The 71224-nt window shown below is 40.0% G+C and overlaps 5 protein-coding genes across 6 annotated transcripts; 2 read left to right on the forward strand and 3 right to left on the reverse strand.

The window, feature by feature from the left end:
- Positions 1-1894: 1894 nt before the first annotated feature.
- On the reverse strand, positions 1895-25816 carry snx17 (sorting nexin 17). The gene is made up of 15 exons (XM_085372095.1): positions 25023-25816; positions 21126-21200; positions 19301-19418; positions 17816-17880; positions 15987-16097; positions 13678-13768; positions 11558-11645; positions 8418-8487; positions 7736-7828; positions 7237-7440; positions 3499-3627; positions 3072-3149; positions 2857-2931; positions 2726-2767; positions 1895-2623 (listed from the first exon to the last, which is right to left on the reverse strand). The coding sequence occupies exons 1-15, from the start codon at positions 25080-25082 to the stop codon at positions 2522-2524; spliced, it is 1401 nt and encodes a 466-aa protein (XP_085228221.1). The 5' UTR covers positions 25083-25816; the 3' UTR covers positions 1895-2521.
- Positions 25817-26418: 602 nt separating this feature from the next.
- On the forward strand, positions 26419-30047 carry atraid (all-trans retinoic acid-induced differentiation factor). Its single transcript, XM_085372634.1, has 7 exons — positions 26419-26511; positions 26702-26835; positions 27385-27453; positions 28067-28138; positions 28220-28341; positions 28437-28537; positions 28629-30047. Exons 1-7 carry the CDS (start codon positions 26419-26421, stop codon positions 28731-28733), a joined length of 696 nt encoding a protein of 231 aa, XP_085228760.1. The 3' UTR covers positions 28734-30047.
- Positions 30048-30192: 145 nt separating this feature from the next.
- Positions 30193-35717, reverse strand: eif2b4 (eukaryotic translation initiation factor 2B, subunit 4 delta). 2 transcript variants are annotated; one of them, XM_085372615.1, is made up of 14 exons: positions 35672-35717; positions 35177-35214; positions 34892-35072; positions 34577-34792; positions 33682-33764; positions 33148-33174; positions 32630-32721; positions 32416-32530; positions 31666-31742; positions 31453-31555; positions 31196-31329; positions 30841-31018; positions 30583-30763; positions 30193-30470 (listed from the first exon to the last, which is right to left on the reverse strand). In XM_085372615.1, exons 1-14 carry the CDS (start codon positions 35691-35693, stop codon positions 30271-30273), a joined length of 1647 nt encoding a protein of 548 aa, XP_085228741.1. In that variant the 5' UTR covers positions 35694-35717; the 3' UTR covers positions 30193-30270. The 2 variants fall into 2 exon arrangements, with proteins under 2 accessions (XP_085228741.1, XP_085228742.1); XM_085372616.1 differs by lacking the exon at positions 33148-33174.
- Positions 35718-48040: 12323 nt separating this feature from the next.
- nme6 (NME/NM23 nucleoside diphosphate kinase 6) lies at positions 48041-52402 on the forward strand. Its single transcript, XM_085373123.1, has 6 exons — positions 48041-48075; positions 48311-48413; positions 49900-50002; positions 50229-50268; positions 50920-51080; positions 52161-52402. Exons 2-6 carry the CDS (start codon positions 48321-48323, stop codon positions 52310-52312), a joined length of 549 nt encoding a protein of 182 aa, XP_085229249.1. The 5' UTR covers positions 48041-48075; positions 48311-48320; the 3' UTR covers positions 52313-52402.
- A 730-nt stretch (positions 52403-53132) lies between these two features.
- Positions 53133-57340, reverse strand: baalcb (BAALC binder of MAP3K1 and KLF4 b). The gene is made up of 4 exons (XM_085373439.1): positions 57297-57340; positions 56844-57057; positions 55076-55275; positions 53133-53297 (listed from the first exon to the last, which is right to left on the reverse strand). Exons 2-4 carry the CDS (start codon positions 57022-57024, stop codon positions 53133-53135), a joined length of 546 nt encoding a protein of 181 aa, XP_085229565.1. The 5' UTR covers positions 57025-57057; positions 57297-57340.
- Positions 57341-71224: the final 13884 nt, after the last annotated feature.

A 71224-nucleotide genomic window follows, 5' to 3' on the forward strand; every position in this document is an offset into this window, starting at 1 on the left:
TCACACCAGACGATCTTCTGTTGTCCAATTTTGGTGAGTCAGTGTGAATTGTTGCTCATTTTTCTATTTTTCGCTGACAGTAGTGGCTCTCTGTGTGGTCTTCTGCTGCTGGAGCCCATCTACATCAAAGTTCATCATGTCCGATCAAAGATGCTCTTCTGCAGATGCTGGTTGTAATAAGTGGTTATTCGAGTTACTGTTGCATTCCTATCAGCTCGAAGCAGTCTGGTCATTCTCCTCTGATGTCTGATATCAACAAGGCATTTTCCCCCAAAGAAACATTGCTCGGTAGATATTTTCTCTTTGTGCATTCTCAGTAAATGCCACAGATGGTTGTGTTGGAAAATTCCAGTACATCAGCCCGTCTGGCAACAGCAACCATGCCATTTTCAAAGTCATTTAAATCACATTTCCTTGCTGCCATTTGATTGGCTGATAGCATTTTTGTGTAAATAAGTAGCTGAACACTTGTAGCTGATGAAGTGCTTGGTGAGTTTATGTCTACAGTTAAAGTCTATAAACACTGCACCCCCTGGTATCTTGACACTTATCTGTGCTACTCTTAGCATATAACGTGGCAAAGTACAAAACTGCTGCTGCAAAATAAATGGGAGTAGTGGTAAAAGATGACTGTTACATAATAAATAAAATAAACCCACACATAATCGTTGAAGTTCAGAGTTTATTTTAAGCATCATGACCAAATGAACCGACAGCTGTCACTGAACATACCACTAAAAATCAACATGAAAATTAGTGGAATGTATCAAGACGGTACAACGTTCATAAAAGCAATGCTAAAGGAAAAAAACCAAAACAAAACGGCACATTAGAAAAATTTGGCACCTACACATACACTAACATCAAGGACCTTGCAGCTTTGTGTACTTCATATCGACAGGAACAGAGAAAATATAAATGAATCGCTGCGACCGTGTCTCCCTACAGTGAAAGCAACCGAACAGAAGAATCACACCAGTGAAAGAACAAGACAATTATACTGAGAACATTTTTGTTTGCAGTTCTGGCTAAAAGTGACAGTAAAGCTGTTGATAGGTTGGCACTGATTTACAGTTAGCGTCTTTAAAATCTGCTGGCATGAAATAAGTCAAGTTGACAGCAAAAAAAGAAAAAAAATTAAAATTAATAATAATGGAATAACACACCTTATAAAAGTGGGATATGTTCACTCTTTAAAATTTTGTTCACTCCAGCAATTATGATCACATTAGCCGCTTCATCAAAGCACCTTTTACCAAATCCTCTGAGATGACTGGAACAACGTACGAACAAATTACAATGAACTGAAGCCCCGCGACGCCATCGCTCCCCCCAAAAAGAACAACACAAATCAAAATCAGATGCAAAAATTTGTAAACAATTTCCATTTGAACTAAAACATTATGTAAACATGATAAATGTTGGTCCATTTAAACTTTGTTCCATACATCTTAGATTACATTAGATCTGATTACAATAAGCTAGATGATAAAGATATTAGTAAATGTTCAGAATACTTAATTGCATGTACATAATATAAAAAGTGACTTTTTAAAAATGTTTATTTTGTGCAAAATGCTTTAGTAAACTATAATTTGGCATTTATGAGAAACCTTTAAAAAAAATTGTTAAAAAAAAAATCTGATGGATTTACTGAGCCCCCCAGGGTAAGAGCCTACGCACATTTATAAATTCATGCTCAAACATTCATCTCCACCGGTTATACTGTGCAAAAACGATGGGTTCAGCAAGTGCAAGCAGCTCAACCAAATCAACCATCCATTAAATTCTGCAAAATTCTAGTTAACATCTCTTTAGTTTCAACCCATGTGAGAAGGTGACCCCAGAAACTATATATTAAAAAAAAAAAAAAAAAAAAAGCAAGTTAAGGCCTCGAACTACATCTGAATACATGTGACTCTAATGTCTAATATAAAATGAACCCCTGCTGATGATCTCTGTTAACTTGGCACACATGTAGCATGACGCACAAGAGGACCACTGACATCAGAGGAAGCATTTTGGTATATAGCAAAGCCGAACATTGATCGTCACGCAGCTAAGCAGTTGCTCTAAATATTCTACATTTTGAGTTAAAGAGAACATTCTCAGAAATATGCCTGGTAACTTCCAGAACAACTGCGTCCAGTTCTGCTGTATCTTCACTAGTGCCGGGTCTAACCAAACAGTTGGCTCTCTGGTTGGAAACGGACACGCAGCCAGTCAGGGAAGAATCCAGGATCTTCGAATAACGTACGTTAATGACGTGATAAGTTCAATAAGAGAGCTGGATGATATGATGATTGTAACTAAAATGCAAATCAAGATTACCCTTCAGAGTCTAAATCATGAAAGGTCACCGTCAAAGATTAAATGAGAGCTTAAGGCAGCAAATTCTCCGGGAAGTAGCTACAATATTGCAGAATCGGACGCCTGCGTGGACCGCTCGGCTCGGCTCAGCTCAGCTTGTAATCTTTGTCGTTAACAGTGGAATGAGTAGGGGAGGAAGGGGAATTGTGGGTTACAGGTCATCGTCTCCGATTCCCTCGAAAGCATAGTTGCTGATGTTGTTTGCCAAGTTGGAGGCGCTGACCCCTCTGAGAGACACCGAGGTCAGCTTGGTCTATATGGAATAATCAATATAAGTATAATTAATGCTTAGCTGATGCTAATTTATTGGAATATTTATTAGCTAGTCAGTAAAAACGACAAAGAAGGTACTCACTGAGAGTTTGACAATTTGTTCACGGTTTGAATCAGGGGAGTCCTGCAGCATGGAAGAAAAAAAAAAAGACAGTCAAGAAAAAAAAGCTACAGCTGAGAATAAAAAACTTGGCATGCTATCCCGTTTCTCACCAGTAGAGGGGAAGATTTCACAGCTTGCTGACTGTCAGACCGGTGGATGGAGCCATTGTGTCGTTTCCTCAGCATCTGAAATGTGACAGAAGATGTCAAAAGAAATAGAATAAATGTCAAAGCTATAAATGAATGACTTATACATTTACAAACGCTGTGATATGTATGGAAAACAAAATGATGGCATAATGTTGTTAAATGCAGTCAACACAAACCTTTTTTATGCTGCCACCGGACTTCTTTACCATTAATTCATCCACCATAGACTGGAGGCAGATACTCATCATGATAGCCTGCAATCACATCCACACAGAAACCAGTCAGACATAAAGCAGCAAGCCTGTATAGTTTGAAAAAGAACAAAACGCACTAAAAATGGCCGATCACATAATGAGCTGCAAGCAACTTACAGTTACACCTCCTTAAAATCTCAGCTAAACTATGAAAAAACAAAACAACACGGCTGTTTTCAGCCTTGAGCCGCAGCATTTTTGAGGTAATCCAATGAGCACTAAAGAGGATTATGTACAGTACCTTAAGAAACTAAAAAATTCTAAATACACAAAGGGAAAAATTATCTTTAATGAATAAAAAAGATCTAGTTTATCTATATAAAAGTGAAACTATCCATCATCCTCCTACCTGGTCGCTGGTGATGGTGACCCACTGGAGGCGGTCCTTGCTCATCAGGTACTCAAAGGAGAGCTCGAGTTTGATTTCAAATTGACCCGAGCTGCAGGGATTGGTTGTACCGTTGGCAATTGGAACTTGCTGCAGTGACAAAAACAAAGACAAAAAAAAGTCACCTTCTGTTATCATCGACCACTTCTGTTTACATTTGAGAATGACAAAGAAACCGATTTCAATATTTTTTCAACCAGCATCAAACTTTCAATATTAAGCGGATAAGCTCCGTCGCTGGAGCTAAATCTCATTTTCTACCCTGCATGTCTTCTCCTTAAGCTGCTATTCTTGAACTCCTGCATCACAAATGACAGGCAGGCTAAAAGATAACATGAAAGAAATATTTGTGATGGGTGTGTTACGCTCCCTAGAAATAAGCCCTCATTCCTCGTTTAAGCAGTGTCTGCCCTTCACTGCTTCACTGGGGGGGGGGGGGGTGTCTTGCAGAGCTACAACAAATGAGATGTTTTGAATATTTGGCTGCTAAGGAAAGGACTCATTAAATGACTCTGACCTCTGAGAATGAGCTCAGGAATTAATCACCCCGCCTGGCAGTGTGGGGGCTCAGTCTGTAACACACAAGCTAGGATGCATTGCAATTTTAGATGTGATGCCACGTGTCCACATCATTAGCTCTTAGAGAATTGTAAAAGCTTCTTTGATACACATAATGACTGTAATGCTCAAACACAAACGCAGTACAAAAGTGAACTTTTTTGCCCATCTCCATTCAAATGACATATTTAAATGTTCCATCTTTCAAATGGCAGCAGAAATTGTGCGGGTAGAGCCTCAAGTAATGCTTTTCTCAGTAGTAAAATAGACTGTTCTGCTACGATTGGGTGCAAACACAAAAAATGCATATTTCAGCTGTTCCATGCACAATACTGTCATGGTCCGCGGCCCGGTGTCCGAGGAGCTGATGGGATGCCCACGCCCACGGGTGTGGCTGTTAACTCCACACCTGCATCCCATCTCAGGCAATTATCAGGTGGACTATTTGATCCAGCCCAGCCAGCTGCTCCACGCCAGTCCGTTAGTCGTCTCACAGCGGTAACGTACACCCACGGGAAGACAGTTGTGAAAACCCTCATTTACCTGAACAAACGCTAATCTTTTCCTTTGCGCTCAGGTAACAGCTCGGCGTGTTTTTGAGCCACCTGCCTGTCCACCTGCCCGTCTGGAGTTTGGATCGCCTCCGGTACCAATCACCTCTACTTTCCTGGAGCTCCCCCGCGGACCCTCACCCCTCCCTCCGGCTCCCACGGCCCCGCTTTGACTGTAAGACTCATACTCTCCCCCACGTATGCTGCTATTTCCCTGCTTCCCAGTAACTCTCTTCCTCTTTCTGTTGCAGCCTCCCACAGTCCCGATTACAGCGTTCCTGCGTAACTCATCCCCCGGTCCCTTGGTTTTTCTAGTTTCTCGCGTGTTTTCCTTTGACCCTTCCGGGACACCTTTAGTTGAAATAAAGTTTATTTTTCGTACTCCTGTGCGTGTTGTCTCTGCTTCTGGGTCCAGCTTGTGTACGGAACTTCGGTTCATGACAAATACTGGTTAATGAGATGCTTTACATTCCCAAAACAAGCCGTTTTTCTAGATGGCTTAAGAGCTGAAGTGTCAAATAAGGTTAAAAAAAATAAATCCAATTAATGAGTTAAATTTAGCCCATTTGAAATTGTAACTTTTTAAAAGGGGATCAAATGTATTTTGAAAAATGCACAGAAAGAACAAAATCTGTATAGCTGAAACTAAATATTGTTTAGTATTTGTGATACAGCAAAGAAAAGATGGTATAAGACCATCAATCTAATCTGTGCACAAAAATAGCCGAGTGCTGACGCAATCACAAACACGAGACTTTCCAACATTCCCGGTCTTTGTTATCTTAACGCCACTGTCTGCAAATATCTACCACAACTACAACTAACTTATGTTTAGAAGTTTAAATCTATTCATCATGTGGATGAATATCATGATAATTGGTAATTTTGATGATTTCCTTTAACTGTTCTTTTTCCATGGTGGAATGATTATGCAGGATACAGCTTTAATAACCTCTCTAATCCACAGAGGGTTAAAAGTTTAGATATAGGCTTAAATATACATGCACTCACTTAAATCTTTCAATATGTGGTGCTGAAGGTCCTACAATGTCCTACAATGAAGGTCCTTTAATGAGTTAAAACTGAATGTACATTGTCATAGACTGAGAGAGTGCTGACCAAGAAGGAACCTCCTGCTCCAGAATCGATACCTTCAACCTAAACTGGAATCTGTAGCTGCCCACACAAACCAAATGTTTTTGTTTTTTTGCTGAGACAGACGCCCAGTTGAGAGAGACTCAGTCCTCCATCTGTAACATTTGAGGAAATGACAACAAGAGATGGTTTTTGTTCCTTCCCCCCCGCCATCAATGCAACAGATAACACTCATTAAATGCTGGGCATTGGACCAGCAATATGTTAGCCTGATCAATCAATTCCAGTCATATGCTCGAGGGACTCTGGCACCATCTCATGCTGATCAATTGATTTAAGGTCACAGTTGAAACAGAACCTTCATGGATTAACTCGTAAATCTTTGGTGTGTGATGTAGCACCATTACACTTTCATTAGACTCACCGCCCAAAAAAAACCAACACACTTTCAATGGGTTTAATTCAGTGTTAGTGGAGCTGTTAGTACTGTCTGATAGCTTTTTTTGAGGTTTTTCTGCACTTCAGCACACTTCAGAATAAGATAATGGATAAAATGCATTAAATTTCCAAAGTAGCCAAGAAGCAAAAACACTCAGCTAGTAAATGATTTCACCATCACAACATTTACAAGGAACTCACAGATGGCTCAGATGATGCAGAGTTGACATTTAGACTGATTTTGAGTTTTCTGTTAATATAAAAGGTAAAGAAGAGACTGCACAAGTGGTATGCTTTAACAAAGTTCAACAGACTAATGATAAAAATAGTTTCATTCACTGACTGAAAGAGGAAGCATGGAGGAGGAACAGCTCATGACCAGAAGTACTCCACCTTAATACCATAGCAGCCAGTGGACATGACACACTGATATTACTTTATTACTTACTGAAGGAAGTGGCAGCATTAATTCAAAGGCATGAAAAACAAGCAGAAGACCAGGCTGAGACAGCAATAAGTGGTTTCTGTGATTGCCTGAAGAGACTGCATCATGTCTGAGGGTAAAAAGACTAAAAGCAAAAACTGGCTTGAAATATGAAAAAAAAAACCCTACTGAGATAAAACTGAAGCGTGCATGTACTATCTGGTGTCTTACTTTGAATTCAGTGTATTAAAGAAACGCGCGAGAAATAAAACTTGACATTTACACTTTTTTTCTACACATGTAACTGTTTACAGAGGTGTGGAAGTACTTCCCCTCAATGCATGAATCTGCTTTTCCCAGCAGACAATTTGCAGTTCAAATACTGTTTTAGGTGTTAATCGATACAAAAGATCAATTCAGCACTATCCTTGTGTGGGCTGTGTGTTTGGGTAATTGGACTGATGACAATGGATGGTGTGGAGGTAAGCATTTTTAGCTAGCTGTTAATGCTAAAAAACTAACTATGGTTTGTTTCTGGTGCAATGCCAATAGGCCACTTTAGAAACAGGAGGGCCTTCATCTTGATAAAATAAAGGTACACTTAAACTCTCATGCATTCACGCTTCCACTTACAGAAGATGTGATTCGCCAGCACCTCATGCGAGTAACTTTGAAGCTCCCCTCTTTCATCTGTTCATTAGGCAGCTTGACATGGAAGTTGAGCTCATTGTTTCCGGCGCTGACGATGACTTGGCAGCCCTTCTCGGGGAAGTCAGTGACACAAGGGTCAAACTTAATATAGCCATAATATTTGAGGGTCTGGCCTAGATGGATGAACTGAGGAAAAAAAGAAAAAAAAAACAACCAAACAATTTTTAGATGTCATTTTTTTAGGCTTACCTAATCCCTGATAGAAAATTCTGAAATTCTCTCCTGGGATGTGTTTAAAAATTCATATTATGGGGCAAACTAGGTTAATTGCATAACATGGAATTCACTAGAGGGAGTATTCTCCGTGGTCTACAGATTTGTCCTAGCACAAGGACATTTCTGAGCATCAGCTGGATTTAAGTGACAACTGGCAAAGAAAATTCAAATGGCAGAAACGTCAAAAAGAGGCACCCTTGCTTACTTCTTTCTTAGAGCCTTTCTCCTGCAACGATTTGAGCTGCCTGTGCTGGTCTTTGTTGACGAGTATCCAGCCTCGCTCAATGTCAGATACTGTCTGGTGAAGCAACAAACAGGAAGTTTATTTTTCTACACAGACAAATACAATAATTCAGGTCAATGAGTTTCCTTTGCTAGGAGAAACAACACTAAAAACGCCATGTTAACAGTGCAGCTCAACAAAATATGCACAAAAGCACAAGCTCGTTGGCACTATACTGCTTCGCAGAGGCAACGCTCAGAGGTTACAGATTCTAATCAAACTTGCCGCCCCGAAAATGCTTAATAAAATCAGACAACTGTTACAGCAGAGGGAAGTTACTATAATAGGAAGGACATCTCTTCTGAAAGAGGGACGCAGAGAGGATTCAAGGTGTTGCAATGTTAAAACAAGCTGACACCAATATTTCGATAATGGATGATCCCAGGGGATGCACAAAAGCATTTGGCAACCAAAAGATGAAGCAGCTGCTGATTCAGTTTTCTTGGTGAGAGGCTGGCACCAAGCAAGCTCAATAAAATACAACAGATGCAATCTGGAAACAAATACAATCAAGTCTAATTTAAATTTTCTGCTTGGGTGCACATCTCAGCGGGAGTTTAATTTAAAACAGTGTCTGGTTTACCTAAGTGATGAAGCCTCTTACCTGGGCATAAAGCAAATTCAGGCCAACTCTGTTTTCCATTACATCACTATCATATGCCATGTCCCAGTAGCTGAAGAGACAAAAAAAATAAGACAGTGTCAAATAAAGCAGAATTAACACAGCCTGATTGTCAACTTTGAGTGATTTGAAGAGAGCTAAGGGGGGTACTGTAGTCATGTGAAAAGCTTTGGCAGCAATAACCTGAAGTAATCATTTTCTGTATGACTCTGGCATTATTGTGAAGGAATTTTGGCCTACTCTTTCTAACAACACTGCTTCAGTTCAATAGTTTATTCACCGCTATTAGCCTCCTGCAACAGCAATCCAATAAGCTTCAGTTCTGGACTTTGACTGGGCCATTGCAACATCTTGATTTTGTTGTAGATTTACTGCTGTGCTTGGGATTTTTGTCTTGTTGCGTTCGCCAATTTTAGCCGAGCTTTAGCTGTCAGACAGATGGCCCCACACTCTAGAATACTTTGGTGTAGAGAGTCTGAGATGTAGCTCTTGGTTTTGGGGGGTTTTTTTGCAGTTTTTCTGACCATGAACAATCTGGCCTCAGGGTGAATTTTGCTGGGATGTACACTCCTGGGAAGATTAGGGCATTGTGTTAACACACCTGAATGCTCCAGACCAGTCAACTGCCAAAATGTCGGCTTTTAAATAGTTGGTCTTTTCTAACATGCATGTACATGCAGCAGAAAGGAGTCAGCTGCATTCTTAATACTGATAATGCTACTATTTGTTTCAGATCAGACTGATACCATAAACTAAACGTGCAAGGAGCAGGACAGAGAACAAAAGACTGCTAGCCATCAATTCACTGTCTACTATAAGCCCTATTCACATCACATGGACTTTGTACCATGGAGCAAGTATTTATCAATACAAGGCAATGGAGACGTCTGTCCGGTGTACAGTCAAACTCCATCCATGAAATGAGTGACTTATGGAGAAATCAGCTCAGTCAGTGAGTAAGGCATGCAAACATTCACCTCAAGAATTATTTACAGCTGAGTTTGAAAGGATGTGAGTGAAATGGTATAATTTCCACACAGCACTGTGGCAATATTAGAAGTACTGCTTGTACGTTTGTGCAAAGAGATGTGTGGGAGCCCGAGGCCAGCTTGAAAATCAGAACATGATGTTGAAAAAGAAATTCAAAAAATTCTATCTGACTGAGACAGACGAATCAGATCTGGGTCTATGTTTTTAAAAACACCCAGAACAACAGTATACAATTTAGATGTATCACTTCCTCACTGCTGGTTGTGAAATGTCTTAAGCAAACACTTTCTTTACACCACAACTGAGGCATTTTTCCTGCCCCAGTTACATTTTGTATTTACGTTTGTTCTTAAATAAAATCGTCCTTGAGCTCATGTTTCCCAACAGTTTAGCGCAAAGGTGTGAAACTTAACATGTAGGCGCTTGGCTGGGGTGCTATTAGGAACAGTTGAATAGAGCAGTTGTTTGAGGAAATGTTAAGCTACTTGGCCACATCCGCAATTCAAAAACGACCAGTAAAACGTAGGGCGGTGAAAGGGAGCAAGAGAGTATGGGTGGTGGAATCAGAAGCACTGTGTTTGGTGAGTCCTTTTATTTTGTCTCATCAGATGTAATGGAAAGTGCACTTAAAGACCCCGTTGAGAGAAATAGTTTTGCTTGTTGGACTGGTTCAAACCACCTCCTGGATCTTCTTTACCGCATACAAAGACTGAAAATACCATAAAGCTACAATCTTACTAGTATATAAACTATATTGTACCGCTCACTAACCTTGACTGTTTTTCATAATCCTGTTTTCATTTTGTAGATGCTTTGAATAAAGCTTGGCAATAGAGAACTGCATCATACATTTTAGGTTTTCAGTAGTTTTCTTCCCTACATTCTTCCTCTTCGTCTGGATCTCATACACTGGGGGTCTGTTTTTTCTCCACCGCCACTTGTTAGTTCTACGTTTATTCTTCCCCTCACTCTTCTACACTCCACAGCGAAACTAGGTCAGCAGGACTGAGACTTTCCTTAAGGCAGAAAGAAAGTAAACATCCTGTGTACCTCCAGAGTCCACAGGAGGCAGAATAATGAAGGAAAAGAAAAAGGAGGAAGCAGATAAAAGTTATCTTGACAAAAAGCGGACAAATCAGCGGACTGGACTGTAGGCTTGAAACTGAATGAGCAGTTAGTATCTTCTCGTTTATTTAGCCGTTTCTCTCAAATAGAACAACATTAAGACTAATTCTATCACTTTTTCCCCCCCGTTTTTGTGACACATGCAATTCCTGGTGCACTGCTCTCCACACCAACAGCTCAGACTCAGTGGGTTTTTCTGTTAATTGAAAAGTAATACAGATATCTGCAGCAAAAAACACTGTTGATGCATTTCTTGTGCTGACATTTAGTTTCCTCTGATGTTTATTGAACCCTGACCCAGTCAAATAAATTATAAACCCGAAAAAAACAAAACAAAACACTGATGCAGCACAACAGTCTGTTGGAAATGTGACTTTCGTGAAGTGAGAAGTTCAATTATATAAAATATTTGAATCTATTTGTTTATTTTCAGGCTAAATTTTGTGTAAATAAAAAAGCGAAAGCTGGTAATCGATGAACCCCAAGAACAAGTTTAAATCTCAGAGTAAATGATTTATCAGAACTCTGGTTATCCAGTTAATTGGTAACGAAGATGTTAGAAATTGCAACAGGCATTCTGCACCAAGGGTAAATGAATGAAATGAAATCTATAGCAAGATAAAATATAATATAAATTTGTTTGCAGTTATTTTGTCCTTTAATGTTTTGGTTTAGTTCTGGTTCAAAGATTAACTTGTTGGATCAGTGCAACTGATTGTTGTAGACGCTGTAGCTGTAAGGAATACCTACTGCAAAGACAAACTGCAAAGTGGTGAAATTTAAGTAGATGTAGAATTTATTGTCATTTCATTACATTTTCTGGACCAAGCCCACTTACTGTCAGGTGATGATCATCATTCTCCCTGACAACAAAAAAGGTAACCTTTCTAGCAGCCCATCTTTAACCTTCTCTTTTAACATGTCTACACCAAGAGCTTTACCACAGATAAAGAAAACAAGACGTGATCAGATTCATACTCATAATGTGAACAAGAGGAGGTACATACCTTTTCCGTAAGACTATGTGAAATTCTGAGCTCCGCGAGCTGGTAATGGATACATAGGGCAGCTCAAATTCTTGCAACTTCCGCACAACTGAAAGAGGAAAAAAAAAGCAGAATTTATCATAAATGTAGCTCAGGTACCAAAGACATGGATAACAATGTCTACAACGGGGAAGACACCATCTGTGCAGGCCCCAGCAGGATACAACTTGTGGTAAAATGTGTGTGTGAGACAATACTTTTTTAAAAGGGCTCTTGTGTACATGCACCCAGAATCTGCAGCTATTTTATTGCAGTCAGTTCCCTAAGGAGAGTGAAGCAGACTGAAGGTCGTTGCTGCTACTTTGTTTTCACCCATCAATAAATGTGCTCAGTGCACACACACAAATACACACAAATGAGATGACTAAAGAGCCCTTTAGTTTACCATTAGGTTTATAAAAGTGTATTCTGTCTTTTTTATGGGCAGAGGGGCTGTGTACTGAAAACAGAAACACAGAGTGGTTACTTTGATGTTGAAAATTATCTGGCATAAAGAGAAACAAACTCAATACTTAACATGTAATGGGACATTTTTAAGCAAAATAAATCATCTCTGGAAAGCTAAAAATGCCACAAAAAGCAAATGAGAGCAGCACTAATTCAAACCACATCCTGGCTCTTCTCAACATGTCCGTAATATTTTACATTATATCCTGACTAACACTCCGACCTCAGGGAAATTACTGCCTGAATTTTTCTCATTATCCTGTTATGTCAATCATCCCACCATCAGTTCTGCTTGATCAATGACCTGCTGCGTTGTTAGCCATATTTAGCACATGCCTCTTCTTTTTCATATCACTCAGCCTCAGATTTAAATGGCAGGATGAACAACACGTCTGTAAAATATACAGACCCCTCTGAGTTCATCTGGGTTCACTTCCAGCCTGGTATCGATGCTCTCTGAGGCGAGCATGTGACAGGTGGAAACCATGAGAATCTCAGACTGTGGAGAGGTTTGACCTAAAAGGGCTCTCTTCCTCTGTCACTGGGGTATACATGAATGTGAATGCTAATACTTTGCAATGATGTGCGTCAAGTGAAACTGAGCCACATGAGATGTGGCCATTTGGTCTTTTGAGGCGGTCCTGTAAGTAACATTGACAACAAAAAGACAAAGGACAAACCACATGCTAACTGCTACAGAGTCTTCACAAAATGTATATGGGCAAAAAAATGATTTTGCCCTGGCTTGAAACAGTATCATTGTGTATTTCCATTTACAGCGTACTTTAAAAAAAAAAAAAACACATTTATAATATGCTGGAAGTCAACACTCCTCTTGCAGTCTGGAAAAACAATAACTTTACTAATCAGACGCCTGTAAATGTGGTACCACTCTGGAACTGTTGGTAAACCACAACATGCATTTCAGCCAAGAACACTGCAAAAAGGATGTTGTGCGCACTCACACTCCAGCACTACAAAATGTTTTGCATGCACCAGCCAACAAATAGCTGACTCTCACTGGGAGTCAGAACAGCCCCCAAAAAATTTATTATACATTCTAGTTAGAGACAGAAATACAGCAGAATTTGGATTCAAGATAAACCCTCTAGAGGCGATACACAGCTTTTCTTTTTTCCTCAACTAAACTGAAGTATTTCTCAGAACAGAGAGACAAACACACTCAGCCGTATTCTTGTTGCCAGAATAAAGTTCCCTGCGGTTCCACAGGAATCTACTCTCTAGCAATTCTTAATGAAAGTTCAAGTGTTTACACCAAAATCCTACTTTCATTTATTTCTGTGTGATTTGTGTCTTCTGAGAATCGTCTCTTTTGGTTACTGAGAAATGAATTCCAGCTAGAACATAAATAATCAGCAGTAATAAATGATGGCTCTTTTTTTATGGCTCTTGTTAGCTGGAGAGATAATCCTTAAAACATTTGCTGGCAAACTACACTTTCAGCTCAAATGGATTTTTGCTACAATTTACTTTACTTTACAATTCTTATCAGGGAACATTTCTGCAGCTTATGTAGCACGCAAAAGAAAACTTTCCAGCAATAACAGAAACGGGAGGATGCTGCACAAGTTCAAGTTGCTTTTATGGCTCTGTTTTTATGATTTTGAACTTACATGATAAACTTCCATCCACACCTTCACGAACCAGGAAAAGACTGAAGTAACCAACAAGGTCATCTGGGAGGTCAAGCTTTGTCGCAACAGCCTGCAGAAACAATAACATTTAATTTCAGCAACATTCAATCAATCGTTTCATCAGAGCTTTATTTTTCAGAAGGTTAAAAAAAGAGCAGATTAAAAATACTACACTAAAAAAACCAAAGAGATAAAAACAATAGAAAAAAAAATAGACTTCCATTAAAAATAAATAAATAGTATACTTATGTTGACAATTTGCTATAGCTTATTCGGATGATTAATAGCAGCTGGGACAAAGCCATTTCTGTAATGCTTAGAGACTGCAAACCTGAAATTACTAAGGGTGGGAGTCATTGTTTGGCTGATTGCTTAATGGTCATCTTCTGCAACTGTTTGATATAAATAGTTTAACTAGGTTAAACTGCAATTTGCCAATCAGCTTCTCTGACTAGTTTGACTGCATCAGTTTGTTCCTGTTCTTCAAAGACAGGTTACCGTATCAGGACACCAAGGAAAGAAGATTAAACTGACTAAAAGATCTATAAAATAGATAAAACTGCTCACATTCCATAGTTTGACCTTTAATGTTTTTGGCATCAGGTGTGGTGGAATTTTTGCTGAACTCCACAAAGCAGTTTAGTATTGCTGACATATTTACTGAAATACAAGAGCTTCCTTGAAAAGGACATCTGGATGGGAGCATATGTTGTTCTATAACCCGTTTATACCTTTCAGCATTAATGGTGCTTTTCCCAATTTAAGAGCTGCCAATTCCAAAGGCACTGATTCACCTCCACGCCATCAAAGATGAATGCTTTTCAACTAACCCTTGATAACAAGCCAGACGGTGTCTCATCTTTAACCCAGAACATCTGTGTTTTCCAAAAAAAGAACTTTACTTTTTTTTTTCCGTCTGACCACAGAACAGTTTACCACTTAGATTCAGTCTATTTTAATCGAGCTTTGGCCCAGAGACAGCAAAGAAATTTCTCCAGATTCTTAAAATCTTTTGATATTATATACTGTAGATGATGAGATATTCAAAGTTTTCACAAAGCAAGGAACATTATTCTAACATTGTTCTGCAATTTGTAGATGTGGTTCTTAGCAGATGGGCAATTCAAATGAAACAATATGCCCCAGTTTAAAAATCAGATTTGTTTTCTGTGCTCTTGTGTGACTAAAATGTGGGTTTATGAGATTTTTTTTTATTTACATTTTACACATTTCTGGTTTTGAAGTTGTAATTCTCATAATTTAACGGTAAACAAAGCCACATGCAAACCACTGGTAGAGTTTTTGAACTGCCTAGACAAAACAAACAAACAAACAAACAAACAAACAAACAAACAAACAAAAAATCTAGCATTTTAGTTAGTAAAATAATTAAGCAATACTACATTGAGGCAGAAACCCTGACTAAAATATACACCATCTGTGTGCTCTGACAGCTGCTGTTCTGATCAGAGGTTAACTGTGGTTAAACTTTCATAAGAGACTCAAACAAGTTTGATTTACAGCCAAGATCGACAAAGTGCACGCCACTGAGGCATCACCATGTTTACTGGGATGAGTTAGAGTGTGTACTTTAGTGTGTGTTTATGGTGAATAAAGAGTACAGGTGAAGTGCATATACTGAATGGTTTGGACATCACCATGTCTTGCACAGATTATTAAAAAAATAATAAAACAACAACAACAAAACAAGTCACATATAATAAAGCTGTTTGATAATAATACTGTATATTTGTTTCACTGGCACATTGTAATTGCTCTTTTGGGATTAAATGAAATAAGCAATGGGCCACACTTTAAATAACTGAACTGAAACATGGCCACAGGTTACAATGAAAATATTTATAACTTGCTTAGATGCCTACATAAATATTTAAAATACGCTACATTCTGGTAGTGTCCTGGTATATACGCTACTGCATGGGTCACTGATCAAACACACTGCATTGGAATTGAGTGAAATAGCAGCGCAGACTTATCTAGTTCATCCAATTCCAGCCCTCAGGGCTGAATTTTGTCCATGTGCTCTCCAACCAAACACACAGAACTAATAAAAAAAAAAGTTGAAACCAAACAGATAAAAGTTTAAGACTTTAGTTTCTTTTAACTATATCAAGATATGGAGCTGACAGCAGTATTCACTTATAGTTTTTTCATGTAAATATTTTTCTGTCTAAGCAAGATTTCAACAAACATGGCACTTAAAAAGCACCGTACTGTGCAAAACAGTAAAAACATGTTTACTCTCACTTTAAACATGCAGCACTTACATCAAGCACATCTTCCGTCTTATATGATGTGAAAATGTTGACTGTGACCTTCTGGCCATTACAGAGGCAGATATCTATTGCAACCTCTTCTGTGGGGATCTGCTGGGTCTCCTGTGGAAACAAAAGGATTGAATTCAACTTTCTGGGTGAGCTACATGTTTTCATTCCCATCAGTCAACAACAAAAATCACACCAAGCCACACAGACGGAAAAACTCTGTCTGGTTAGAGGGGGAACCACCCCCTCCCCCCCAAACCCTTTCCGACAATGGATGACCCTCCACTGTAACATTTTCTCAAACACAAATTTATAATGCACTTCAAACAAAATTTAATCCATTCAGTCTGATCACTTTTATCTTTACTGTCAATTTTGACATAAAAGCTTGAAAGATGTTCAAAGTATGTTATGGTTTAACTCAAATGGAGAAGGAACAAAGGCAATGGCTCACATATGGGAATTATTTAGTGCATATAAGAATAGGACCTGTGCAATGAACAGTCCACAATAACGAGTAATTAAATATTTTTAATTATTAAAATCACCTTTAATTATTCACTAACTTTTTGGGGGACTGGACAATACTGATCACATTCATTTTCTTTGTAATTGATTGTTATCTACATACTGTTTGGAAAATATGAAAATATTTACCATAACTTTAGTAAAGGGTTGCCTTGTTTTGTCCAAGCGACAGTCAAAAGGAAAAACCCCATAAAGATATTCAAAAGCAGGGAAATGTTTATTGGATATAGTGCTACATACAGTCTTTTGTTTTGGATAACAAACTTGTAAAAAAAAAAGCCACGATTTGACTACACATTACAAAACAATAAAAAAAAAAAAAAGCACCATTCAACAAAAATGCTTACTTAAAAAGGTAAAAGCAATATCATTATGTAAGAAAAGGCCTCTAACACTAATTAAACCAAGTCTGCATTAAAAAAAAGAAAAGAAAAACGTATGATAAGATGATTAAATAATCTCATCGTTTATATTAAGGGTGCAATGTTGAACTGGATGACTCCAGCTTCTTCTCTCTCTCGTCTTCCTGGCTAAATCATCTATCATCTTCCCTTTTCCCACAGCAGGGGGTCTCTGAGAGCACAGAAGGCACAGATGAAAAGCCTACACTGGGAGGCAAGTCATCTCCTATTCCAGACCTGCTTTCCTCACAGTACGTGAGAGAAGTGACATAAACACTGACTCTAATGTGCTAATCTGAGAGGAGAAGAGGGCGGAAGAAAAAAACAAAACAGGAGAATGGGTGCGATGTGGCTGCAGATGGATGAATCTGAATGGATTTGCAGCCTCGGGTAATGCAAGTCACAGACTAAATGATGCAACCTGCTATGAATAAGTTATGAATACACCATCCATTTGAAATGACATAGAATCAGGTTAAACTGAAAACCTGCTTAGATTTTTTTGGTATGGAAAAAGCTTGTTTTGAGCTGGATGTCTCTCACACAGACACACACACACACACACACACACACACACAGTAACTAAGTTGCTGTGTTTAACAAAAGACTTGTTACATGATTCATGTTATCATTTTCCATGTTTCAGCATGCAGGCCAGTCTTGATCTGACACATCTAACCAGAAGCTTACAAGTACAGATGACACAATCCAAGAAAGTGTATGTGTGCTGCTGCGATAGATAAACAGCAAGAACAGCACTACCTAATTTCACCGCAATGTCAAAGTAATTACTAGTGAAGCAGAAATAACTGCCTCAGCATTTTAGTATAAGGTGCATTGCTCCTTTCAGACCTATTGACCGACAACAGCTTGATGCAGGTTAGATATAAAATAACCACCAACCTGTTGGGCCTTCCTTAAGAAACTGTTGAACAACTCGCTGGCTCCAAGCAAGGGATCCTGACGGACTGAAAAAAACAAAACAAAACAAAGGACAGTAAAGCAATAATTGAAAGTAACACAACTACATGAATGCCTAACTGGTGTTGGTATGCAATTTTGGGGGTTACTCATAAACATCAATGTTTTTAGGTGGAGCCACTTCCCATTTCTTAGTTTTCTGCTTTTTGAGCTTGCTATTGTGAAATAGGTCATACCTTCCAAGTTATTTGTAAAGGCAATTTAGCTTAGCGCATAAAAACTTTATGACAGAAGGGCTGACCTCTGGCAAAGGATCAACGACCTTAACTGCCACTAACCAGCTCCAACACACCATACTTAGTAAATAAAAGGCTGAATGAGCAACTCTCCTTTGCTTTGGCTTCTCATTTATTCCTGACACAGTTTTCAGTGGCAAAGCAGAGCATTTAACATAACATACAATATGACTTAGTGTGAGCATGTGTGTGTCATCCTGTATACTAACTTCACAAACTCCACTTGACAAAAAGGGAAATTTTGAAGCCATCTGCATCAGTGCATATTGTGTTTGCGTCAGTTTATTTTCCATAACTATGTCAAAAACCATGATGTAACCTAGTGAACTTGTAGCCAAGAACACCCTGAATGCGTATGCTCCCAGACTATGAGCAAATATGCACTCAAACAATGATCCCTTGTTCTGCTGTAACTTCCAGTGCTTGAAAGGATTAAAACCAACCCTCCATGTTGCTGCCAGTTGCACTTATTTGTGTATGTGTGTACTTGGATAGTTCACCTTTGACCTGTTTGCACAACGTGTAATATGCCGAAACCCTCTCGAATTGAAATACTCTGAATGGGTTTACTGACCTGATGCTAAATAAGCTTTTAAAACTGTCACGAGGTGTTCCACTTGGTTTTACCATGCCAAAGATTTTAATTATTCTTCATGGTACAAAAGCCGGGTATTTTTCCTCCAAAAAACCAACCAAAAAAACAAAAATCTCTTTACTAAAAAATTCAAATCAATAAAAAATTATTTAAATTACTGACACTTTCAGCTTTGAGATTCTGGGTCTCGATATTTTTCTTCATAAGGTGTGTCAACATTTCACTCCCAACTGAAGCAGTGTCCCTGCTCAGACACTATGCCCAGATTAACAGTTCTTTCACACTTATGTGGCATGAAGAGAACAGTGCATGTTTGGACTCCCTGCAGACACCAAGCAAACTTGTTCTTGTGATTGCTGTGGGGAAAGCTCTCAAGGAAACCGTGTTTGTCCTGCAAATATTCTGTTTTAAAAACACAGACTCGTTATACACACACACTACTAAAGAGGGGAATGTGTGCAACTTAAAAAACACTATCTAATTTAAACACTGGTTTAAACAACCACTCTGCATCTGAATGAAGTGAAATACAATACAAGCCATCTGTGAAAAGTTTATTCTGCATGAATAACTTACTAGCTTGCATGTATTTCTCCAGCTGTTCTCTCCTCTGTTCGACCTCAGCAGGGGTCAGTGTGAAGATCTTCTTTGGGGGGAAGGCAGGCACCACATTGCTTCCATATTCTTTCTTTATCTGTTGATGCAAACCACAAGTTGTGAAGCTCGGAGGGAACAAAGAGTCGGCACTCTTGGAAAAAACAAACCCTCGCAAACCAGTATTTCTCTGGTTTTAAGAGAAAACAGAGTTTGTTCAAGCAGTCTGCTAGCTACATTCTTATTTTAACGAAGCCATAATTACTGAAAAGAGATTTAAGTTTGAACTATTAAAAATGATAACTTTGCTATAGAACAGCAGTCTTCTGAATTAAAGATCTGTGGATTAATTTTTCTAAGAGGTACATTGAGGTTGTTTGAGATGAATCACAGGTTTATTTTAAGCACTGTTTCAACGGCTAGCTGCTGGAGTTTCCGTGCATAACAAACACAGACACAGACACACTCACACACGAACACATCTGGAACGCTGAATGTCTAGTCATTCCAAGTTTACTTTGTCTTCCAGCTTCTTGACTCATTTCTTTCCATTTTCTATCATCTGAGCACTGGTAGCTTGAACGATTGAAGTCTTACACCATTTGGTGTCTGATCTAAAAATCAAACACGTTTATGTGGTTTAATTTTTAACCTGCATATTGCTGCAGGTATGCTATGATGAAGGCAGACCACAGCGAGTGCTAGAGGAAAAGAGGCGATTTTCACCTCTGCATATTTCCCTGTGGTATTTTAAGTATGCCAGAGGCAGCAACTGGTTACACATACAAATAAGCTTTCACAGCCACACACACCGAGCACAGGTTGCAGATTCATAAAAGTCTGTCACATCTGAAATACATGTGAGCTCATGCGGAGCATTTTTGGCAGAGCTTGTCCTGTTTTTTACTGTTTGCTTTAAACAGGATTTGAATCTAGCACAGATTCTGCCGTGTTGCAAATCATTACAGGAGAAAACACATGAGAAGCACTTAAAAAAAATCTAATTTTCTGAGCAATAACTGAGACGAGTGTGTGCACCACAATCAAGTGTGGAGTGTTTTGGGGTCATGAGTATGCCACAGGAAGCCCTTTGGGGTTGATGCTTAAAGATTTGAGTGTGTCTTTCCCACTCCCTGTTGCCAGGCAACAGCAACTGTCAGGATGATAACACAGAGTTGAGGATGGAGATTGTAAAGTTTGGCCCTAGCTCTCTTAGTTTGTAATGTGTATAAGCAAAAGGGGCATTGGGCACTCCTTTAGGGCCATGTTTTATGCTGTTGTATACATTTTAGTGCACAAAGCACTTAAAAACACATCTTTACAAGAAAGAAAAACACATGTGAAACACTGAATACACTAATTGCCTATTAACAGCTCTGAAATATCAGTCTGGCTGTGTGTAAAGCTCAGCTGAGGCAGAGACCAAACAACTCTCAAGAACAGACAACTCAACACTTTCCCACCACATTTCTTTTTCAGATTAAATTCCTTTTCCCAGCAGGTAAAGTGTAAGAAAGGCCAAGAACATTCTTTCCATGTCACACACCCCCACCCACCTCCCCCATAATACTGTCTATTTACAGCCAATAGCTGGAACTCTTGGAAAAGCGGAAGCCAAAGACTTCAAGGCATCGTAGTCATGATTTAAAGTGACGGGAGGCTGGCGTATCGACCGTATGACACAAATACGAGTAAAAGGTCACCATGGGTGGATGTGATGGCATTTATGTCAGAGCACCACACATAAAAACGTGCTTTGAAGCACACTGACAGTGTGGTTGGTATATTAACATGGCTGAAACCTTACCTGTTCATGGAGGCCAAGAAGTTGGCTATAGCGTACCCGACAGTGCAGCACACCATTGACATGGATGTTGTAGGCCTGTGGGGACAGACATAAGGACAAAGACTATGTAAAAAAAAGCATAAAGCGAGTGCTGAATTTGTTTCTTTAAATGCACACCCAACAGTGATTTGGTGACTTCAGAGGCATTGTGTTTGCATGGAGGAAATAAAACCACAACCGCTGAAAGACGCTGGAAGAATCAGCATTTACCACCCTGTACCTTTAGCATCAAGTTTCACTACTGATTTCATCTGATTATCCCACTGCAGTGTGCTTCCTCGGCTTTTGTTTTCTTAGACCAAACAAATGAAGTGTGAACTGGATTCAATCATATTCCAGCGACTTCCATCCAAAGAGGAAAACAGAACCTGCTGCACAGTTTTCAATCCAAACCGCTTCGTTTGCCTCATCCAGACATTTAATATAGAGAGAAAGTATTTCATGTGGAATCTTTAACTCCTTCTCTGGAGACACTTTGCTTGTTTTGACAGGAGCTGTCACTGAAAACTCCTCCACAAAACAACCACTTGGAGCTAGCAGACCAAAAATCTGCTTGCCTTCATGTTGAGAGCCAGCCACAGAAAGCAAGGAAGAAATTTTTCATGTCATTAAGTACGATAGTAAACCAAATATACATAAAAATGTAATGCATCAATTACAGAACAACCTACATGGAATAATCCTATTAGTATTGTGTGAAGAATTATTCTTAAGAATTTGAGAATTATTATTTCCTCCTTCATATGCTAACCCCCCCCCCCAAAAAAACCCAATCAGCTTCCAGCAGGCTGTGCACAGTGATAAGGGAACAACAAGCTCACTGAGAAGACTTCATATTTGGATATCAAGACATAAACTGCTGTAGTGCTTTAATCCTCTTCCCTTTCTATCTCAATTAATTCTTGCAGTCAACATGGCGGGTCATCTGTCCACACAAAAGGAATTTTACAGTTTCTGACTGCACATGTACATGCTCTTGCTGAACTGCACAAACAATCAAAGGGAAAAACAAGAATATCACGCCAAAAGTTGTTCTTGCAAAAGAGGAAGGCTTGGACAAAAAAAAAAATGTCTGTGTAGGCAGGATCCTGACAGGAAGGAAGAATGAGTATGCAGAATGTCTTGGCTCTAAAAATGCAAAAGTGCAACAACAACAAAAAAAAAAAAATACCCGAGTTTTTTTTTGGTGGCTACAAGCAGTTCAACTTGGGGACAGTTCAAGAGGCTGTATATGTTTTCCTCCATATTCCCACACTCATCTTTGTTTCTGCACCCCAAACTCTTACAAATGTATTAAATAGTGTTACATTTTGATCCTAGTTCCTCATCATTAAAAGCTTTTGATTTCATAATCCAGCTGCTAATCTAAAATTTGTGTCATAATAAAGTTTCTTAATAAAGGAGTGAGATGCTGTCTGATCCCATTGCTGTAATCAGATCAAAACACTGAATGTTCAGTCCTGAGATAGACCAGATTTAATATGAGACGCCCTTATTAGAAACAAAACTGTCAGTGTTTTTACTTTTTTCATCACTGCCCACTTTAACCCCTAAAACCATATGTGATCTAATCTTGTGAACCAGTATCTGTGAGAGGATTTCCAAGATACCTGCTACTGTTAGCACATTTTAGGGAACCTCTCTGTGTCTCTAAGTTTATACATCTGGCTCAGTACATGGAGCCAACTGACACAGCTACACTGTTGAGCACAGCTTTCATGGTTTCAAAAAACAAAACAAAAACCAAAGTAATACAGACTTTGAATAATGAATAATGAACTAGTTTAGAGCTAAGTCTAAACCTGTTCCTCATCCTGAGTAAATGAGTTATCGTCACTTAATGTAACACCAAAGTCTCTTGTTCTCATATCCACAAACACTAAAAAAATTAGGTTGAAATAAAGGCAGAAGTGTAATAGCGGAAAAAAACAACAACCCAGGAACACTGCCATAAAAAAGAGGCCTTTTTAATTCTAAGAAAGCCCTTTGCAAACGCGGCAAATTCTGCGGCTTACTGGTTCCAAGGTACACAACCCATCTCTCAGTGTTACAATCAAGCAAAGTCCCTTCCTTTCAGCTGGTTATGGGAAGGTCACAGTGACAGTCACAGGACTCCCAGCTGAGAGGTGAAAGGCCTTTGCTTTTCCCACTGGAGTACAGGCTAAAAATGTGCTTGGTTAAGTAGAGATACGTCAGAGAACGACATCAGTGAGGAACGCGTGGAGAACACTGTAAAGAGGGAAATAATTCTGAATTATTCGACATGTCCACTACTTCTCTTGGAAAGCTTTTTATGTTTATTTCCTAATTCTGTGCCAATTCAAATATTATTATACCTACTCCAAGACACACACACACACACACACACACACACACACACACACACACACAGGACAAAGGGACCTGACACACAAAAACACTTTTAATAAATACTATAGACACTGTTTTCTATAAAAATCCTGAATTATTAATTATTTGTTGCACGACATCAACACATGAGGAGAAGCAAACTTGGGAACCGAGAACAGGTTCCAAATGATCTGATCCATCAGAGCTCTGAGCTTTCCAGTTCCATTCATCGATGCTGTCAAGGTTTTCTGACAGTCGCACATTGCTAAACAATGACGTCCCACTCCTGGCAGTGGAGCTCTTGCACATCTGAGTCAGATGCAAACCTTTTTTCTACTCTGTGTTCAGAAGTAATGAAACTGTTGTACTTATGCCATAAACCTGCAAAGGCCTACTGCTAGGAACAAATAAGAAAATGGATGAGGAATGGAAGCACAATTCATAATGACATCTTTAAAATCATTATCCATCTCAACTTGAACCCAAGCAGTTTTCTGGCAACTTGCAATCACCAATAGATCATATTTATAGTCTCTGTCCAAATAATCAAGCAACACAAGGAAGAAATCTTTTGAGTTGACGCAAACTTTGAGAAATAAACACTACATCTGGCAAACATTAATACAATGTATCCTGACTGTCAGTCACTGGGTTTTTCATAAATAGCAAAGAAAATGGTGCTATTACGGCTGTCCTTGATCAACCTTCACTTCAGAACACAGCAAAGCACAATGGTAATTCATGTTTCAAACAACATTAAACACAATAAGAAACAGAAAGAAGAAAATAAACATAAAGATTATGCTGCAGCTCCCAATGTGCTTTGAAGACTACCATAGTTTAGACTGATATATATAACTGCTAGTTAAGGGATGAAGTTAAAGCAATGCTGGCTGTATTCTCTTTTTCTAAATAACACGGGAGATGGCAACATCATGGTAAGCAAACCTCAAATCTCACTAAGAATTTAGGTGCTGGCTCAAACCTTTAAAACAAAAGAGACTTTGTTGTGGCTGATTTGAGCCTATAAAGAGACTGGGACACATGCAAGTTTGTGCATAAAGCTTTGAGGGTAAATCACAGTGTGTTAAACTTCAGACATGGCATAATGATGCTATATGTTTATACTGTAGAACTAATCCGCCAGATGAAGGTAAAATGGCAGAAACTGTGTTGAACACGATAAAAGCCACATTACTTTTCTGTTGATGTCTCAAAGAATCATGCTAAAATATTTTTTGCCCAATTTGCTCAAATTTTAATACAACAAATCAAGTTTTTAATCACCTATGCAAAGCATAAATGGCATGATTACACAGTAATGTTTATAGCTGATTTATAACCCAGCAGTTCCGCCTTCCCAATAATTTGTGCACAGTAAACACTGGAGCCCGTGCCGCACTGACATTAGCTCGACATGTGGGCAGCTGAAACAAGCATTAACACAGTCTGTGGTTAAAGCGGGTACAACAACAACAACAAAAAAGAAAGACACAACGTCGTGCTTACCACGTAGGTCGAACCGTTTTCTCCCGAACGAACCTCTGTGTCGGGTATGGAAAAATGCATCTTAGCTCGAAACACAAGCAGCTCCCAGATGATAAGTCCTTTAACGCCACCACAGTCTGCGATGGAGAGGAAGACACCACAGTTTCCCCACAAAGTCCACTGCAGTGACTAACGTCGGTGACTACGGAGGAGGAGGAGGACGAAGAGGAGGAGGAGGCGTCTCTCTCTCGGTTCAGCCACTGGTTTGAGAGTCCGGGGGGATACTGTTGCCGGACTACGGGGCGACTGCTTACGACTTTATTATGTGGACAACAACTCGCGTACCAAGTCGCACTAACGTTAAACTTCTCCCACGTCAGTGTTAAACTTTTCCCTCTGCCGTTCGAGTAGCAGCCATGTTGCAAGTGTAATTACACCTTCACTGTTAGCATTACAATATCCTATTAACTCACTTTAGGCAAGTTGTAAGAAAACCTTTAAAATCACCTATTTGTTAAAAAACAAAAAAACCCAAAACTCAGTTTCAAGCTGTGCAGTGAATTCAGTTCATTAGCGTAACCAGATGAAGTTGCTGGATAAAAGGTGCAGTTGGTTCTTGCAAGCCCAAGAGCGCCGCACAGCCCGTATGGTAAACCTTTCGAAATATATGAGCGGACAGTTTTACTTGAACGTTTCCTGCTTTCCCGACGTCCTACCTTTGCGGAAAAAAGTTTAAACAGCGACAAGGTATATAGATAGAGCAAATGTGGCAAATATCGCGTAAGAAACCAGAGGCTACCCCACCGTCCGGCCACTCTGTGTTCAGCGTACGTATTGGCAGATCAAGGTTTTGGGTCAAACCATCTTATCGTCGGCACACGGGTGTATACTGCAGTTTATGCAATTAAAATAACACAAATTCACCCCCAAGACATACAGTTATTTTACTTTATGGCACAATATTTTGTAAACATAACACAAAGGGTATTTTTTGTATTAGAATTAGTTTTACGTTATTTGATCCAATCCGTTAGTTGGTCCAATCCGAACTGACAGTGAACGCGCAGTCAAAATTCATTAGTCAAAAATGTTTTTTTCCGCTAGTTTTACAACACACACAGTTAAACGTTATATTTAAAAAAAAATATTCGAAGACGTGAAAAACTACTTCAAATGTTTTGAATATTAAAAATATTTTGTATTTTGTAATATTTCTTATTTGACCTTTTTTCTACAGCTAGAAATGCTTACGGCATAATTTTATACTATTGTTTGTGATTGTGTGTAACAGAGAGCGTACAGAAGCAGGTAATGTTAGTTAAAATCCCATAAAATCCTGCAAACGTCATAAAATGCTGGACCCGCTTCCTGTCACGTGCCCTGCTGCGGCCTGATCATGTGACTCCAGTTGCTAAAAATGAAAGCTTTATGTAGCTGTATGAGATTTGTGGCGCTTGTTTTGATCCTTAATTTATTTTTCCAAGCAAGTTATCAGCTGACCGAGCTGCAGGTAAGGCTGGGCTTTCTAAATGCAATAACTGTAGTCTTTACTTCAACAACTCTGTGGCGCATATATATTACTAATAATACAACAGGTTCTGGTGTAGCTGTATGTGCCAGAAAGGAAATGGCCAGCAAGATTGTTGTTTACAGGTGTCCCCCCCCCCCCCCCCTCTCTTTGTTATGACGTGTAACCACAGGTATGTAACCTGTGTGGCGGGACCATCCTAAACAGCTCCGAGGTCGGTCACTTTTGCTTCTTATCCGCTGGACGGATAGACGGGCGTTGCTGTTTGAGAAATGACACCACAAACGACCCTGAACACATCATCGGGTAGGATTTGCTGCTTTCAGGGTCCGTCGGAAACAGAATTTACACCCAAGCTAAGATTTGTTAAGCTATTTTGTGAATAACTGTTAAAAAAAAAAGAAAATGTAAATGTCTTTTTCCTTCTAGTGACTTCCAATGCTGACTGTGTATTAACTTGTGGGAAAGGTTTCGTCTTCATAATCTCACTAACAGACAGGAGGCTGAGCTGGAGGTGGCAGAATTGGCAGTGCTAGCATTTTCATTAGGAAGTACAGCTCAATTTGGGTTTTTTGGAGACACAGTTAGAGAGGCAAAGCTGAGATGGTTTGGATAGTGGGATATATTGGACAAAGGGTGTTGAATGTGGATCTGGCAGGCAGAATAAAAAGAGGAAGACCACAGAAATGATTCATGGATATAATGAAGAAGCACATGCACAGTTGGTAGAGAAGGATGCTAGGGATAGGGTGAGATGGAGGCAGATGATCAAATTTGGTAGTGACCCCTAAAGAGTGCAGCTGAAAGAGGAAGTTCTTCATTATCTGAACTTTATTTGTGTTTTTTGTTTGTCAGGTTGGATCTGTCCAACTGTTCACTAACTTGTGTGCAGGATCTTCAGGGAGCATCAACAGCTTTCATGATGTAAGAACAGTAAATACAGTTTCACATCTTTTTTTGCACAAATAATCCTCTCGTCTGCACGCAAAACAACAGAAGCTCCTGCTTACACATGCTTTTTCTTTGATTGTAAGGTTATTTTTAATTCAAAAGGAAATAACTGCTCTTATCGCTACTCCACAGTTTACATTTCATATGAAAAATTGTAGTAAAAGCCTGTATTGGTGTACCGAGAAAGACAAATGACACATGTGCAGGCGATTCCTCAGAATGATCTTCATGTTCATAAAAGCATTCTTGAGCAGCAGGAGTTTAGGAAAGTTTCTTTTTCTGGCCATGCATAACAACTTTTATCTCCCCTTCTGGCAAGCACTAAAATGATTTAACTTCACAAAAAATAAATATAGCTGAAGCAAATAAGGAAGACACAGGGCGGCTGTGGTTGAGCAGTTTCTCTACCAAATGGTTCACATATTGAAGTATCCTTGGGCAAGATGTATCAAAGTTAAACAAAGTGTTTTAGGCATAGATACAAGTGCAGTGTGACTGGATGACTGATAGTTGTACTAGAAAGTGCTAGTGTTTTTATCTATGTGGTCGCTCTTTTAAATGCATCCTATAAATGTTTATATTACAGAGACCTCTCGTTCAATCCCCTTGTCAACATCAGTGATACAGCTTTTCAAGGATTTAATAAGTTAAACTACATGTAAGTATTTTACCCAAATTATGACAGATTCTCCTCAGTGTTAGATTGAGGTTATTTTTTTCTAACTTAATTTCTCTTTAGGATTTTACCACAAAATATAGATTGTCCGGGAAGCAACACATCTTGGGAAAAGGTTAAAATCAAAGAGGGAAATCGCCATTGTGAAGGCCAAAGGAATATATGCAACGAGACTGGACAACTGTGTAAGTTCCTAACTTTTGCTGTGACACATGCCATCTAAAACTACAGTTAAATATGTTACACGTGACATCTATTCATACTTGTTGGTAATCCACAGCAATGAACTGTCCAGAGAACTCCCTCTGTGCCCCCTTCGGCCCAGGCTTCTTTGAGTGCAGCTGCGCTGAAAACTTCCGTGGATACAAGTGTCTTCGAGAGGTTGGTTCTGCAAGCAGCTTTATGCACATCACCTTTTGATGCTAAGCTTTTCGATTATTTAAAGTTGTGCATTTGTTAAAACTGTCCATAGGGGGAGTTCCCAGCTCTGCAAGTCTTTGGGCCTCTTGCAGCTTCTACGGTTGTGATCTCGGTTCTTCTGTGGGCCACCCAGAGACGTAAAGCCAAATCACTCTAAAGCTGAACCTTAGTCAGCTGGTTTTAATCTCAAACTGACTGTTCTTAAAGGGAAGATACTGATAGGGGAAAATGCTGACAAAGTCTGAGGGGACTTTTACAGGGCTTCTTTTAAATGTGTTTTTATTCATTTTACACCTTTTTGAGGTCTGTTGTATTTTTTGTTTCAAGGAAATTTACACGTTTGACCTCAAAGATGTTTCAGTGCAATTTTAAAGAAAAGATTTGCTCCGCATTTCAAATATTTTTGTCAAAAATGACCACTATTAGCACATCAATTATATTTGTAAATGTATTTGACTGACACCATGTGATAGAAGGGAAAACACTGTGTTTTACCAAATCCTTCAGAAACTATGTGCACTTACACAAATACTGTCTTCAGTCCTAAAACCTGTCTGGGCAGACGTGCTGAATTTCCACTTTACTGACAGCAAAGACTAAGTTTGTTTTAAGGGTGCAAGCTTATTTGACATCTTTAAAAATTATTTTAATAGTCCAATAGGTTAAATTCCTTTTTTTTTTTTCTATGTAGTTGAGCGACACAAAATCCTTTCTTTTGCAACAAACCTCTTTTTGAAGTGTGATGTTTTTATTTACATCTTTAATTTCAATTTCAGACAAAACACAAAATGTGGAAGATACTTGTCTGTTACAGCCACATTTTGTTTATAGGCCACATGTGCTAAATGTCTTGAGATTCAAGGGTAACCTCCTTTGATACTCTTCTCCAGTGAGATTCAGGGTTCTACTGAAGATTTTAAAACAGGATATCTGTTTCTATGCTTCGAGTATCATGTTTACATTATGCATATACAGGATTTAATTGTACATTAACTGATTTTCTAGCTGTTAAAATGTTGTGTTCTCCCATTGGGAAAATTCAGTGTTGAAGGGCAGCTCTAGTTGCTCTATGTTCAATACATTGCTTCTGGCTAAATAAGTTGTCTGAATGTTAATGCACTGACTAAATATTGCAACTAATAAATAATTCTTGTAAGGAGAGAGTGCATCTACAGCATGCAGAATATTTCTCCTGGTTTTAACTGAACTTGGTGACGATATATGAGCAGTGAGAACATAAACTCCTAGCTGCTTTACCAAAAACTGTAGTACCTGGTTAATGTCTTACTTTTCTTTTGTCATTAAACCTAACTTTATGGGAGCCATAACATTTATCTGATGCTTCAACTCCAACTCCAACTGTAATTAGGAAAAATTTCTGTCTTGTTTCAAATTGCATGCCATGGTTAATAACTAGTGTTGTGACGCTCAGTGGGATTGTATTGACAATTAATTGTTCTGTTTCTAATAAACAGTGGGTCTTATAACATCTAGCACTACTTTTTTTTTTTAATAAACAGAACAGCCTTGTCACATTAGGCCAGGAAATATATTTCCATTCATCCAATACTACCATAAAAACACACATGGACTCAATTTAAAAAGCATATGTCACTTCAGATATATATTTATTGCATGCTAAAAGCACAATTTGTTGTGTGTGTACAAGCTCTGGTGCACACAAACTGAGTTGTTCACTGGTCCACGTTTTTGACTCGCAGCACCACGGGGACAGAGGTACACGGGATCATCCCGAGCTCTGTGATGACTAGATCTACGAAATCAGGCGGCGTCACGTCGTAGACCAGGTTAAGAAGGCCGAGAGAGGACTCGTTCTCCCATCCCTCCAGCGGAGTCGTTCCTTTACGGGTTACAATGAGGTCGTCGGGGTCATCTGGAAAGCAAAGATGAGGATAAACTGGTGTATGGAAATAAAGTTGAGCAAAAGGACAAATTGAGCTGAAAGGCTCGCAGACATTTATGTAGCAACTGAACACTTTCCATACCGAGTTCATTAGATACAAAGGAGTCTGTCTGCACCCTGTCGCAGAACTTGTAGGTCTCACAACACACCAGCACAGGCACATTAAAAGCTTTGGCCACCAGAGCTATCTGTGATGTCCCCACTCGAGACATGACGTAACCATTAGCCAGCAGAGCATGAGCACCAAGGAAAACCTTTGACACCTAGAAGAGAATAAAGAAACTCATTGTGCTTAGAACCAAATATTTTGGGGTTTACTCTAGTGTAGCTCCATGATTACCTCTGGAAGGATGTAAGAGACAGCAGAGATAAGAACATAGGTGCAGCTGATGCCTTTCTGAACCAGGCGCCTCAGGGCCTCCTTGCCCTCTAGCCGAGGCCTGCTGTCCACAACAATAACACGGAATTTTCTGTTCTTCTCAAAGGCCTTGCAAAGGATGTGGTTGACCAGTGACGAGCTGTCAGGGAGGAGAGAGGAACATTTAATGTCAGGACAAAAATGCGGAAGGAAGGTTGCATCTAACCAAAACAGGGAAGAGAAAGTGTTAAGAATAAACAATTAAGCAATGCTCGCTAATAAAGAACAGATTTAACAGCTGAAACCAAGTACATGCACGCAGCTTTTAGAGACTTACCATCCATAAACTAGGATCACATCTCCATCACTGATCTTTTGTTTTTCTATGGCGCACTTGGCAATAGCTACACCAGCGAGAATAATCTTCTCATTAATGTAGGACTCGATACAGTTGAGCAGTTTGTTCTTTGCCTAAAAACAAAAGGAAGTGCATGAGTTCTCAAGTATTGGAAACTTAAAATGAACCACACAGTGTGATAAAAGTCTCACTACTTAAACAGATTATGTGATTGCAAATACACGAGTGTCACTAACCTCGTCTTCTTTACAGTTACTAGGAATATTAGAGATCTCCTTCTTGATGTATTTGATTGCATTACCCATGCTGGCTGACAGAGGGCGACACTGATTCAGAAAACTGAAATAAAAACAAAGCAAAAGGAATGATTTCATGTGTTAAACCAAAAACGTGTCAGTAGTGTAGGAAATAATGATGAATGACTAAAATCAGTATTTTTCTTCCTTTACCTGATATAAGGTTTTAGCTTGTTGACCAAGTCTCTTGATAGCTCTTCATTTTGAGGTGTAGTGTAATCCCTTATTACCTGAAGGGAAAAATGAAACACTGGACTTTGACTGGGCCATTACAACATTCTTTTCTTTTCCAGTCATTCTGTTGTAGATTTGCTGCTGTGCTTGCGATCGTTGTCCTGTTGCATGACCCAATTAAGGCCAGACTTTTAGGTGTCAGACAGATGGCCTCACATTGACTTTACAATACTTTTATATACATAGGAGCTCGTAGTAAACTCAGTGACTACAAAGTGCCCAGGTCCTGTGGCTGTAAAACAAGCCCAGATGCAACTTTGAAAAGCTAAGCTATACCACCATATTCTTTTTAGAAAGAATAAGCTTTCCCTATGACAACACTTCCAAACAAACCATACTTGTTCAGTGTTTTTCTAACTGTACTGTCATGAACTCACTGAGGCGTGTAGAGTCTGAGATCTAGTCCTTGAATTTTTTTTTTTTTGCAGCTTCTCTGAGCATTACACGCTCTCAACTTGGTGTGAATTTGAGATTGTATCTACCTGATTTTAATGACCAGATTCACTTTTACAATGTCTCCTGATAAGTAAAAACATGGACCCTCTCCAATACTGGCCGACTTCTTTGTAACTGACTGCAGTCAAACGGTCACTGTGTCAGCCTTAGCCTTGCCCATGAGAGAGGGAACAGTGGGGTTTGAAGAATGAATGGTCTATGTTGGGACTGTACCTGTTTGAAAGCATGCAGCAGGGCGACAGAGCGAGCATTGGATCCTGCAACAATGCCGTGTGAATACTGCAAACCCAGCCTGACAATAGCGGGATGAATCACTGTGGAAGGAATGCTGCAAACCACAAAAGAGATTTAAGGAAATCTTAAGAGGTTACATCTTATAACATGACATAAACAACACACTGTAACATACAATTTAAAGTCAGTTTACCTGAGTTGCTGTGTTAGAGGAGCTTTGCGACTGTACTGGTGGAGATGAGAAAACAGGCTGACTTTGTAGCCATAATCTGAGCGCAGCGGGATCTGAAATGCACAAAATGTACACCAGGTCAGAGATTACAGCTGAGTTAATGAGGTGAAAACAGGGAGTCTGTAGACTGTGCTCATTAAGAGTTACATTAAACTTTGAATTCTGTGTAGACCTAATAGAAAGAAAACTGACAAAATTAAAAATTACTGTTATAATAAATTATGACTAACAGAACAGCAGCAAGCAACGGACAGCCTGGTGTTTCGGTGACCACAGCAAACAACACACATACTGTAAAACCTACTTGCCAACTTAACAGCTGTCTACATGGAAGAGATGTTTTTACATCTCTACCATTAAGTTTGTAACAACCAACAATAATGGGTTAAACCGGATTAAGATAACAGGTTAGCAACTGAAACAGAACCAAAAAGGTTAAAGGCACACATTCTGTAAAGCCAGACGCCGATGGCTTATACCTTTTTAGCAGCATAGTGCTCTGGTGTCTGAAAGAAATGTTGGATACAGTCACATGCAATCACAACTGCTGGTTACTGGCTGCAATGACTCAACCAAATAAAGTTACTTTATTTTGGAGTTACTGTACAAATAACAGGAATTCTATTTATGTATACAACTGACTGACTTTTGTTTAATTAGAGAATGTCTCAGATTTAACTAGTAAAAGCTTAGATTTCCAAAAACGAACCATGCACCTGCAGGAAATGTCACACTTCTGTCCAATATAACATGTTGTAAACATGCCAGCAGTGTTTTTTTTTTCCATCAACTGAATTTGTTTACAATACAGTATGTTAGATTCAAACAAAAAGAGTTACTTGAAGCATCCAAGATCAAGCCATTTTCATAAAATAAGTCAAACATTTCCCGATGAATCTATCCATCCTTACAACAAATTAAAAGGTTACTTAGAATCACTATGTATCGTGTGTATTCAGTGTGTCTTGAATCATTTTTAAGGGTCTTCAGAAGTTCCTCACAGCAATACTGACCTGTTGCCTTTCCAACTTCTTGGCAAGTTTCTTTAAAACGTCTGGGTTGTCCACTTGAATGTGTTCAGGGAGCCTCTTCACCACTGAAAATGCAAAGAGTGTTAATATTCTCCAGTTTGCTGACGAGCCAAAAAATTCTGCTGGTCGTTTGGGAGATGCTAAATAGCTGTACTGCGAAGCAGGATTTTATGTTATCCAGGTATTTGCACTGTCAAATTTGAACAAAGACTAAGGCTACATTCACACGTACAAGGGTATTTTTGGAATCTGAGATTTTCCGTTTTTAAAAAAAATCCCGTCCACACGTGCAGTTTTAAAAAATATCTCCGTTCACATGTAAATAGGCTAAACTTTATCAAGTCTTGTCTAGCCTTACTGACCAAAGCACTTAAAGCTTACACTTTTGATATATTATTACGTTACAGTCATTTTCCCCTCTTACACACTCATATTGATGGTCTGTCTGCAGCAGCTGTATTGCTTTCAGTCTGTATTACATGTTTAATGTCTTCATATTTTCCCATATTTCTGTACAGGTTCACCTTCCAAAATCAGTCGCTCTACTGCTGATACACTTATTACCATTGCCACCGATATCACATGACCTTGACCTTTACATTTAACACTTCACTGGCACCAAAACCTTGTTGGTGAAGTTACCACCAGTCAGTCTTGTTTCAGCATATTTCCCTGCAGCCAATCATGAGGCCAACGTTTGACCCTACAACAATCACTGATCACTGTTAGTCTGTATTTATCACAGCCAGCTTCTGTTGGCAAAAACAGCTTCTCAAAGTTCTACAGGTAGCTGTCTGTTGTTCTGACTTGATTATTTTGAGTTAGATTATCCAAAAGATAAAACTGAACGCGCAAATGTTAGGTGCAACAGCAGTACCTGGCTGCAGATCACTGGGCGGAGCTTTTGGTTTGCTCGTGGCTGCCTGCTGTCCTGTCTCTCCCTTCTTGGTCTGTTTGCTGGCCCTCTCAGCCTCTTGCCGAGCTCTCCTCTCAGCTTTCAGCTCCGCTTTAGTCTTTGTTGGCTTGTCCGCCGGCACAGAAGCCTCCGAGGCAGGCACAGAAACAGGTGCAGTAGCAGGCACTGCTGAAGGAGCTGACAAAGACCATAACAGACACAGATGTTAGGATAAAGAATGAATCACACTGTGCACCCAGATACAACAACACTTGCTGCTGCCTAAATGGGAGGCACCTTTCTGCACTGTGGGTTGTGTCGGGGGCTGGGATGCTGGAGCTGCTGAAGTGACCGGCTTCTTCTCCTTCTCATTTTCCTGTGATGCCTTGTCATCTTTTTTCTCTTTGATTTTTTTCTGCTGTTTCTTCTCTTTCCTCAGCCGTTGCTTTTCCTCCTTGGTTAGGTCTTTGCCTTCACTCTGTCACGTGACAGGAAGAGGCGTCAAGAAAAACCTAACTATTAAGGAAAGCATTTATCCACACAAAAGGCTGTAATAAATTTCAAGAAAACACCTAGACTAACCTTTGCGCGTTCGATTTCATCTTTCCTCCCGGGTCCGTCTGTAAGACGAGCAACAGAGGATGATAATATTAGGTTATTTAGCATTATAACGTAGTTCTGTTACTTTTTCCACAAGAGGCGGTGATATTAAGGTCGAGTCTGTTAGCTGCTTTTAGTTTGCACCGTGTCAACGAAATCAGTAACAAAACAAGTGTAGTGCATCATCGTCACAGCACAGTGACAACTAGAAACATGAGTATTGTACATTTTAAAACTACTCGAAAAGATGATGCAATACATTCTCTGTCTACGGCATGAGTACCGTTTACATGCTCTCGACGCTAACGTTAGCAGGTCTAGCATCTGGGAAATTAACTTTGCTACCAGCTAATAACAAAGTCTACATAATAAGCGCTGTGAGTATGAGATACTTCTTCGTAACTCCTGCAACTAAAGAATAAGAACCAAAAGGAAAAACCAAATGAACTACAGCTATTTACACACTCTGAAACCCACCTATCACTCCACTGTCAGCCATGTTTACGATGCTGCTTCACCTCCTCTTCTGCTGTAGAAACTACTACCATAGAAACGTATATCGCCCCCTGGTGGATGACGTTGTATGTTGATGAGTGTGTGCACATTAATATTAAGCATATTGATTTGCTCTCCTGATATTTAGACTATAGTATTGATATTTTAATCTTTGCCTTATGCCCATTAAACATTAATACTATTTTCCAAATAGTATTAATGTTTAATGGGTGTTATTAAGGCTCACTCAGTGACATACTGTTATTTATTTTATGTTTAGATGTGATTCTAAAGGCCGAACTTGCTACATCAACAAAAATAAAATAAAATCTAAAACTATTAAACTTCCTACATCATTAAGTAGCCTACTGTGAAAAAGTCTTGAGCATTCCCTTATTTCTTTAAACAAAAAATCTTTTGAGTATTATACATATGAACATTACAAGGGGAAATAAATAAATAGTGTTATGTATATACAGTTTTGGTTACTGCACGTAGAATTAAGTACTGCACAGTGATTGCACAGTAGAGGGAATCACTGTGCAATACATAGAGGGAATATTGAATATTGAAGTGAATATTGGAATATTGATCTGGTCAGTTAAGTAGCAGAGGGGGTTGTTGATCAGTTTTATCTGTTTTGGTGTGAATAAATTCACAACAGGTGCACTAGAGAGAAAACAATGAGACACCCCCATAACACTAATTATTTTACAGATGGAGGCCACTAACCTTTTTTCCAATTCTGGCATTGAAATGTCACATTGCCAGAAGGCTTGATGTGTCTCCTTACACAGTCTCAACAGCAAGGAAGAGATTCCAAGAGACAGGCAGTCACTCTAGGAGAACTGGACGAGGTCGTGGAAGGTCCTTAACCCACCAACAGAACTGGTATATGCTCCTTTGTCTAACAAGGAACAGGGTGAAATGAACTACAAACTACAACCGGACTGATTAGGAATGTTATTTTGGTGACTTTGCTGTAATGATAAGGGCAAAGGGTCATAATGAAAATCCATCCATCCATCCATTGGGTAGGAGATATGTAAACCCTGGACAGATTGCCTGTCTATTCCTGATTAAAATGCTGACGTTAAATATCAGTTTACTGTCTATATTATGATCCAGTGAATTACAACTTCAGCATCCTGGCTTTTGGTCAGTGATTTCAATAACAGCAGCAGATTTAGCTGGTTTTGACAAAAGGTTTGAAGTGAAAAAGTTGGTAAGGGATGTGCAGCGCTGTTCTTTGTATGCTTATTTGCATCCCCATTACATCTGCATGCTTAGAGGAAGTTTATTTTCATGGAGACAGCTGGAGTGTCATTTTTGTGTGTATATTATCCTCCATCACAAAATAGACTGAAGACAGATTTTATTGTCCCACATTGTAGGAAATTTGGATCAGGTTTCCACCCAGGCTGTATTTATAAAAAATGTTTAAACACACATGAAATATGAGTGAAACAAGAACAAAAATACACAGACATAAGCATATGTGCTATTTATAGACCTATACAGTAGAGTGCAAAATAACTGTAAAATTCATGCAAACACTAAAAGTAAAAAGAGCTGTCATTTTTTATTGATACATCCCTACCTCATCATTTAAAACTGAGCTTGAAGTTGGGATAAAAGAGATTTATTCTAGCTCTAGTCAGGCAGCACAGTGATATTCTAAACCTCCGAGTGGTACTTGGTGTGTAGCTCATATAGCGCAGGGTTATTAGATTGTTGGCTTGCCTCTGCATAGCCTGTTTGTAAATAGTCTGCAGGCATGTGTACACTCCACACCCACACAGAAGGCAACCTAGCTAGAAACAGCATATTACTGTATATATACATCATGCGTGCTATCCATGGTACTGAATTCTCTGGCCCGGACTGTAATATTAGCTTTTCCCATCTATTCTACAGTGTCTATCCCTGCACTGCTACACCTGTGTTCTTTTTCTGTTTAAATAATTTACTAAGTTATACTTTGCTGCCATTTTAGGCCTCATATTTATATCATCTCATACTGGGTCAGAGTCTATTCTGCAGAATAAGGTGGACTCAACTGCTAGACTTAATGTATCGTTGTGTTTTTCCTCGAGTACACAATGGACTGAACGTGAATCAGAAGAACAGGAATTCAACACTGTACATCATCAGTGATCTTTTATTTGGTTTCTAGTCACATATTACCATGGACAATCAACATAGTGCTCCTAAAGAAGATTCACGTTGCATCTGTGCTGTAAAATCTATTCTATTCACCACCTCCAGATTAAGCAGCGCTACACCACAACGTCACTGCGTGTTTGACTCCCAGCCGGTGTGTGCTGACTGAATTCACGGCGCAGTAGCTGGTTGAAGGGGACCAAACCTCACAGAAACACCTGACTTGGTTCCGTTTGACCAGCCACAGCAAGGCGTGTTGCTTCAGCTGCGAGTGGCAGAGCAAGAGGCAGAGCAGGAGGGGAGGGGCAGTCAGGAGGAAAGGTTACAGGGGTAAAGGTCACGGAAAAAGAGGGACATGAGAAAGACGGTAGGAGATGGACATCATCTGCAGGCAGTAAGGGCTGCTGAATCCTCTTCAGTCTTACCTGATGGAACACACAGAGAGAGAAAAGGAGAAGTTACAGCACAGGAACAAGTGCCTCCGTGTTACCAAGCAAATAGTTCCTATTTAGAGGCTTGAGAACTCTGACAGCCGGTGACATCTCTCCGTTTCCTTCCAAATCCAGCCCACGGCAGTGAACTTTCACCCTCAGTGACAGCTCCTGCATCTCTGCCCTTCCCTCCCCTCTTCCCTTTTTGAGAGCTCTGCGGTTGCTATAATGGGTGACAGCTGTGCTCTGTCAATCCTCCTTGACTGTCAGCAGTTGGGGCAGGGCAGGAATTTTTCAAGAAGTCCCTGAGACCCGATCAGCGGCCCTGGGAGTAATGCTAACTGTACACGTGCCTGAGCTGAAGGAGAGGGAACAGGCCTTTCACCTGTTGTCCTGCCACACACACACACACACACACACACACACACACACACACACACACACACACACACACACACATGGTCATGAACTCTGACACCCCCCAAATGGTAAATGGCCTGTATTTGTATAGCTCTTTACACAACACACACACACACACACACACACACACACACACACACACACACACACACACACACACACACACACACACACACACACACATATAAAGTAGACAGACACCCTCACACAATTTTCTGAATGAAGACAAATGAAAGGACAATATGAGAAATGTCGACGTCGATGCTCAGGTCCCCTTGAAACCACACACTTCCTTACATTCCATAAGTGGCGTATTAATATGGGGATATAAGGAAGCATGTGCTCACAAGGGACAACAACTGGATTCGCTGCTCCTCGAGACACAAAGCACCCTTTCATAGCCACGCGTGAAGAGTAGCGGGAAGAACCGGCTTAACAGCGGTTAACTGTGACAGAGTGAGTGAGTGAATAAAGGAATAATGGAGCATGAGAGGCACAGAATGGTGGCTTCTATCATCTCCATGAAGCTAGAAGCAATTTGTATGGGTTAAACCTGACCATTGTTTTATTAGACAAATAAAAAGTGAATTTTCTGACACTGACAGATGACGGGACTGATCATACTGGCAGATACTTGATGGATAATGCCAGTGTGATGCTGCTGAAATGAGTTTAAATAACTCAGGCGGGTGAGGCAAATACCGGCTCCCATCAAACAAAGGTCATCGTCCTTTTTTTATTTCCCAAACATCGTGCCATGCCAAGTCAACGTGATGCCGACAGTTGTGTCAAGTGATCCTTAAAAGCGGAAAAAATTCAATTCATTTTAATTGCAACTCCTTATTAAAATAGCTTGAGCTGATTTTTAAAAAAAATGCGTTTTACTCACCTTCGTCTGGTCTCCTTGCGCCTCCTCTTGTGGTTTTCTCACGGTGAGTAAATGGGGTTAAGATGAAGGCCTCAGTCCACCTCTCCTTCACAAGTGGTGACTTCCTTGATAAATCTAAACACTTCTGAACCAAATGGCCACCAGAAAGTCTGTCTCGTCTACTGTAATTAGACTAGGACGACTCCTCTGAGAGGCACCAGATTTCCTGATTCTTTCCTGCATCACATCTCAGCTTCCCCTCACCTGACACAACTGGCTGCCATGTTGTGCTGTGTCTTCAGTAAAAGTGAGAGAAAGCTGGTTTGATACCAGATTTTTACTCATATTGTGCTGAAGTTAAGCTGAAACCACACAAGCACAGTAACCCGAAGATTCTGTTGCCTGACATATGACTTTGTCTCTTCCTGCGCTGTGAACTAAAGTTTTAGAAGGAGAAATCACAGGAGTGATTCAAAAACAGACAAAACTCAGACCAACCTTACTCCTCATCCCTGAAGTTGTCCTCTGCCTTTTATCCACCCTTTAAAGCCAAGCTCATGAAACTAACCCTCCGCTTTCTGAGAACCACTCCCCGGCTTCACCCTCAGCTCTCCTGTGATCACCCATCCTCCTCTGTATCTGGTCAGTGGATTGTGCCCACAGCAGGCCTTGCAGATCGGCCTTTTCTATGGCTCCAGGAGCGGCCCCCTCCAATGCGGCCTCCCACCTGTTGGTGTCCTTTAGAAGCCCGGGCCTCTCCTGCGCCTCCTGTCCGGCCCAATCAGCGCTTTGACAGAGGGGAGCCAGCCTGTGAAATCACACCTCTCAGCTGTTCACACTGGGCTCGAGACATCCTACACCCCTGCCGTTCCTCTGTTCAGGCCCCCCCCACCCCACCCTGCCTCTATTTTACACCGAATGTCAATGGCTCCTTTTTGGATAAAAAAAAAGAAAGGGAAAGAAAAAAGAAAAGAAAAGGGGATACAGGGAGAAACAAGGAAGCAACTGGGTCTGGGGGTACAGTCAGAGCAGCAGTTACGGCAGGCCGTGAGTCACAGCCGAAGCCAAGGTTGAGTTTCAGCCCTCTTTGGCTTCTTTGATTCACTTTAGCTTCATTGCATCGTTTACCGGGGAGGAAAAAGTGATGTATGTGCTTATCAAGTTCACAAAATAACATTTCAGGCCCCTTTATGCGGTGATTCGGGCAACTGAAACAGGTCCCTTTGGGAGACATCACATGATAAGAAGCCTGTATGCTTCACAGTGCACCAAATGTGGCAAATGCTTTGACAAACTGTAAAGTAAACCTCTGTCCACGAAGCATGGCCAGTAGGATATATAGGTGCTCCTGTGGCATCATAAAAAGAAAGCAATAAATTCTTCAGTGGCCACAAGATGACCATTCTGCCACCATGACTCTTAGAACGCAAGCACTCGATGTGAAATGAGCCACTTTAGGAGGCAAAAATCCAAAGCCTGGAAGAATATGTCTTTTCTCAGGATACGTGCTGCCGTATAGAATGACAGGTCTGAAGGTGTGACAGCGCTGAAGCATCTACACGCACTGATCACCAGCAGTGTAGAGGCAAACAGACCCAGGCTCAGGGGGTTCATTTTCCTCTGCAGCAAGCACAAGCTGCTCCACTAAGGTCAACACCTGTGTTCTAAAATCAGCGCCGGGGTTGGGTGTGATAGGAACCCGGGCCTCATTCACAGAAAGCTCAAGCTCAGAGAGAGGGGCTTATATTGAAACCTAACGCTCTCGCTATTTTCGAGGCACTTGCCGTCCACAAATAGCAACCTGGCTGCATCTTTGTGGCTCCCGTTTTTTTTTTTCACCCCACAGGATGTTGTCTAAATTCGACAGTTGTTCAATATTTCCCATGGCGCCGAGCCAGGGTGTATCACAAATGCAACATTTCCACTAATGCCAGCGATGTGCCACGGCCTTGCTTGTTACATCTGAGCGCTTGGAATATCAGATGACTTTTGTTGCTGAGTGAATTCTTGGTCGCTCGCACCGGACACGATGGTAAAGACACAAATCATAATCCTTGTGTTCCTCTTTTGCGGGAACAGCTGATCACTGTCACATACTGGCGCACAGGCCGGGGCTTTGCCAGCGAACGCTCTCATCTAATCATCTGTTTCTCCTTCATCATGTGTCATGCATCATTCAGAAGAGCTCACCTTACCCTCTGATTTTTTTTTCATCTGTCTACACCTTTTCTGTTTTTTGTTTTTTTTTATTTGACTTCCAGTCATCCAGTCTGGTGATTCTTTATACTTCCAGAACTCACTGTAAACATGGACACTGGATGACAGGATTTTGACTTGCTCACCAATTTTGAGATCAATTAAATCAACATGGGGGAAAGTCAGTGAAGGGGCTTAAGTGCCCAAGCTGCATGTTATCTTCAAATTGGGCTAGGGAGGTTATTTTTAACTACTGTTCACATACCGGGGCCCCCGTTTGCTAATCACTTTGTTCCCCTCTGTCATACCCATCTGCCCTGCTGCCAATGTCCCACTGCTTCTGGGGAGGTCACAACACACTTCACTTGGCAGGAGGAAATAATTTCCCTCAGGACAGCAGACAGGAGCTTTGAATGATGAACTCCAGAGCAGTTTCTTCAACAGCGGATAATATGGAATTCTATTGGTATAAATAAAGTGGCAGCTGACACCAGACCAGATCTTGCGCATGCACACACACACGGAGTGACCCCCACCTCTTTTAGCAGGAAAGCTCCTGTAGGAGGTAGTGGTGGTGGTGGAAGGTGGGGATGGGGGGTTAATAAATAACTTAATAACTTAACAACAAATAACTTAGAAGTAAGACTAAAACTGGGATTTGAGATTGTAAAATTGGCATCATGGCAACAGATAATAGCTTAAAGTGTCTAAAAAATTCACACACATTTTTTAATGTATTCTAAAGGCACACTAAAAAGATTAGGAGCTGGCCTAGTTGAAAAAGCAATAGTGAGCTGCTTAATCCTGACAATGGTAAGACGGTACTGTGCTGCTGACTCATTACGTGGTCTGATATTAATGGCGCTCTCTGTCCTTCCCTGGGCACAGCAGTTGCCAGCATCGAGGTTGACACAGCTGCCAAAGGAAGCCCGGTCCGTGTGGCAAAGCAATGGAGCAGAAAGGTCAAAGGTCAGCAGCATTTATGCTGAAAGAGAGAACAGGTGATGGAGAGGTGAAGGAAACTCGCCCACATGATTCAAGGAGAGGACAGAAGGATTTAAACGGATGCTCTGAGGATGTGAGATTTAGGAGTGAGGAAATGCAGCAGTTGGTGACGTCAGCGTCTTTATTGTTTGGTGTTTGGTTAGAAAACAGCAAAGAGTTTTCATTTCATTTCACCAACACAGAGAAAAAAGCTTGTTATTAATGTGGCACCCTAAGTAATTCAATTCAAGTCAGTTTTATTTATATGGCACCAAATCACCACAACAGTTGCCTCGAGGTGCTTGGGACTAGGCTTCAGTCTGATACTGAAGCCATCCAAAGGTGCCAAAACAGGAAACACATCCCACACTTTTCTCACCAGCCCGACAGTTAGGACATGAAAGGGTTCTGGGTGTTACACTGGAGCCTGTGTCACCCTAGAAGGGCCTACTGCAGCAGTCAGAGGTGACACATGAGGTCTGATTTTGGACGATAGCAGGGGACAAATTAAGTACAATTTTATTAAACGATCATATTCACTGTGCTATTGTACCAAAGCATGGTAGGATGTTTTGTCAGCTCAATTACATAATGGCAATGACAGGCTGAAATGACTTCGCAGGCAAGCATATCTAACTGCTAATATTAAAAATCATAGCATCTATTAGTATTAGAAATTACTAAAATGACTTGTTGGAATGTTTCTGTAATGGTTAATCCACAAGTATGTGCCAGCTCTTTAATCAAATAATGTTTTGAGTGCTAAAATGTAACTATTGTTGTTATCCATGAATTTTCAAATTGACTATTTGACAAAATGTTTTTAGTTTTAGATTAAGATGCCAAATTATATTTATTTATTTTCATTTCTGAACAGAAAAAGCAGTTTTAGGGGTTTCTGAAAACCTGATTTCAGGTTTTAATCCTGCCTAATAAATAAAAATATGATTTTTTAAACAAGTTTTTGGTCTAATAAGTTTGTTAAACACTGTCTTTCAAATAATAACTGGATCACTTTGTGAATGTTTCTTGTCATAGAAACCAATACCTGAAGGCGATGTGACACCATACATCCTCCTGTGTATCGATATACAGTATGTGTGTATATAAATAGTAGTAAATCAGATGGAATTTTTACTAAATGCCTCACTGTAGAGGATAATAAAGGGTAATTATAAGGGAAGATATTAAACTGTTACTTGTTCAGGCTCATTATTTCCTCATAAAATTTCTTAAACTGAACCATTTAGTTTGGATAAGGTTTAACAACTATGTTGTGTATGTAATAAATATTTAGTTTATTTTAATATTTATTTAAAACAACATATGCATTATTGTTGATAAAACAACCAAGTCTTTCACAGAAACAGAAATCATCAAGTGCATGAAACCATTAAAAAAAGGGACTTGATATAAAAATGATACAGCCTAAAAATTAAAAGAATAACAGGATAGTAATTAAAACCAGCAAGAGGGCAGCAAAAATATAACACATTTAGTTTAAAACCAATAAAATAAGCATACATTCAATAAATCAATCAATAATTGACACTCGTTTTAAACAGTGTAACTACGTGAAGATGCTGTGCACATTTCCATCACAGTTGGTCATGACAAAAGCTCAGTTTTTTCTCACATTAAGCATTCCTTTTCCACGTGATACTTTGCGGTGGCTACTGGCAAAAGAATGAGCAGCCTATGGACACCCAAGCACCCGTGGGGGTCGTGAGTAAGTCAGTTGTCAGTTGACTCCCACCAAAAGGGAACGACAACTGCAGGAGAGCCAGAAGCAAGGGAAGGAAGAGAAGCAAGAGAAGCAACAGCAGCAGTGGCACGGAGATGAAACAGAGATGAGTTTTATGGTGGTCAAAGAGTGCAGGATCAGCTGAATCAGCCGACCAGCTGAGAACACTTGAAGTGAGAGTCAGCAGTGACCATTACGGCAAGGCTGGGATGGTCAATTTGGTAAAGTGAATCCGTTGGGCATCTTTCTTTGCCTTTAGACAATAATTCTGATGGCAAAAGAGCCAAATGGGACAGGCAAAAAAAAAAAGGAACGGGAAAAAAAAAAAGAGAGAGAGTCAGCAGTGAGCATCGATGATGTCTGTTCTGTCCAAGTGTTGCGCTCTACCATCTGAAAACTGCTTTTCAGGCAGTTTGGTGTACTTCTCAGTGACTGCTCCTCAATACATCATCTGCAGAGATGCTGAGCGGACACAGGCAGAATTGGAAGGAGCCCTTTGTGGAAAAAAAAAATCCTTTAACATTAACATTTAACAAGTTATTTCATATTAAGGCAATAACAATTTCAAGATTAAAACAAACACTATTTTTTAACACTTCTGAGCAGTTTAGGTATATAAATGGTCACAACAAATTATTTTTATCATTCCAAATTGCAATTATGATAGTGTGGCTTAAAAAGAAATACAAGAACGACTGATGTTTTAAAAAAAGTTTAACATTAAAAAACTATTTTTCCTGGAAAAGACGCTGGTGTTGTGTAAATTTAATGCTGCTTATATTACACGGATAGTATCAAACTCGCAGTATCTCCATAACCAGACAGTTCAGCCATATAAACTCATTTGGGGGATGTAAGGTCCTAAAAGTATTTCAGGTTATCCTGTTGACTGCTGGAACAAGATAATAAAATTCTTGCTGGTGTTAAATGTGCACTCATTAGTACAAGATCAAAGGGCGACTAGGGTACTTTTGCATGTAAAACTGAGCTACCTTTACATGTGTTACATGTATCTTCTTCCACTTATAATACTTGCTAATATGGTGCTGATTGCCAATGTGGTTATAAAATTTTGCTGATTAAAAATGTACAGGATATCTGTGTAAGCATGGCTGAACAGCCACATTTGATCCTGTCATGTTAATTTTTGATTTGATATCATGACGCCTTAGACCAGGGATGCCACACTCATTTTACATTGATGGTTACTTTGATATTAAGTGGGCCAGAGGAGTGAAACTGCACTTTCTGTCAGTGTAAAGACATTTAGCGACATATTTAATCCCAGATATATCTTGATATGAGATGAAGTGTAATTTCAACAGCACATCTCAGTCTCTATACATGATCAATTTTCTTGTAGCTCACTGCTCAGACTGTCCTATATTTATAAAACATTAAGTTTTTTGTTGATTGATGAAATTTCTATACTCCACAATGAAAAACATAAATCCGTCTGTCATTTTATTGTTTATCTTTTACATATCTACTTAAGTGTAGTATGAAAGCTTCCAGGGGAGAGCTTTATCAGCAGGAAAAGCTGTAAAACCTATTAAAATATAGTTAAAAGTACAAAAGTTATATTTTCCCAAGTCATCCAGTGGGCCCAACTGGAATCTTCGGTGAGCAGATTTTGATCCTCACACCTTATGTTTGACACCCTACCTTAGACAAAATCATAAGTGTAAAAAACACAAAATCACCTGTATTTTGTGTCACTCAGCAACAGTATTTCATTTGCAATTTATTTACAGCAAAGCAAGTGATCATAAAACAGCACAACACCCTCACACAACTTTCATATCCAAGTTTCTTTTCTCTCACGTCTTCCTGACGATTGAGTTGAATGCCTTTATTGTCAGTGGAGGATGTGTATGGATATGTGTGGGTTGTAAAGCCATACAAAATACAAAAACTACAGGTTACATAGAATTTAGGTCTTCAGTCTGTACTCTTAAAATATATCCAATTTAACTCTGCACCTCTTCTTATCCTCTTCAGCCCTCTCATGGGAGGTAACAGCTGTCCTGTCACCCCAAGTCACATGACATGGGCAGGTGGGAGAAACCTATGTGGGACATCTAACTACCCTCCTCCCCCCATTCTGTCTCTCTGAATGTCAGACACACACACACACACACACACACACACACACACACACACACACACACACACACACACACACACACACACAATCTCTACTCTTCAAGGGTGTGGCCATTTTGCATTGCTGGAATGTGCGCTGTGTTTGTAATTCATACTGTATGTCTGATCTGCCCCAGTGTTGAAATACCAGAGACAAAAATCTGTCTCGTTCCAGTCCCTGCTTGTAGCTGGTGTGCTGCTGAACTCGACGTCTCGGTTTTATGTTCAAACATTCTTGCTCACTTTGATGTGCAGGGAAATTTCTCTATATCGATCGTTTATATCACATACTTGGAACTGCTGGTCCTTTGCTTTACAAGACAACCCAGGTGCAATATTCATTTAGTGTATATGTACAAAGAATTTCCTTCCAATAATCTAGGAAACAAATTAAACATTAATAACGAGAAGGGCACACTCACTGGACACTTGATCTGGTATATTTTGCTAGTATTGGTTTGCACCCACTCCCCTACTCCTCACCTTCAGAACTGTCTAAATTTTCCAGGACACAGATTCAACAAAGTGCTGAAAACATTCCTCAAAAATTTGTGGTCCATATTGACATGACAGCATCAAACAGTTGCTCTAGATTTGTCTGCTCCACATCCATGATGCAAATCTCCAATTCTCCCACATCTTAGTGGATTGAGATCTGGTGACTGCGTCGTTTGAGTACAGTGAACTCACTGTTGAGATAATTTGATCTTTGTGACATGGAGTGTTATCTGTACATTAACAATACTCAGGCATGCTGTGACTTTTTTGCAATGCTTAGTTGGTACTAAAGTTTTCCAAGAAAATATCTCCCACATCATTATACTGTTTACACTGAACAGTTTATATAAAGAATTATGGATCCATGCTTTTGTGTAATTTACATCAAATTCTGACACTGCCTTCTGACCAGATGACATTTTTCCATTTTCCTAGCGTTCCAATACGGGAACAATAGGAAAGTATTTGTCTCATTCCACTGCCAAATGCAATAATAAGTGCAGTATTTATATATGGAATCTCAGTATGCCAGTACCTACGTGTAGTTACGTTCCTATTCTACATACACATTTTGTGGAAATCAAGAAAAATAATTCCAAAAAGCTTCTATTAGAACTAAAATTTATAAGACATGAAATCTATGTTTTTACTTCTTCTCGCGGGGGAACAAACTCTGCTGGCACTGTTTCTGGGGACCCTTTTTACGAACGGACAGACCAAACAACGACTCGTTCAGCTAATTTTCACATTTTTAGCATTGTTTTTGGTGTAATTGGACAAGCAAGGATGCAGACTATATTCACACGCTACAGTTGTAGATAACCGCTAACTCCACAAAAATTACGCGTTTTTATTTAACAGTATGTCGGCGGCCGTTGCTCTGCTCCCCGTTACAAACTGATTGTTTTTTCTTTTTTGGACAGAAGTCACAACAGAGGTTAGTGTCAGTCACGAACTTAGCACTGATGGGTTGGAAACTGTCACGCAGAAAATCTTCGTATTTTTATTAACTTTATATGATTTATATTAATGGTAAATTAACGATAAAAAAAAATCGAAAAAGAAGTCGCATCTTCGTTGCTTGTGGTGTTTGTTTTGTATTAATTTAACTAAAAATGTAAGTACTTTTAGGCGAGTTGGATCTTATCATTGAGGGCGTATTTTCTGTTCAGTCTTTAGATAATGTTGCTGACAAGTGCTCGCCTGTCCAAAGTGCTGCAGCTCACCCTGGCGGTCATCAAACCAGATGCTGTGGCTCATCCTTTGATGCTAGAGGTAAGCTGCCCTGATGTTTAAGTTACAGAGTTTAAGACCTAAGATTACACAGTTGAAGTTGTAGTCTGAAAGCTACAGACTACCACAGATTCAACAAGGTGCTGCAAACATTCTTCTGAGATTTTGGTTGATATTGACATAATGGCATCACACAGTTGCTGCAGATTTGTTGGCTGTACATTCATGATGAGACTCTCTTGTTCCCACACATCCCAAAGGTTCTCTATTGGATTGAGCTCTGGTGACTGATCTGTGGAGGCCATTTGAGTGCCGTTATCTCATTGTCTATGTTCAAGAAACCAGTTTGAGATATTTTGAGCTTTCTGACAGTTGTAATACTCAGACAGGTTGTGGCATTTAAGTGTTGTTCAACTGGTACTAAAAGTGTTCCAAGAAAATCTCCATCATTACACAACCACCATCAGCCTAAACTATTTATACAAGGCAGGATGTATCCCTGCTTTAATGTTGTTTACACAAAATTCTGACTCTACCATCCAAATGTTACAGTAGAAATGGAGACTCATCAGAACCTGATAACATTTTCCACTCTTCTGTTGTCCAGTTAAGGTGAGCCTGTGTGAATTGTGGAGTCAGTTTCCTGTTCTGTGCTGACAGGACTGGCACCCAGTGTTTTCTTTTTGCTCATGTAGCCCATTTGCTTCAAGGTTCAACATGTTGAGAAATTCTCTTGTGCAGACCTTGGTTGTAATGGGCGATTGTTTGAGTCACCGTTGCCTTCCTATTAGCTCAAAGCAGTCTGGCCATCCTTCTCTGACCTCAGGCCCCAACAAGTAGATCATCGATTTCTGAAATACATCTATTCTGATGGTCTGTTTGAAGTTCAGCAGGTTGTTTTCATCATGCCTACATGTCTATTAACTTGCTGCCATGTGATTGGCTGATTTGATGAATGAGCAGTTGAACAGCTGTACCTAATAAAATGACCAGTGAATGTTATTTTAATTTTTCAAGATTTCAAACATTTGTTGCTCTTTCTCAGGGCGTAACAGTTTGCATGGTGTGATTTAAATACTGTGTTCCTTATTTGTTTAATCTATAAAGATTAGTTTTTGGAATTAATGAAGCATAAATGAACATATCTTTCCGTTTAATTGCTTTTTTTTTTAACCCACTGTCAAATAAAACAGCAATTAATTAATTGATGTTTTCTGTTCTGATATCAATTTTATCGAGTGGTAAAGAAGCATTTGCTCACCTCACAGACCTGGACGCTTCAAAATCATAGCAGCTGTGTCTATCATAAAATATTCCATCAGTGATAGGTTTAATTTCACTTGTTAATGTGCATTACTTTATTGTCATCTCAAGTTAAAGCACAAGAGGATGACCTTTTGAAGCAGAGCTGTCAATTTTTAACTTTTTCTCTGCAAAAAAATCTACACACAGGAAAAAGCATCTAAAGTTGATCCAGTCATGTTTTGATGCAACTTGGAGGACAAACATCGTGATTTCTGTCTTTCAGGCTCTTCACCAGAGAATTCTAGACAACAACTTTGGGATTGTTAGATGCAAAGATCTGGTCTGGAGACGACAGGACTCTGAGAGGTTTTATGCTGAACATTCAGGTTTGGAAACAATTCATTTGTGTTTAAGCTTTACTTAAAAATACTGCTGTAGTATATGATGTACCCAAATAAATGAGTCAGCAGCCTATTTTAGCAGGGTGCACTGTATGTATGAGAGTTAAAAGAAATAAATGTCTTGTCAAATGAAGGATAGCTGATTTCTCCTTTTTGTTATTGAAGGTCTTTATTCTTTCTTTCTTTATTATTTCTGTTTTACAAATCTCAGGGAGATTCTTCTATCAAAGACTTGTTGAATTCATGTCAAGGTAAGCCTCCATGCTTATATCATGGACAGATTTCGTTGACTCCATGTGATTGAGTTACAATTTTATGTGTTTGGATGATTGTTGTTGGGTGTTGTATTTTAAATGGAATAATGGATGGAGAGCCATCAGCACCTCTGCTGATAGCACTCCAATTTCATGCTCAGTAAGGCACCAGTAAACGATTTTCCCAAAACAGGACAACAGGAGTTTCAGTTATTCGTGTTTAGAACACAATTCCCTGGTGCAGTAGCCTAAATATCGCTATGCAGACCACTCACAATAGGTCCTCCTGCTGCGAGCCTCCATTGGATTGTTAAAGGCGTTTGTAATTACTTTGTCTTTTTTTTTTGTCTGCTCACAGCAGTGAAGCAGTAGTTGCTACAGCAACCCTTCTCTGACTGCTGCTATTGATATCGCAAACATAGGAAGCATCTTCAAGTGTGTCAGCCAGTCAAGCTTGATGCCGCACCAGCTGGCATTGTTTAGCTAAAACGGATTTATTTATGGCTGAACTGTCTTCCCAGGAGGTCCTGGGGGTGAATAGATTAGATTTGTATGAAGAGTGTTTTTTTTTTTTTTTGGTATGTTATCTAGAAAACATCAGCAGTGTTCAAAGTCAGATTCATGACTGCTGTGGAAATTTGTCCTCAGTGGGCCAATGCGAGCGTACATTTTAGCCAGGGAGGATGCCATAAGCCACTGGAGAGAACTGATGGGGCCGACCAAAGTGTTCAGAGCCAGATTCAACTCGCCTGCTTCCATCAGGGGCCAGTTTGGACTCACAGACACAAGGAACACAACTCATGGCTCGGGTAAAAAAAGCTCCCAAGCTTCATAATGCTAAAAAAATGATAACAAAATGATATGCGTAATGTTAATAATCTATTATTGTGAATATATTATCTTAAACATATGCAAGAGGTAATAGTGGGGCGATCGTGGCTCAAAGAGTTGGTGGTTCGTCTTGTAACCGGAAGGTTGCCGGTTCGAGCCCCGGCTCGGACAGTCTCGGTCGTTGTGTCCTTGGGCAAGACACTTCACCTACCGCCTACTGGTGATGGCCAGAGGGGCAATGGCGCGATATGGCAGCCTCGCTTCTGTCAGTCTGCCCCAGGGCAGCTGTGGCTACAACTGTAGCTGCCTCCACCAGTGTGTGAATGTGAGAGTGAATGAATAGTGGAATTGTAAAGCGCTTTGAGGGCCCCAAAAAGCGCTATATAAATGCAATCCATTATTATTATAACTATATATAACTTTACACATGACTCAATTTCACATCTTTTAAAGCCCATCAGTTTCTATAATGGTGTTTGGTGTCATTGGGCAGAATAGGCATAGTCTGTGCAAAACCCTCCTCTTTTCTTTTTGTTTCACTAGAAAATTGGGAAATGGGTACAATGATTTATTGAAACGTGCAAACATGCATGAAAATAAAAGGCAAAAACAGCTTTCTGTAGTTTCAGGAATAGTTCTCCAGGCTTTTTGAAGGACATGAAAAAACAAACAAAACATTCTTCAGAAGATGGTCAGGTAGAAGGACTGGACTGAAAATGAGGGAACAGCAGAAATCATGGAGAGCGATTTCTATTATAAGATTTATTATAAGTCTGGCTTATTTGGGAAAAAACTATAAAGAATTGAAGGCTCAAGACTTTTGCACAGTATTGTACATTTATATTTTGAACATGTGACAAGTAGTATTGCTGCATGAAAATGTAAGAAATGTTTAAGATTTGCGTTTATTTTCATAGCAGATCTTGGAATCCATCTTAATATTTTATAGTAACGTGTCTTTCTGGTTGCACATAAATGACATTTTTAGACCAATTAAAAAGAAGCCTGTAATTACTATGCAAATTTTTGATTTTCCATTCTGTTATTGTTTTCTGTAGATTCTCTTGAGTCGGCTCAAAGAGAGATTACTTTCTTCTTCCCAGACTTCTGTGCAGATGAGTGGATGAAAAAGGAGGAGCCATTGTTTAGATCAGGGCAGATCCGTTATGACCATCAAAACCAGATTCACACACTTTCATTGTCAAGCTGACACCAGATCAGCTCAACGCTGTCAACATCATCAGTATAAAGACTATTACTGTTGATCTATTGCTCACATATATACAGAGGTACCTCAGCTGAAGGCCACATGATTACCTGATTGTCTTTGAGCATGCCAAATGAGTTCATTTTAAAAGGACAGTACATTTCGGTGTGTAATTTATTATCATTAGAAAACACAAATAACGACAGAATTTTAAAAAGTAACCTCGATATCTTACAAAACATGATGCTGTTCGTGAGCGCTTTTTCTATTTTATTATCACAAACCTCCGTCCAGGCTTCACTGTAAATAGTGCAATCGTCACAGTCAGTTTCCTGAGCCTTTTGCTTTGTAGGACAGCAGCGACTACAAATGGTGCATCAATGCCAAGTAACAAAACTATGAAACATTTATATCATATTAAATAATATTGCAGTAATAGTTTTACACCTATGTTAATGTTCAACCACATCTTAAAATGTGAAAATACTCTGGATTAAACTATTTTCGAGTTCAGTGCTAAGCAATGATTTCTTTACACTGATGTGGAAACAAGCTGTCAGCTGTAATATACTACAATTGCTTTTAATATGACATTCGCTGTAACATACCACGTTTTGTTTTGCCTGTTACCCCATGCTTGTTTGATCAAATGTCTCTTGTAAAAGTCTCCAACATGTCAGTAAAACATACATCGTAAAGTATTAAATGCACTAGAAATCTGATTTTTGTGCTTTCGACACCTGTCAGACCACAAAACCTGTTCGATTTCTTTCACAGTCATAATTATTTTCATTTTTTGGCTTCTTCCAATGTCCCCCTGCACTCAGGCGTTTTGTGTCGCCACCTGTTTGATAGCTTCCACTGGTTTCATGACCTCATATGTCGTGAGGGACTTCTTCACCTTCCCGTTCTTGTCCACCTGGTGGATGCTCTGGGTGACTGTAATGGTCACCTGCTTGGTCGACATCCGATTGTCCTGCCATTTTGTCTGTTAATGGAGAATAAATGGACAATAAAAAATAATAAAAAACACTGAAATACTGACAGTGTGGTAAATATTCTTCCTGGGGTCCTACACACTCAAGCCAACATCAACAACATGTCAGTGTAAAACAAGCCAATTCTGCTTATACAGACAGCACTGAATTTCGCAGAACATAAAACTAGTTTATAAAAGGACACCAAAAGAAGCAATAGTCAACATCTGCATTACTTCATTGCATCCAAGTGACTTCTTCAGTCTCAGCTGACTGCAGGTTACCCCAACCTTATAAACAGTACATTTGCACAGTAACTGAAAACAGCCCACTGAATGAACAATAGGTTGACAGGTCAGTTCCTTGATCATTAATATGCAAATTGTCATGACCATTGATAAACAACCATTGATCAAAGACCATTGGTCAATGGCCATAAGTATCATTCACAGAGAGTTGGGGAATGGCTGCCATCACAGCATTGTAAGATGGTGAAAGATGTACCCTTTGGCCCCCTCCTCGATTCATAGATGGTCTTTCCCTTTTCACGTTATGTCTCGGTCTTCATGTCTTAACAAATATTTTAATTCATCTTTAGTACTCTGTTGCATAATATAAACTGGTAAGGAGTTCTATCCTATCATAGTTCTGTAAATTGTTTTCTGTGTGCACTTTTTAAAATGTCTTTTGATGAAGCACTCAACCAGATTACACTTCAGTAATCAAACTGCGACAGAACAAATTGATTTAACCCTTGTATGGTGTTCGGGTCTGTGAGACCCGTGTTCAGTTTTTTTCAAAAGAAAAATTAAACAATTAATTATTTTTTCACGTGTAAATGTGTTGTGTCTTTCCACTCACTCCACTTGATTATAACTGATTTATTTATAACATTTTATATAAAAGAAAAACGAGAAGTACATTAATTCATAAATGTGATCTAACAAAGGTAAAGGGAAAAAATTAACCATGTTTGCTGTTCATATGTCTTGTAATTGGGATGAAGTAAACATCTGTTGAGTAATTTAACATAAAATTGTTTGATAGTGTTAATTTGGAAAGCCAAAACTCTAGCGGGTCCACCAGACCCATGAACACTGGCTGAGTAACAAAAATACGAACACCACACAAGGGTTAAAACATGTTTTATAGCCTCTGATGTCATTAATGTTTAAACCACACCACTGACAGACCTCTACCTATATTACTTATTAAATTATAATATCAGTATGTTTCGACCATGTTAATTTACAATCCACTGTTCTACCTAATCAGTTTCTCTCCTGGTCTGCAACTGTTCCATGGGAATATTATTATTACCTAAGCTTAAGTATTTGTTTTGTTTTTGGTTGATACCTGCATTACCATACACTTTGGTTTGCTAACATTAAACATCAGTTTATTATCTTTCATCCAATTTTCTACTGCCTTCAAATATCTAACATATCAATTGAGATATTAAAATTTTTAAAAAAGAATCGTTAATAAAATCCAAAACTAACAGTGGTCCCAAACAGGTACCTTGAGGCACTCCACACATCACATTTCTTGTCTTTGACATACTATTAAAATAAATGGTCTGCCTGTGATTTGTCAGATAGCTTTCTAACAAATTTCAATGACATGCTTGCAAAATCTTAGAAGTGATTGTATGAATGTGTTTAGCTCCAAATGTGAAACGAAATGTTTGATGTGCCACACCTTAGATGTAGGTCAGTATTGCAGGGAAAAAAAGGTGCTGTGAGCTGTCTCGAGCACATTTAAACACATTACAGAAGGAAAGGCTTACAATCTCTTCAGTGTGCAAAACACTTCTGCGCTGCACTGTGGTTCCAGAAGAAGGCATCGTCGTGTCCTGCCGCGGAGAGCCCAGTGCTGTTGGTGTGCTGCTGGGCTTCACATCGTTCAGGCTGGCTTCAGACATGGCCGAGCAGACCTTTAGGTAGGCCTGAGCCGGTGGCGGGAGGCCGTCTTCAAAGAAATCTGGAACTGTAAAGATGTAGAGGTTCAGCTATGTCTGCTTATGTGTTTGTAGCTTTTATACATTTCTATGAATTTTCGTTTTTTTTCTCTTGAAGTTAATCAATTTCAGCTTGATAAGATAACCGCTATGCCACAATTAGCTTCTGTTAGAAGTCATCGGTAAATGAAACGGTAGCGATTACATATTGACAACTTAGTTGTCTTACACTGAACCAACTTGATGGTACTGTGGAGGCGTGAGCTGTGATCAGTTATTCGCAGGTAGTCGATGTTTGCATTTTACAGATGTGTGTACACCTCATCAATGGTAAATGGCCTGTATTTATATAGCGCTTTACTAGTCCCTAAGGACCCCAAAGCGCTTTACATATCCAGTCATCCACCCATTCACGCACACATTCACACACTGGTGATGGCAAGCTACATTGTAGCCACAGCCACCCTGGGGCGCACTGACAGAGGCGAGGCTGCCGGACACTGGCGCCACCGGGCCCTCTGACCACCACCAGTAGGCAACGGGTGAAGTGTCTTGCCCAAGGACACAACGACCGAGACTGTCCAAGCCGGGGCTCGAACCGGCAACCTTCCGATTACAAGGCGAACTCCCAACTCTTGAGCCACGATCGCCCTGTTAATGATGTTAATGTGTGACCATGTGTCTAATGATGACAGATGACATATGGTGCAGGTTGGACAAAACCAAAACACGAAATGAGGACATTTTAATGAATATTTTCTCTAGACATACTGAACCACAACTTATTATGATTATTGTCATAAAAATCTGTTTGGTTCCCAGCTGCTGATTAATTTAGCCAATTTTGGGTCTGTTTTATCTCTCCACATTGAAGCTCAAGTCAATTTGCCTTCACAATTACATCAAGGCTCCTCTCCCTGCATTCACTCATGCCTGTATCTGTTGCCATGAGAGCTGAGCCCTGTTTGAGCACAGTGGCTTTTGAAGCAGCCTATCATCCCCATTTACGGACTCATCTCCCCTTGGCTTCAAAGAAAAGAAGAGGATCCATCTAAGAGATTTATCTGTTTCTGATGTCCTGACCTGTATGTAGAGACACATACAACTAACTGCACACTAGAAGAACAAAGGTCTCTAAAGTGGATACTTCCTCTGTCACTCATGTTTCTGTTTTCTTTCTTCTGCATAATGGATTCTTGTTGAAATCAGGCATGCCATCAGCACAGCCCTTGACATGAAGAGATGGTCCACTCCGCTTTGATAGAAAGAGTGTAAAGAATGGGCAAGTCATTGCTAGTATGTTCAAATTATTTACAGCAGTGAGATTTTAAAGGATGTACCTTACTTATGTAAAACGGCAGTAGAACAATAACATTAGAAACTACGGATTGATGCAAAAACAAACAGATTTAAAATCATCTGTTACAGATATATTAAATTCTGATGGGGAAGCCTCCCAGCCCCCTTTATATTTCTTCATACAGTAATCAAGGATATTTCTTTTCAGCAGGTTAAATTAATGCCTGCTCCGGTTAAGAGATTAATTCAGTATTCATTCACCCATCTGCTCAGCCATACAGTAATTCATTCTTCTTACCAGGGCTGATTGTTTTCTCAGAAGTGAAGCCAGCCTCTGAGTTCTCAGAGGGGATGCTCTGGATGGATGACAAGGGGATATCTGTGTCTGTGCTCGTCAGCCATGTCGACTCCGTCTCTTTTGTCCAGCTCTCCAGGTAGCGAGGCTCCAAAGCGTTAGTTCTGCTGCCCCCACAGCCCATGACTCTTCACTTCCCAGCTCAAAAAGATTCACACTGGAAGTGATTTGAATCACAGGAAACTGTGATGTTAAGTGTGTGTCTACTGATCCAGTTCTTTACACGACATGCACTGCAAAACAATCTAAATGACTTAAAAATGATGAGATAATTACTCAGTGTGCCTGCTGTGCACTGTTTGTGAACAACCAGACCTCTGCAACACAGGAGTCATCCAAATACACTTATTTATGCACGTTATTCTCTCATATGAGAGATATGACACAAACACATACTTACAGCACAGCACACAGCTGTGGGAGAAGCTGAGGGCCCTCATACAGTTAGTATGCATCAACTTCTATCCTTCAGAGAGCAGATTATGTGGTCCCACCCTCTGTTAACTCAGCTATGTTTAGGTTTGTTTATGCAGCATCTTCTGATTATTAAGTAGACCAGGGAGACCATGTTCAAATCTACAGGAGAGAGATGAGAGAAGTTATTGAAATGTGTGTTTTTCTATCTGTCTACGTATTGCAAAATCAAGTCTTCCTCAAATTGCATGTAAATAAATTCTCGGTTTCACTGATTGTCAGACACTGAATTAGCCGTTCGCAGTCAGGCCTTCGGGCTCTTTATACCGTCCTGTTTAACTTATTTAGCCCTCCCCCCCTTCAGATCATGTAGGTGGAGAGCGCTGCTGTAAAGCCATAAAGTCGCATATAGGCTGTTATATAAGCGAAGAAAAACACATAAATCATAGTATATGGATCTGTCAGCTGGCGATACATAGGCAGCTTTCGCGTCACTGTCATCGTCACAGGCCATAGGAAAAAAATATCAACACTGCCGTGAAATACATAAACAGAAAGACGATGTAAATATGTATGACGGAAACGCGAATGGCGCTGTAATGCAGATGAATCAAACACCGGACACTAACACAGATGATCTCTGAAGGCTTACGGATGCTGGAAAGTCGGGTTTTTGTCTTGCCTCGGTGCTTTTCCAGTGTGTCGTCTGCCAGTCAAACCAGTAACACACTGTTAATAATAATAATAATTATACTAGCGACACGAGCACAGCCGGTAGCACACTGCGCGTCCGCACGCTGCTGCACCACCAGCCTCTTCATTCATCCTCCTGTAAACACACTGAACGGCGGATCTGTGGCGGAGCGGTGTATGTTAGAGCGTCCATCCTCTTGTCCTGAGGATGAGGGGGTGTACTTGAATTCAAGCAGAAAAAAAAAATCAAAGTATTACCTCAGCTGTTGCCAGGTAAACTTCAAAATAAAATAACGGTCCTCTGCGAGCGTTGATTGACTTTTGTTTGATAACCGCGAACTGAGTTGCACTTTATTTATTTCATTTCATATTTTATGACAGTATCTGATTCCAAATTTCTTGTCTATGCGGCCTTTAAAAAACGTGTTTACAGTCCTGACATAAAAACTACTACTTCTACTATCTGAACACACCACAGACTGAACCTTGAAGCAGTCTGTGGTGAGGATGAGGGGGCTACAGCAGCAGAAGACCGCAATGGGTCCCACTCCTGAGAAAAGGAAGCGGAGATAGTCAGGCGGTTCTGAAAATGTTGTAAGGGCTGTTAGGGAAGATCAAATGTTATAACATATGTGAAACTATATACTTTAGGCATCTAAGTAGCAATAGTTTTGTGGTAGTAAGAGATGCTCTTCTGCAGACCTTGGTTCCGGTGAGTTGTTATTTGAGCTGCTGTTCCCTTCCTATCAGATTGAAGCAGTCTGGTTATTCTCCTCTGACTTCTGACATCAACAATTTTTTTCCGACAAAAACTTTCATAAATACATGACAGTCTGGGCAATGAGCAACAGAAAATTTTATGTAATTTTACACAATTAGCAGGTAGAAAAACTGAGACATGCTGCTGAAATTGCTCTTTAGATCTGTATGTGGGAAAATCCTAGTTAATCAGCAGTTCTTCAAGTACTCAGACCAGCATGTCTGGCACCAACAACCATTCTGGTTTGAACCTCATCTTGACCACTTCTACATGTCAGGCAGAGACACCATGGTTAGCCTCATAGCAAGAACCTTTCTGGGTTTGAATCCACCATCTGGCCGATGCCTTTCTTTGCGGGGTTTGCATGTTCTCCACGTGTCTGTGTCAGTTCTCTCTGGGTTCTCTGTCTTCCTTCCACAGTGTAAAAACAGGCAGTTAGTGGGGTTAGGTTCCATCCATCCATCCATCCTCATCCGCTTTATCCGAGGCCGGGTCGCGGGGGCAGCAGCCTAAGCAAAGAGGCCCAGACCTCCCTCTCCCCAGCCACCTCCTCCAGCTTATCCGGGGGAACACCAAGGCGTTCCCAGGCCAGCCGAGAGATATAATCTCTCCAGCGTGTCCTGGGTCTGCCCCGGGGCCTCCTCCCGGTGGGACATGCCTGGAACACCTCACCCAGGAGGCGCCCAGGGGGCATCCTTGTCAGATGCCCGAACCACCTCAGCTGGCTCCTTTCGATGTGGAGCAGCAGCGGCTCTACTCTGAGCCCCTCCCGGATGGCCGAACTTCTCACCCTATCTCTAAGGGAGAGGCCAGCCACCCTTCGGAGGAAGCTCATTTCCTCCACTTGTATCCGCAATCTCGTTTTTTCAGTCAATACCCACAGCTCGTGGCCATAGGTGAGGGTAGGGACGTAGATCGACCGGTAAATTGAGAGCTTTGCTTTTACACTCAGCTCTCTCTTCCCTGGTAATTTTAAATTGCCCATTGGTGTGAATGCGAGTGTGAATGGTTGTGTGTCTCTCTGTGTAAGCCCTGCAACAGACTGGGGACCCTGTCTAGGGTTTACTCTGCCTCTCGCCTTATGGTAGGTGGGATAGACTCCAGTCCCCCAACCCTGAATTGGCTAAGCGGAAAAGAACAGATGGATGGATAAATGCACTGAGTTCCAGTGGTTCTCTACACTGACACGTCAAAACATCCTGTGCACAAAAACACCCTGTAAACATTTAAATATGCTACTTCAGTACTGCTTCAGTATTGAAGCTTCCCTTTACAATAGAAAGGCCCCTTCTCTCTCAAATCTGCATTTCACTGATTGCTTGTGAAACTCCTCAGTTGGCTGCAAAGTGCACATTCATCACACTTCTGTGCTGCGGTTCCACAATGAATTGAATGAACAATAAACAGCATCCCTCTTTGTGCTTTACTGCAGAGAGAACACTACAGGTCTGCTTGTGGAAATAGAGGTCATTTATTCCTGACATATCTGCTGCCAATAAAGCACACTGCAAAAAACAAAAAAAAAAACCCAACAAAAAACACGCACACACACAAACAAAGAATGGAGCTCAGACTGTAAAACCAATTCACTAATGTGATAGTTCGACATTTGTTCCTGTCAGAAAGAAAAGATTTAATGTGCAACATCATATGGTCTATGCCCTGGTCAGTTAGTGATGACTGCTCACAGTACTGCAGATGAGGTCCTTTAGATTCCAAAGACTTGGCGGGATACACCAAACTTCTTAAAATACAGGGGCAAACAGAAAACTCGTCATTGTTCACTTTTTCATGTTGAGGAAGCTCACCGTGAGCAGCTCTCACACACCTGACCACCCTCCTACACACAGGTGCATTAGACCAAAAGCAGAATACACATTTCACCTCTGGCTTTACTTTGGGGATTTACCAAACTGCCAGTTGCCCTTTAAATACACAATAAACCATTAATTTGTGCAGATCTGGCTGATCCTGAGCCAAATCACATCTCCATGACTTCCTGTGCTCATTCCCCTGTCACCTGGCAAATAAATCTTGCTTCCTGTGGACAGCCTTGTCAATATGAAGCCGGACAGCTTTGATTTGTATGTCCTGAGCCTCTGTCCTATTGGACTACTGGTCAATAGGCCTGTCTTCCCATTACCCTGGTGATTAATGTGGCACACGGCCAAATGCTACACAGGAGTAAATTATTCCAGCAACAAACAAAGATCCATGCAACGGCCTTTTATTTTAACAGTGAGCAAGTCTATGATACACTGTAATGAGTAACATTTTACATTTAAAATATGCATGGTGCATATGAAACATGTCCAAGGTGTCAAATAATGACATAAGTTTCAGATAGATTTTTAAACTGCTGTTCAAAACTTCTATTTACGAAGGGCAGCCAATCAAAAGGAAAGAGAAGGCATCATTAAAAGGAAGAATGCCAAAAACTACTTGTTTTCAGCTGGGGACAAACTGAGGAGGGGCTGTACCAAAGCCCCTGTGGAAGATCGATCATTTTGAATTTTGAATCATGCAAAGCTAATCTAATAAAGTCCAAGAATATTAAAACAATTGAGCTGTAAAGGTCCACTTTAAAAAGTTATTTCTTATAAAGCAGCTGCTAAAGTTCAGCAATTGTTAAATGCATGACACTCAAGATAAGAAGTGAGTTGTCATATTCCCTTTAAATTTATGTACAGTCTGTATGTGTCAAACCTCTCCCTTGTGTTTCCAGCTGGGTTTTGTTGATAGCAAAAATGTGCACTCTCCACTGATTTGCTAAAGTTTCTGTGAGAAAGAAAATAACTTTTTCTGGCAAATTCAGTTAGGCAAGGGAGTAAATGAGCCTATGTGCAACAGTGAAGCGGCCAAATCCCAACTTTCACTGGGATTTTAGTGAGACAGCCAGTGTGTTATAGCACAGGAAAACTAATTAGGAAGCTTAGAACTTAGGGTGGGAAAAAACATGGTTTTGCAATCAGATTAGCTGCAATGATGATCAAAGGTATGCCATATTGTTCTAAAACTTAAAACTTTTAGAGTTTCAATTCTTTAAATTAACATCACTTGGAAAAACAAAACCCTTTGGGAGGGACACTGAGATGTTATCATGTCCGCTTGTCTGGATTCCATCAGCAAATTGTTGATACTGGAGCTGCCAGCGGCACAAAGAGCAGCTTATCCAGATTGAGGTTTGCCTCGAGGTTGTGGTTCATCGGCATCAATCACATCTCGGGGCTTTTTTCTGGCACAGACGCGCCTCCTCTCCTCAGACCGGCAGCGGCAGTCTCCTCCTCTCATGAGACGCTTTGCCAGAGATCTCTCCAGAGGTTGTGTTCTTTCAATCCATCACAATCTCAGCGAACATGGCACCTTTTCATTAGTGCAAAGTGTTCCAGAGCAGAGGAACGACCACTGCCCCGAATAAGCATGCGTGGCTAAAATGAAAGTATTTACTCAGTCAGTGTAATGAGCTGTGGATGGGTTTATTTACACAGGGCCGCGAGGGCTCAACGCAACACTTCTGAAAGATTGTCAAAAATTAGTAACAAATCTGTTTCCAGCTTAGTCTTTTTATTAAAGGAGAAATTACTTCTGGACTGTGTCCTAATAGAGCCAGGCGAAAGAAACCACACAGGACAGCTTCTTTAAATAGCTCTATATCCTCCTTCCTATTAAAAAATTCTAATCTGGGAACATGCTGTATAAATTAATGTATTTCACCATATCTTGATGAAATGGCTTTTTATCCTATTTAATTACCTAAGTAGCATGAAAAAAAAAACACTGTGCTGCAATTCCTGTGCAGCACTAAAAGTCATGTTTGCCCTAAAAATGATTCATATTGGCTCCATAAAAACCTCATTCTCCATGACTGATTTATGTAATTTCAGTTACTGTCATTTTACATTATCAGGGGGAAGTGCTAAAATTGATCTTTAGCCACTCCTCTGGCCCCAATTGATATTTCCGCCTTTTAAATTTCTGGCGAGGGCTGGCTCATAAACGCAGCCTTTGCACTTTATGTGCTCCATTCGTTTTATCCTGCTAAACACACAACTCTAATCCTATCAAAGGCAAAGAATATTCCAGAAAGGCCAATAGTGGAGCCTTAAGAAGCGAGAGAGCCGAGCATTAGTATTCATGGAATTTCTTTGGCGAGAACCTAGTTTTTAGGGAAAATTATCTCATGAAGGTGATGGAGCTTACATAAACAAATGGCAGGAGCACCCCCCCTAACAAAAAAAAAGTCTGGAGGTCAGCTAAACTCTATCCAGTGACTATTTTGTGGTGAAAATCTTAATACCAGTGTGGATATGTATGTAGGAGTTTTAGAGACGACCATCTGGACCACCAGATCCTGCTGAAGGGTCCCTCCCAAATGCTGCGTAGAAATCAAATGGACGCGTAGAGTTCATCGCTGTCCTAACTGTGGGTTTTTTAATTTCATAGTGTAGTGGTTTACACATTAACCTAACAAGCAAAAGATCCCCTGTTTGATCCCAGGAAGAGATACAAATCCCGTTTGGGATGTAGCAGGAAAGGCGTGAAGAAGACAAATCAAATATGTGGACCTAACTGCTGTGGTGACTCCTTGCTAATAAGGGAGCAGCTGAAAGTTCAACATTGTATTGAAATGCCACGCATTGTATTTACTGTTACTGTCAAGTGAAGATGTGACTTTTTTTGCCTTTTGTGCCTCATCAATAATTTATATTGACAAAACTGTTTTACCTGATTATGTAATAAACTTAGCCAACAAAGAAAAAGCCAAATATTTTCTTTACCCTTTGCCAAAAATAATGTAAAACCCCCTTTATAATAAATTTAAGCTGAGTAAATGAGTTCAGAAAGCATGAGAGAAGTAGGTGGGCTGCAAAGTATTTTACTCTATATGTTAAGCATCCTAGTTTTTTTCATTCCAAACTCACAACAGAATACAAAGAAAAACCTCTGAGATTTGCTCATGGTACAAACTGTTGGAGCCTTACAGCAGTTAAAATATTCTCTAAATGTTGTGTTATGAGAGACACAACATAAGTGTTTAGCAAAGGTTTTCCTTTAAGGAGCTATAATAAGCTCAAAAAACGTTTCAGAAATCACTGTGTCCCACTATATTCTGTAATATATGACTATATGATGGCTTTGGAAGACCAAAATCAATAGATGATCTTGTGCAGGCAGTGAGTCCTCAGAGCAATGCTGCAGCAGTTTTGCCTTTCGTGAAACAAAGAATATAAATTAATTGGCTTAAGAATGACACTAAAACTCATGTAATGGGAAAGAGGTCCTTAGGGGAGATGTGAAATAGTTCAGTAAATGTCAGGCTTACTCCCATTTCACATTCACAGCTTTGTATAAATTTAGTCTTATGTGTGGCAGCAGAACAGAGGGCGATGGGGTCATAATGAGTAGCCATTTACATTTTGAGTATCAAGAACAAATTCAGGTATCTTATGATGATGACAGTTTGACCTGCTGCAGGGAACCACACAGGGCAGGGATGTCAAACTCATTTCACATTGGGGCCACATTGCAGCACACTTTCATCTTAAGTTGGCTGAAACAGAAAAACTCTATTTTCTGTAATAGAGGTAATAGAAAAGAAGAAGTTACATTTATACAGTACGTCTCTGTTTTTCTATGTGGTGAAGAAATGCTGATGTAGTGAATGAAAAAAAATCTGTCAGCACAAATAAGTAGAAGAGTGAAATTACAAAAAAAGTTCTGTACCTCATTACCATCTCCTGCAATTACAGTTACAAGAGAGCAATTCATAGTTAATAAATTATAATTAAGAAATACTGGTGATATAGAAATGTCTATTATTGCTTATCTGTTACTTTGTTGCCATAGGAATGGCTATGGAGGAGGTCTGCCCTCCTTGACATTTTCTGGAGGTGTCCAATGGACCGGACTGGAGTTATATTTGGATTGGAGCTGGGCCGAACACGGTCCCCAGGCTTTATGTTTGATACCCTTAACATAGCATATTATTAGTAAGTTTGTTTGCATTTTTCCTGGTAAAATTTGATACTTTTTTCTTATGTGGAAGGACAGGCAACAGCACAATGCATAAATGTACCCCAATACCAACACCCTGCAAAGAAAGCTCCCAATCAAGTATAAGGCCAACATCTTGGTTCACCACTTTGATGTAACAAGAACTTTGTGATTCAAATGCACGGGCATGCAATGCAAAGGTTGTTCTGGGTTATCACTAACTGTGATGGATGGTGACAGTGAATTAAACCTGATTACCTTCCCATTCATTGACTGGCGTGCAGCTAATGCCTCTAAAAGCACGAGGACGTCTCTGAAAACAAAGGTGCGCTAGTTTGTGTGGGATCTCCACCAACAATTACACAGACCGGTATAATTCTGGAAGGCTATTTTGCTTTTTAATGGGAGTAATAAAGATACCGTGCGAAATGCATCAGCCTTGATTTAATTTTCCGCATTCGATTAGTTGCACGGCTATTATTTCACAGCCACGAGTGACATTTTGACAGTGTAATTTCTACCATTGTTTAAAAAGTGCCTTAGCAGTGTCAAGAGCCATCCGAAGCTAATGAGCCCGCGAGATAATTTGGGTAATTAGTCACTCTATACTGTTTGAGTGCAGAGCCGCTAATTACTTTGAGGAACGATAATGTGCCCTCAGGGGAGCAGTCAGACATTCGTAAAGTCAATGGTATCAGTCAAAGAGCTAATTTAGATTCATTTCTGATATTTTCATCCAAATGCATAAAATGAGCTGTGGATCTGTTTGTTTAAAATGTTACAGATATCCTCATTTAGAAACTATGACACATTAGTTCACATTACACAGCAGTAATGTGAGTACACCAAAGAAGATCACCACCCATCTCCTGTCCGCTGACTATCTACCCCTTCTAATTAAATGGTGAGTGGTTGGCTGTGTTACAGTGATGACGAACTGCTGAGTCAGAGGATCATCCAGCAGCACTTGTGTGAGTCAGCTCATCTTAACTGGTTGTTTTTCAGATTTTCTTTTCATACCGAAGTGATACTTAAGCTCTGCTTGTATTATACAGTCTGCTTTCTCTGCATACCAACAATTTTCACCTTAATACAGAATCAATACATACCAAAATGAGTCCACATTACAGAAGTGTATAGAACAATAAAAGAAGAGCAGGCGGTGCAGCAGATGGGATTGTTTCATACGCTGCTGATTCACGGTAATGGGAAGAGTGCACCTCCATGTCTTATAGCCTGATGCATGAGTCTCACAACTCAAACTGACAAGAGGACAGCGAGAAGAGAACATCTTATCATTATGGCTATTTCTTCCGAAAACCCGTTCCTATTTTTATTTAACCGAAGCTCCTGTTTGTTGTAGGTTTACACTGCTCGTTAGTCGCTGGACAAAATGATCTTAAAAGCAATCCTGATTTAAAAAAACAGAGGAATTAAACTTGTACAAAAGTGAGAGGAATGTATGTAAGAAGGATGAGAGAGACAAGGATGTGTTAGCCAAAAAAAGTGCACGTCTGAGATGATGCCCCTGCTAATCATGAAACTGTCAGAAAATAAATTTAAAGCGCAGGCAGACAAACTGGTCCACTGCTCTTATGTTTTATTATACATCACCACTGCTGAGGTGAGCTGCAGTGTGTATTTTTGCTGAAATGGGAGGAGCTCTGCTGCACGTTTGCTCTGAAAACACATAGAAGCTGCAGATTTATTTTTTTTTGGATACTCAGTTACATAAACATATGTGTCACTCTGCAATCAATTTTAAAGCAGCACAAACTATGACGCGTGTTACTGTTTAAAAGGCCACATTAAACAGCTTTCCACTTTGAATGAGAATCCACATCAGTATCTTCTTGCACACGATCACAGAGTCACGGAGAACAACGAAAGACTTTTTGCACATTCTGGGCACCTCTTTGGCCTCAATGAACTATAAAACTGAGTTACAGCCAGCACTCTGATTGAGCCTCCTCTCTCTATGGCTGTTCACACTCACACATTTATCTGACGTGACATAAGCGCCAACCTTCAGCCGCTATGGCTGTGTTAGTGAGTGACTTTGTCAGTCATTTTGGCAGCCGCTATTGCTGATTCATGTCTCTGTCTTTCAGCAGAGCAGTTTGCACCCGCTGACAAAATCAAGTTACACGACATCAGTTCAATGACAGCTACCACTGCCTTTGGGCTTCATTTTAAAATTGTTCTTAATTGCAGGTGATGATCCTAATCGACCTGATGCTGACACATAGTTAGTCACCTGTGATGAAGTGCATCCCAAGTGGAAGATAATGACATTATTATTATGCTGGAGAATAATCACTTTTGGTTGGATATTTATCCAAAATTAAGAAAATTTAGGCAGGTACTCTTTAATGCATATGCAACATTTCTTTTGACATGTGAAAACAATGACAGACTAAATTTAACAAATCAGCTCATCAGATGATGGCTGACGTTTCTTATTTTGATCTGGAGCAAATCAGCTGATTGACTGATCAAATCTGCCATTATAGCATGACTGAAAGGCTAAACATCCACCTCTGACTCTGATCACATTACTAAGCCTTGAAAATTAGGAAAGTATTAAACAGTTGAAGAAGTGAATATTAATCCCAGATTATCTGCAATGACTGTTGAGATACTAGTCAATGAACAGCAGGATTAAGCGCAGAAAAAAACACAAAAAATACCCGAGTTGAACAGACAACATCCATTGAGGAGACACTTTATTAAGTATATTTTAAGTAGATCTTGCTAATACTGCGCTGGAACCCCTTTGGAGTTCAGGACTACCTTAAGTCTTCAGGGCATTGATTCAACTAAGTGTGAATTGTAGCCTTGGTTTTCTGTTCTTAGCTGATAGGAGTGCCACCCAGTGTGGTCTTCTGCTGCTACAGCAGAAGATGCTCTGCTGGATACCTTGGTTGTAATGAGTGGTTACCTGAGTTACTGTTAGTTTCCTATCAACGTAAAGGCTGTCTGACCAATCTCCTCTGACCTCTAGCATCAATAAGGCATTTTCGCCCAAAAAATGCTCACTGGATATTTTCTCTTTCTCATTCTCTGTAAAGCCAAGAGTTGGTTGTGTGGGAAAATCCCATCAGATTAACAATTTCTGAAAATCTCAAACCAGCTCGTCTGGTACAAACAACCATGCAACATTCAAAGACACTTAAATCCCTTTTCTTCCCCATTCTGATGCTCAGTTTGAACATCAAGAGGTTGTCTCGACCATTTCTGCATCACTAAATGCGTTGGGTTGCTGTGATATGATTGGTTCATTAGACATCCACATTGATGAGCAGTGGCTGGTGGCCAGAGACTGTGAGGTCAGTGATACAACTGTAGGCAGTGAATATTTCCCACTTCCACACACTTACCCATCTGGCTGAATAAAATTTTAATCATCCTCAATTATTACAGTGAGAGCTGAACACAAAGAAGGAACAATATGAAGACATGCTGAGCACAGTGCTGCATTTACCTATGATGACATCAGGTAAATCAGATGAATTTCTCCCAGTGAAATAAGCCTTGATGAGAAAAGCATATTGAAGTGGACTCTACATAATTAATTATAGACAAAGCTCATTATGATTCTTGAACATCTTTCGATATTCTTAAGGGAGGAAGTAGTAATGATAGTAGTAATTTCAGGAGCTGATGGAGCTCTACATTATGGTTCTGGGTGATAACACAGGTGTGTCAATGCTGACGTGCTCTTCAGATCAGACAGTGACTAATTCCACATAGATGCAGTTTCCATTTATCTTTCTGCTAAAGTTGCAGGCTCGTGTGCTTCTCGGAGAGCAAAGATGTGGAGGTGGGATGATAAATACAGCACAGTATGAGAAAGATGGATGATGCGTAAAACCTGAGGCTGTGAATTGTGTGACTGTGGAACAGGAACAGTGATTACAACCTTCAGACCTCACCCTGAACTCAGCTGTCCATCACGTCTGAAAACCATGGAAACGCTTCAGTGAGTGGGGCATCAGGTGGACCAAGGCTGTCTGTTCTTTTATCAAAAATCAGTTTAAGTTCATGTTATAGTTTCATTTGCCAAATACTTGGGAGGTTGAGTAAAATACAAATAGGCAAAAGACAAGAAAATGTCAATTGTTGAAGCTGATTTTGCTTTTTGAAAAATATAAGCTCATTGTGAATTTGATGCTTGCCCAAATATTTTCTATAGTGTTGAGACAGAGGCAGAGGTTTCAATTCCATCACCTCTTCTTTTCACTCTGTCTTTAAGGACCAATAGAACCAAATGGTTTCATTTTTTAAAATAAATTGTTTACCCATTTTTGCTTCATACAGGATTTTGGTTATGCTGCTTTGTTGTATTTTGTTTTATAATAAGTCAAATCAGAGTCAGGAAGTAAGTGTTTACCCAAAAGGCAGTTTTCTGCATGATGGCATATGTTGCTTCAAGGTCTGTATACAATATCACTTCACTGTCCACAGTGAAGTGAGTTTTACATCCCCATGAACCTAGAAGGTGTTGACCAAGAAAAATCAGTAAATCAAGCTTGATTGAAATTTGCAGCAGCCTGCATGGACAAGCTAAAGGCCTTCTGGAGAATTGTTTTATGACCAGATGAGACCAATATTGAGCTCTTAGGCCACAATGGAGGGTGAGGCTTTCAATCCCAAGAGCAATGTACCAGCTGTTAAGCATCGTGGTGGTAGCATCATGCTCTGGGGTTGCTTTGTTGCCTATGGTACTGGTACATTACACAAAGAGGATAGAAAAATGAAGAAGACTAGCTCCAAATTCTTCAACTTCACCTTAAAACAGCTAGATAGTGGAATCTTAAACAAAGTTGGGTTTTCCACCAGGACAGTTGGGTTGGGTTGGGTTTATATATATTTCAGCCTGTGTGCATACTTCTGAATGTGTAAATGCACTCTCACACCATTACAGAAGCTGAGTTTTGAAAAGTGTGTTGACAGCAAGCTGTATGGCTTTCTCCTATCTAGCTTCTTGTTTATTTTCCTTCTTGCTGAGCTGATGCAAAGGATTATATCTGATCTTAGGGGCCAAAGATCAGAGCCATGCAGTATTGATTTGTCTTTTTTTCTTGCATACAGAGATTTCTCTTGCATTCTTAAATTGCTGCACTGTTTGCCCAAACTGACTGCTTAGCCCCTGCCCATGATTACCCCCCAGATATCTCTGTGAATTTGAAGAACTAAAAGCGGTGGGTGAAACATCTCCAACAAGTCATATTCCTATGATTTGTTGGAGATACACTGCAGTGTTTAAACTGGACTTCTAAATAGACCATTTAAACTGATTTCATTTCTATTCCATATGCCATCTTGTATTTTAAAGTTTTATACTACAGAGAAACCCAAGCAGATAGTAGGAGTGTGTGAGCTATAAATTGGCTTGTACTACACTATGCCGAGTGCTGCAGACCTCTGATGAATAAGATTTCTTTTCTGTTAGTTCTGATTTTCTGCTCTGTTTGAATAATGCCAATAGTTCCAGAGCAATATTCAGCAGAGGCAGAGACTAACCTTGAATTTCCCTTCAGAGCCTGGGATTAGAAACTTTTTTTTTTTTTTTGCATTAGATCAAATGCTGTCAAAAAACTGCACTTGTAATTTGTCACTCTGCTCTCTAAAATGCCATATTACGCGACTAACCCAAAGATTCTCACATAAACCCAAGTGAGATTTGAGCTGATAGGCTATTTTCTTAAAAATTCTTTATTCATGTCATGGTCCCTGTGCCTCCCCGGCCAGCCCAGTGTGGCCACAAGTGTTTGTTGTTTTTCTCTCACTCTGTCTCTCCTACCTGTCTGCCTGGGCGGAGCTCTGATTGGGCTCCTGCCCTTGGCCCACGCACCTGCAGCTGATCTCGAGCGGATTGCAGTTCTCTGGCTCTTAAGGCTGGGGCTCTGAGCTGTTCGTCGCTGGAATATTGAGTAACTCTCGTTAGTATTGCCTGGCTTCCTTGCGATTCTACTGTTCCCGTGTTTGCCTTCGACTTACCCTCGTCTGTGTAAACAGGTTTACCTGGATCAGCCCTTTTGTGACCCCTGGACCCCGTGAGTAGGAGAGTGAGCTGAGCTGCTTGTGTGGAGACTGTTTGGACGAGGAGCAGAGCGAGTGCGAAGAAGTGTGTCTCCCCAGCCAAGTGATCCCCGGGACCCTGGTGTTTCCCCCCCCTTCACGTGTATATAGTGCACCAGTGTGATTAATAAAGTGTCGTTGAACTGTGCTACCTCAGTCTGCGCCTGAGTCCGTTCCACTCCCGTGACAATTCACCAGCTCCTTTCCAGCACACTCAAATCTTTAACACTATTTTCTCAAACCACATGGTGGCAACAGTGTCTCATCTTATCACAGGCCAACTTTAATACAAAAAGAATTAAATTAAAGTAAAACAAAAATGAGACAACATGTGTTCTTCCTGCTGGCCAAAAAGGCATCGCTTTAGGTGTTACTACTG

This window comes from Diplotaxodon limnothrissa, linkage group LG15 (genome assembly GCF_057381915.1).
Source record: "Diplotaxodon limnothrissa isolate DT_005_m linkage group LG15, D_limnothrissa_male_GT1.1, whole genome shotgun sequence".
Classification (NCBI taxonomy): domain Eukaryota; kingdom Metazoa; phylum Chordata; class Actinopteri; order Cichliformes; family Cichlidae; genus Diplotaxodon; species Diplotaxodon limnothrissa.

Bases quoted from the DNA above. Each gene is read 5' to 3' on its own strand.
- baalcb (XM_085373439.1), bottom strand. From the start codon at position 57,024: ATGGGCTGTGGGGGCAGCAGAACTAACGCTTTGGAGCCTCGCTACCTG. The intron at 55,276-56,843 runs GTAAGAAGAATG...ACATCTTTACAG, and splicing joins TGAGAAAACAATCAGCCCTG to TTCCAGATTTCTTTGAAGAC. The intron at 53,298-55,075 runs GTAAGCCTTTCC...CTCCATTAACAG, and splicing joins TTTTGCACACTGAAGAGATT to ACAAAATGGCAGGACAATCG.
- snx17 (XM_085372095.1), bottom strand. From the start codon at position 25,082: ATGCATTTTTCCATACCCGACACAGAGGTTCGTTCGGGAGAAAACGGT. The intron at 13,769-15,986 runs GTAAGTGCTGCA...TTGTTTCTGCAG, and splicing joins AGACGGAAGATGTGCTTGAT to GCTGTTGCGACAAAGCTTGA. The intron at 8,488-11,557 runs GTATGTACCTCC...TTGTCTCTTCAG, and splicing joins CACATAGTCTTACGGAAAAG to CTACTGGGACATGGCATATG.
- atraid (XM_085372634.1), top strand. From the start codon at position 26,419: ATGAAAGCTTTATGTAGCTGTATGAGATTTGTGGCGCTTGTTTTGATC. The intron at 27,454-28,066 runs GTAAGAACAGTA...TTTATATTACAG, and splicing joins GCATCAACAGCTTTCATGAT to AGACCTCTCGTTCAATCCCC. The intron at 28,139-28,219 runs GTAAGTATTTTA...ATTTCTCTTTAG, and splicing joins TTTAATAAGTTAAACTACAT to GATTTTACCACAAAATATAG.
- eif2b4 (XM_085372615.1), bottom strand. From the start codon at position 35,693: ATGGCTGACAGTGGAGTGATAG. The intron at 34,793-34,891 runs GTGCCTCCCATT...GGTCTTTGTCAG, and splicing joins ACAACCCACAGTGCAGAAAG to CTCCTTCAGCAGTGCCTGCT. The intron at 31,743-32,415 runs GTACAGTCCCAA...TTTTCCCTTCAG, and splicing joins TGCTGCATGCTTTCAAACAG to GTAATAAGGGATTACACTAC.
- nme6 (XM_085373123.1), top strand. From the start codon at position 48,321: ATGTTGCTGACAAGTGCTCGCCTGTCCAAAGTGCTGCAGCTCACCCTG. The intron at 50,269-50,919 runs GTAAGCCTCCAT...ATTTGTCCTCAG, and splicing joins CTTGTTGAATTCATGTCAAG to TGGGCCAATGCGAGCGTACA. The intron at 51,081-52,160 runs GTAAAAAAAGCT...TGTTTTCTGTAG, and splicing joins GAACACAACTCATGGCTCGG to ATTCTCTTGAGTCGGCTCAA.